This window comes from Mustela lutreola, chromosome 9, assembly GCF_030435805.1.
Source record: "Mustela lutreola isolate mMusLut2 chromosome 9, mMusLut2.pri, whole genome shotgun sequence".
Classification (NCBI taxonomy): Eukaryota; Metazoa; Chordata; class Mammalia; order Carnivora; family Mustelidae; genus Mustela; species Mustela lutreola.
The window spans coordinates 4,184,629-4,245,576 of NC_081298.1; the positions used below are offsets into that span (position 1 = coordinate 4,184,629).

The 60,948-nt window shown below is 53.1% G+C and overlaps 2 protein-coding genes and 1 long non-coding RNA gene across 8 annotated transcripts in view; 1 reads left to right on the top strand and 2 right to left on the bottom strand.

Moving 5' to 3' along the window:
- NPEPL1 (aminopeptidase like 1) overlaps positions 1–19,008 on the bottom strand; it is a 21,374-nt gene extending 2,366 nt beyond the window's left edge. Inside the window, exons 1-8 of the mRNA XM_059134761.1 lie at positions 18,824–19,008; positions 18,190–18,375; positions 17,597–17,767; positions 13,669–13,758; positions 13,162–13,243; positions 11,336–11,478; positions 6,052–6,129; positions 720–820 (exon numbers count right to left, since the gene is read on the bottom strand). Of these exons, the coding sequence (XP_058990744.1) occupies positions 720–820; positions 6,052–6,129; positions 11,336–11,478; positions 13,162–13,243; positions 13,669–13,758; positions 17,597–17,767; positions 18,190–18,375; positions 18,824–18,973 (1,001 nt within the window). The 5' untranslated portion in view covers positions 18,974–19,008. The remainder of the gene's footprint in view (positions 1–719; positions 821–6,051; positions 6,130–11,335; positions 11,479–13,161; positions 13,244–13,668; positions 13,759–17,596; positions 17,768–18,189; positions 18,376–18,823) is intronic.
- Positions 19,009–21,720: 2,712 nt separating this feature from the next.
- STX16 (syntaxin 16) lies at positions 21,721–55,172 on the bottom strand. 6 transcript variants are annotated; one of them, XM_059134766.1, is made up of 9 exons: positions 54,196–55,172; positions 46,458–46,469; positions 39,601–39,708; positions 39,069–39,209; positions 38,015–38,180; positions 36,864–36,955; positions 36,161–36,304; positions 34,834–34,914; positions 21,721–21,896 (listed from the first exon to the last, which is right to left on the bottom strand). In XM_059134766.1, exons 1-9 carry the CDS (start codon positions 54,325–54,327, stop codon positions 21,858–21,860), a joined length of 915 nt encoding a protein of 304 aa, XP_058990749.1. In that variant the 5' UTR covers positions 54,328–55,172; the 3' UTR covers positions 21,721–21,857. The 6 variants fall into 6 exon arrangements, with proteins under 6 accessions (XP_058990749.1, XP_058990745.1, XP_058990747.1 ...); XM_059134762.1 differs by lacking the exon at positions 21,721–21,896 and adding an exon at positions 29,415–32,465 and having other exon boundaries at positions 54,196–55,167; XM_059134764.1 differs by lacking the exon at positions 21,721–21,896 and adding an exon at positions 29,415–32,465 and having other exon boundaries at positions 54,247–55,166.
- On the top strand, positions 50,297–55,558 carry LOC131808609 (uncharacterized). The gene is made up of 4 exons (XR_009344850.1): positions 50,297–50,530; positions 52,015–52,095; positions 52,877–53,415; positions 54,124–55,558. It is a non-coding gene; the product is annotated as an uncharacterized LOC131808609 (long non-coding RNA).
- Positions 55,559–60,948: the final 5,390 nt, after the last annotated feature.

Below are 60,948 nucleotides of genomic sequence, written 5' to 3' on the forward strand. Positions count from 1 at the left end.
TCCCTTTGGAACTGGGGAGACTCTCTTTAGAGCCCTCTGTCCTCTGGCTCCCCAGTCTCCCAGAGGCAGGGCCGTGCCCATCGCCTAGGACAGCGCAGCACCAGGGCTGGGGGCAGATCCCACCCCACTGCCCTCCAGGGGGAGCCAGGGAAAGCCGCCCCGCCCCTCGCCTCGTCTGTAAGATAGAACAGGGTTGTGTGGGCAGCATACACTGCACTAGGCTAGCCCTTGGCACACAATGCCAGGCACTGGGTAAGCGTAAAAACGGAAGCACCTCTCTGGGTCGCCCTGGGGGCAGGCCCCTCGCACGGGGAGCCCAGCGGGCCCTCCTGCTGTGGACCTGGGCCACCTGCTCCTCCAGCTTCGATGCGATGACTTCTAGGTATGTCCTTACATAGCTAAGAAGCAGTCCAAGGGCTGACCTTGAGGGGGAAGTGCAGGAAGGGCCCCAAGCAGGGAGCGGGGGAGGGGCAGGGCTTCAGATGCACAAAAAACCTTCACCCTTAAGGTTGGGATGAGCTCATCCCACAAAAGCAGGCGGGATCCTACACTGGGAGCCCAGCGCCCTGTCCGGTGATGCGGGTGCCCCTCCCCACTCCTGGGATGGTGCCCTCCCCAGGGGATGCGCCCCAGCTGACCGGCCCAGCCCTGGGAAGGAGATGGGCCCCCTGCCAGCTCCAGCCCGGGGGTAGCCAGGGAGTGAGGGGAGCCAGACATACTTTCCTGAGTACAGCAGGTGGATGTCGTCTGGCCTCGTAGCGTTGGGACCCACAGAGTTCTCAGCCAAGCAGAACACAGCGTGGAGGTTGTCTTTGAAACCCTGGAGGGAACAAGGTACACGTGGCCGTGCATGGAGGAGGGAAGAGGTCTTCTACCCTCAGGGACAGACGGACAGACAGAGCCCTGGGGAGCAGTCCCGGCAGCCCCCAGCTGGGGAGTTCTATCTCCTCCATCAGAGCCCACCCAACGCAGAAATGAGCCCACAAGTGTGGCTGGGCTTCCGGCTTTAATCCTGGCTCAACCAATCACCCAGCAGAAGGGCCAGGCTGCTGGCTGAGCACCCTGGCCTCTTGTCTACAAACCATGGTCGGTGACCAGTGTCTCTCACTGCACAAGCCCTCTGCGCTCGGCACTGCCGCACAAAAGCAAGCCACACACGTATAGGTGCACGGGGGCTGGGGAGAGTTGCCTCACAGAAACTGAGGTGGGAAGTTAGTTTTCTGATGCCCGGACATGACGTCTCTACATTGAGAGACGTGCATGAAACAGGCTGAGGCGGTTTCCGCCCACATGGGTCCTAAACCTGCCCCAGAAATCCCCAAGCAGGCCTCGCCCAGGTGGCCGTGGTAGGGGAAGTAGAGGTGCCACACCCAGTCCCTGTCCCTGCCTGTCCTCTGCTCCCACACCCGAGCCCATAACCAGGACGCATCTCCTCTGGGCATGGGGCGTGCCAGGCCCCTCCAGCAACAGTGATCCTTCCCCCACCAGTTCAGAGCCCTCGGTAATGGCACACACAGGCCTGCGGCAAGGGCCGGAGCCATGGCCCCGGGCAGGGATGGCTTTGAGCTTGAGCCCAACACCCAGTGCCCGGGAAAGCACCCCGCCTCGCTTCTCGGGGGCCACGACACCGGGCAGCCCGTCAGCTCCAAGGTACCCCCAAGAGTGGCTGGGATTAAATGAATTGTGACAACATGTGGTCTTGAAACCATGTTTCAGGTGGGTGACCCCTGGGGCTCTGAAGCTAGAGAGGCAGGTGGGCCTCACCAGGGAAGGAGGGGAGCCTCGAAACCTTCCCAAAGAGCCAAGTTGGGTCTGGGCTGGGAGGCGAGAGGAGTTTGCAGAGCACAGGAAAGCGCTACATAAAGGTGGGACAGCAGGATGGTGAGGAGAGACCGCGGTCCCCAACCTGATCCTGTTGGGTGCCTTCCCCCCAGTTTTGGACTCCGAAGGTCTGGGGGGGCTGCTGTTCTGGTGTGGGGTCCCTCTTGGGAAGGCCAGCTTAGAGGGTGCTATGGGCCTTCGGCAGGGGGTTTCCGAGCTCAGGTTGGAGGGATTGGGGTGCAAGGGCGAGCCACACAGGTCTTGGGATCCCCAGGGGGACCACAAAGCTGCAGGCAGCTGAGGTTTTAGGTACGTGAGGCCTGGAGCGTCACGGCCGCCCCAGAACCAGGTGCCCCCTGCTCCCAGCAAGCCCAACGCTGCATCGCACATCCTCTCCTTTTAAAAAACGTTAAAGTATCTAATGTTGAAATAATTTCAAACTCACAGAAAATTTCGCAAAAATGGTACAAATGATCCCTGGATACCCCTGACTGGGACCCCCATTCCCTCCAGGGTGAATGCCTGATGTGCCCTGTGTGCTGGTCTGCACTGCGGAGTCATCACCGACTTGGGGATCGGGTCCAGTCCAGGCACATGGACTCGGCCATCACCTCAGTCTCCTCAATTTGCGACTCCTGGGGTCCACCCTCTGTCTTTGGTGACCTTGCGCTTCACTGCCTCCTGGGGCCTGCGCTCCCCCCACACACTCAGCAGGATGCCCAGAGACCCGCCACTTACTCCACTTACGGTGCTGTCTGCCCCGCAGCGACTTGCTGTCTCCCTCCTCGGCGCGGGGAGGTTCTCTGGAGAAACAGTGCTCCCCTCCCCCACTTACTTATTTAGTCAACGCTTGGTTCCTACTTACAGTTGTGCCGATTCTTAGGAATTAAGAGTGGAGCCTCTAGAGAAAGGACCCAAATAAACAAAATCATGAATGAAAGAGGAGAGAGCACAACCCACACTGAAGACATAAAACTATAACAACATATGACAAGCAGCTATGTGCCAACAAATTAGGCAATCTGGAAGAAACGGATGCATCCCTGGAAATGTATAAACTACCAAAACTAAAATAGGAAGAAATAGAAAATGTGAACAGACCCATGTCCAGCAAGGCGACTGAAGCAGTCATCAAAAAATCTCCCAACAAACAAAAGCCCAGGGCCAGACGGCTTCCCAGGAGAAATCTACCAAACATTTAAATAAGAATTAATATCTATTCTGTTAATTCTGTTAATTAATACCTATTCTGCTGTTTCAAACAGTAGAATGGAAGGAAAACTTCCAAACTCTTTCTATGAGGCCAGCGTGACCTTGATCCCCAAACCAGACAAAGACCCCACCAAAAAGAAAAATTACAGACCAATATCCCTGATGAACACGGATGCAAAAATTCTCGCCAAAATACTGACCAATAGGATCCAACAGTACATTGAAAGGATTATTCACCACGACCAAGGGGGATTTCTTCCTGGGCTGCAAGGGTGGTTCAACATCCCAATCACCGTGAAACAATTCATTAGTAAAAAAAAAAAGAAAGAAAGAAAGGACAAGAACCATATGAACCTCTCAACAGATGCAGAAAAAGCATTTGGCAAAGTACAGCATCCTTTCTTGATCAAAACTCTTCACAGTGTAGAGATAGAAGGAACAGACCTCAATATCATAAAAGCCATAGATGAAAAGCCCATAGCAAATATTCTCAATGAGAAAAACTGAGAGCTTTTCCCCTAAGGTCAAGAACATAGCAGGGATGTCCACTCTCACCACTGCTGTTCGACATAGTACTAGAAGTCCTGGCCTCAATGATCAGACAACGAAAAGAAATAAAAGGCATCTGGAAGTAAGTAAAGAAGTAAAGTCAAACCCTCCCTCTTTGCAGATGATGTGATACTCCATGTGGAAAACCCAAAAGACTCCACCCCAAATTGCTAGAACTCATACAGGAATTCAGCAAAGTGGCAGGATATAAAATCAAGGCACAGAAGTCATTTGTATTTTTATACACTAACAATGGGACACAAGAAAGAGAAATTAAGGAGTTGATCCCATTTGCAATTGCCCCCCAAAACCATAAGATACCTAGGAATAAACCCGACCAAAGAAGAAAGCAATCTGTACTCAGAAAACTATGGAACACTCATGAAAGAGATTAAGGAAGACACAGAGAAATGGAAAAACGTTACATGCTCGCAGATTAAAACAAATATTGTTAAAATGTCTATGCTACCCAGAGCAATCTACACATTCAATATAATCCCTATCAAAATGCCATCAACTTTTTCACAGGGATGGGACAAATAGTCCTAAAATTTGTAGGGAACCAGAAAAAAACCCAAATAGCCAGAGGAATGTTCAAAAAGAAAACCAAAGCTGGTGGCTTTGCAATTCCAGACTTCAAGCTCTATCACAAAGGTGTCATCATCAAGACAGTATGGTACTGGCACAAAAACAGACACACAGATCAATGGAATAGAGACCCCAGAAATGGACCCTCAACTCTATGGCCAGCTAATCTTCGACAAAGCAGGAAAGATTATCCAATGGGAAAAAGACAGCCTCTTCAACAAATGATGTTGGGAAAATTGGACAGTCATAAGCAGAAGAATGAAACTGGACCATTTTCTTACACCATCCATAAAAATAGACTCAAAATGGGTGAAAGACCTCAATGTGAGACAGGAATCCATCAAAATCCTAGAGGAAAACAAAGACAGCAACCTCTTTGACCTTGGCCACAGCAACTTCTTGCTAGACATGTCTCTAAAGGCAAGAGAAACAAAAGCAAAAATGAACTGCTGGGGGGCGCCTGCGTGGCTCGGTGGGTTGAGCCTCTGCCTTCGGCTCGGGTCATGATCTCAGGGTCCTGGGATCAAGCCCCACATTGGGCTCTCTGCTCAGTGGGGAGCTGCTTCAAACCCCGCCCCCCACGCCGGCCTGCCTCTCTGCCTACTTGTGATCTCTCTGTCAAATAAATAAATAAAATCTTTTTAAAAAATGAACTATTGGGACTTCATTAAGATAAAAAACTTTTGCACAGCAAAGGAAATTGTAGATAAAACCAAAAGACAATGGACAGAATGAGAGAAGATACTTGTAAATGTCTTATCTGATAAAGGGCTAGTATCCAAAATCTATAATGGACTTATCAAACTCAACACCCAAAGAACAGATAATCCAATCAAGAAATAGGCAGAGGACATGAACAGACATTTCTCCCAAGAAGACATCCAGATGGCCAATAGACACATGGAAAACTGCTCCACATCACTCAGCATCACGGAAATACAAATCAAAACCACAGTGAGATCCCACCTCACACCAGTCAGAATGGCTAAAATTAACAAGTCAGGAAGGGACAGATGCTGGCGAGGAGGTAGAGAAAGGGGAACCTCCTACACTGTTGGTGGGAATGCAAGCTGGTGGGGCCGCTCTGGAAAACAGTGTGGAGGTTCTTCAGAAAGTTGAGAATAGAGCTACCTGACAACCCAGCAAGTGCACACTGAGTATTTACTCCAAAGATACAAATGTAGTGATTCTCAGGGGCCCCTGCCCTGCAGTACGTTAGAGGACAGCCCCTGCCCCCAGACTGTGACGGACCCCGGACTGCGGGTGTGCAGAGCACGGAGACGGTGGCCCCGGGTCCCGCTGGCACATACAGCAGTCCCACCACGTGGCCCATAGATAACCTCTGCTCAGGGGTCATGGTAACGCAAAGGAAGACTACTAGGAAAGGGACCCAGGAAGGCCTGTGCTCGTGAGCGGGGTCCAGGGCCCAGCATGGTGGTCGTGCTCTGCCATATGGTTTTAGTCAGATTTCTTCACAGAACAAGCACTCATGGGGGGGCCTGATACAGCCAGAGCCTGAGTGACCCGCATGGCCAGACACACTCAGGTAGAGGCCATGTATCCAGGCAGAGGGGACAGCCTCATGGGAGGTGACACCCCAGGGAGAGGTGACACTCCTCGGGAGGTGACAGTCTTGGGACGTGACAATCCCAGGAGAGGATACCCTCAGAAGGGTGACAGTCCCAGGAGAGGTGACGCCCCCAGGCAGAGGTGACAGGACGAGCAGCCCTGGCAGAAGGCAGGAAGCTCTGGGAGCCCAGGGGCGCGCAACGTGGCAGTGAGAGGAGGGGAGAGGCATGGAGCTGTGGGGACTCAGGACACCGGGGTCGGGACCTGGGGGAGAAGGGACAGCTCACAGCAGGGGGGCAGGGCTGCACTCACCTGCTTGATGGCAGCTCTGAAGGCCCCCAGGATGGCCGCGGCGCCTCCGCAGTCCCTCTTCATCCCCGGCATGGTGGTCTGGGGGGGCACGGAGGGGAAACAAAGTGAGCGTGAGCAGGTGTCGGCCCCGCCGGCCACAGTGCCCCGCCCCTGCCCGGCCCCCAGGGGTGGCTCCCCCAGACCTGTGTGACCCACAGAACCCAAGAAACTCCCACTGGTCGAGTGGCTGGTCTCCAGAAGCAGTGGGACAGAAGGGCCAAAGGCGCTGGGCTCTTTCTGCCGGAGCAGGGCTCTGGGGGGCTACCTAATGAGCCGGAGGTGGGAGGGAAGGGGACCTGGGGAGCTGCCCAGAGCTGCCACGTGGGCTGTGGCCTGGCTCCTCCTCTCCGTGGTGTCCGCCTTCCCATTTCCCTGGTTCCCATTCCTCAGCCCTCGGCCGACAAGGACGCTCGGACCCTCACCCTGACAGGAGCCATGGAGACTCCTCCGTGCACGCCCCTCCCTCCTTCCTGCCACCACCAAGGCCACCTTTCTACAGCAGACCACCCTGCCGTGGTCACCGCCTGGCCTCGGTGACACTTTCGGCCGCGGCTCTCTCTGATGCTTGACGTCACCATCTCAAACAATCCGCTCAGGTTCATGTGAACTCTTCCCCAATGTCACAACCCGCTCAGGTTGGTGTGAACTCTTCCCCAATGTCACAACACGCTCAGGTTGGTGTGAACTCTTCCCCAATGTCACAGTCACGTCCGATGCCACCCCACCGCGCGCTCTGTTGGTGTCTAACGAGGGCTGTGAGCGCCCAGGGTCCCCTCCCGCCGCAGAGGGAGCTGCGATTTTCTACAAACGGGTTGAGAGTGGTTATGCATTTTTACATTTTATAGGTTCCCAGCTCTAATTGACAAGTTCATACTCTAAATTAACAACAGGTCATCAGATGTAGGATTTGGGCTTGAAATGGACAGAGTGACTTTTTTCGAACCCTTATCGGATGACACAAGCCTCGAGTTTTAATGGAAAGTATTTTTAGACATAAACCGAGCTGCTTTCATAATTAAGCTGAGTGAAAACGACCCAGCTAGCACTATCGAAAATAAGCTGTCTCTTTGACCTAATGGGCGAGAAAGCGCAGGATTGTTTAAATGGGGAAAACAGGGCCTCAGATCTGGAAATCAAACCAGTCGCGAACGGCCCCTGCGGAAGAGCTTGAGTCGGTCACGGCAACTGTGTCTCGCTGCCGCCGGGGCCGGAACAAACGCCAGGCGGCAGGTGTAACTCAATGACTGCACGAGCTTTGCCGTGTTGCTCTGATTTTTACGAAAGAGATGATTTCCGGAGTCACACAAGGAGGTCCCCTGCCTGGGTAGCGGGGCTGACACTCCCACGATGCAACAGAGCGACAGCGGGTCGCAGCCGCGGCAGGGACGGACCCTGGACTCGCCGCTGACCTCCAGGGAAAGCGAGCACAGCCCACGCGGCTCGGGCCTCCTCGCCGAAGGGCTGCAAGGGCAGGTTTTCCCAAAGCTCAACCTCGGAGCGCCGCGGTTTGCAAGATTCCCTATGACAGACCGGACGGAGCGCGCAGAGCGCCCCCGCTGTCCCCCGGCCGGGCGCTCCGAGTGGAAGCTGGGGACAGTTGCCGGGGCTCCGCTCAGCTGGGCTCTGGGCTCCAGAACACAGTTTCGATTCAAAGCACAACTGACATGGGACGGGTTATTCGGACTCAGGTGTCCCACGGACATTTTCTTAAACAGCAAAGCTAAGGGGTGCCTGGGTGGCTCAGTCAGTGACCTGCCTGCCTTCAGCTCAGGTCATGATCCTGGGGCCCTCGTTTCAAGTCCCGCATCGGACTCCCTGCCCAGCGGGGACCCTGCTTCTCCTTCTCCCCCCACCCTGCTCGTGCCTTCTCTCATGCGTTCTCTCTCGCTTGAATAAGTAAATAAAATCTTTAAAAAGTAAAAAAAAAAAAAAAAAAAAGAGCAAAGCGAACCTTTCATTTCTAGGAGAATAGCAGACAATACTTGGTGCCGGAGGGAAAATTCGAGATTTCAAGCAAGAGAATCACCATTTTGAAAAACATTTGAAAAACAGAAAACTCAGTGATTTTTAAAAGTAAACGGATAGTGGTTCCAACTGTGACTTTTAAAATTACCCTGTGTTGGGCCACAATTTGGAGGCCTGAGTAACTCCATGAACGAGGTCTTTCGGGTCACCCATGCATGGTATTACGCAATCACGCTGTCATGGTTCAAGGTGGACGGTAGTTACTAAGTAACAGGGTGCAAAGGGTCACTGCCATGGTTTCTGATCCCACACCGTCCCTCGCCCTTCAGAGACTCCCGCTTGTCGAGTTTTGGTGTAATAGCAAAGAAGAATGTCCATAGTTACGTCTAAAGGGCACTAAACTCTTTCTGCCTTTTCTAGCTACAAAGTGAGTGAGAGCAGATTTTCTTTTTGTGTTTCAACTCAGAAAACACATCACAAGAGACGCCGTGCAGAGGCAGACACAGGATCTCGGTTGTCTTCTATCGAGGTCGACAGGGAGAGATCAGCAAGACGTGAAACCACAGTTGTTTTCATAAAGTTATATTATTTACATGAACATGCAAAGGATTTGCATTGTTATTTTAAAATAGATTATTAAGTATCTTTCCCAGTCTTCATTTCTAGTAGGGTAAACATCACTCTGATTAAAAAAAAAAAAAATCCCCTTGGGGTCAGTGCTTGTTAAGAAAGAAAGGGGGTCCTGACACTTAACACATTTGAGACCTGCATTCCCACTGATCTTGATTTGCCTTTGAAGTCTTTGGAGACCGAATGGTCTGGTGTCCCCAGCAAAAGGACTCATTCTCAGGAGCCCCTGCTTCTCACTCTGGCCCTCCAGCAAGCCAGCATCTATCTGCTCGCAGAAGGAAGGAGCTGGGACTCCTACCCACCAGTGCTCTGCTGCCTCAGGGACAAGAGCCGGCATGGTGGGTGAGAGAGGACTGGCCAGTACCAGGCGCAGCCAGAGGGACGCACTGGCTGTGGGGTCTGAAAACAGTAATTCCTCTGCTAAAAGTCAGTTGGCCTGTTGTCATCAGGGGTGAAATAGTTCTCCCGAAAAATCTAAGTGAGTTCTGATCATATAGACAAGAGGTTCAAACCCAACTATTCTCACTGCTTATCCTCTGCCAGGTACAGGGCTGGCCGGACAGGCGGGGGCTACGTGGTGTGCCTCCCAGCCGACAGCGGGGCAGGCCGGCATCTACACTCCCAGTCTACACAGCCGTCCTGCCTCCGACAGTGACTCCGAGCAAACCCACGGGTGCAGGGAGCTGGGGCCTCCCGGCCTCCCTCCAGTATGGGAGCCCCTGGACTCCTGGTTAACACATTTTTACTCCACGGACATGTGAAGGCCGCTAGAAACGGAACGCATGGACAGCATCACGATTTCTGGAGCTCCTTGGGCAACAGGGTTTGGGGCTGTCTCTTCCAAGTGATCCTTACATGAAGGACTTTTCCTGGGTACCCTGTACAGGTCGCTTCATGCGATGGCAATGTCCTAATTCACATTAATAGTGTTTTCGGATCAAGCATGAGTGCAGGTAGACCGACCAAGCTCTGTCTGTGTCGTACACGTAGAGAGGTGCGAAAGACCAATTCTGAGGAAGTCACTGACAAATCTGTGGAAGCCAGGGCTTTCAAACAGAAGCTGAAACCTATGCCCTTGACCACAAGAGACCAAGAGGGAGGCAGAAGTTCTTTCCATCCAAAAAAAATAACATGAATGTGATTTGAAAGTGTTGATCTATTCCTGTTTTATGTGTACTATAATATTTAAATATTTATTTACTTACTTATTTAAGGATTTTATCTTTAAGTCATCTCTGCACTCAACATGGGGCTCGAACTCAAAACCCCGAGATCAAGAGTCATGGACTCCACCAACAGGACTGGTCAGGTGCCCCTGTAATATTTATTTCCCTTTTCTCCCTGGCATGATAATATGTACGGAATTCAATAAAGGTGAATTCACTATTGGTGTTTGTTTTTAACCTTTACTATTGAATCATTTCCTGATCAGGCCTAAAAATCCTGCTGTTTATGGGAGGAGGGATGTTAAAAAAAACCAAACAAACAGACCATCCACTCTAGGTACCAAATGGACCAGACAGGCTAGCGGCGCAAATGGTAGTGGACAATCTCCCCGAAATAGCGACCGATACCAGGGCCAGGTCAGAAAGTGCCTCTTGGCTCCAGCGGGAGGCCTCCAGGCAGAGGTGGACGGCCCACACCACCGGATGGCCTCAGTTTACAAAAGGTCAGATAGCCCATCTTCTGTGAGAATTCTTCCCGTTTTTTACATGTCGGTAACTAATTCAAATTATAGACCAGCCCTTGGGCCAACAGGACACATTTGGGCACCGCACCAACTGCCAGCTCTCCACGACTACTCTGCATGAGCTTAGCCTGTCCTCTGTCTTCCAGAGCTTTCTCTCTGCAAAGGTTGGCTCCCCTCTTCCTGGTTTCCTGGGGCCCAGATTTCACACGGCCGCTCCTTCCCAGCCCTTCTCGGTCTTGGCGCTGCAGAGCCCAGTCCAGGCCCGGTGCCCAGTGTTGCTCAACCCAAGTGTGTGACATGAGCAGATGAAGACTGTCCTCCTCTTCCCGGGGCCCTCCCGGCCCCCAGCACACAGCAGGCCCGGACGGGCTAGGGGTGGAGGAGGCAGGCAGGCAGCTCAGAGGCAGAGCGGAGCCCTTTGTGGCCCAGCCTCCTAAGATGCCCCTGCATAAGGGCCCCCGGTAGGAGAGACTTCTGCCACCAGGCCTCACGGGAACACCAGCAGGTGGCTTACTTGTGGGGCCAAAGCCCCGTGGCCTTCACCGGGGACCTGTTCTCCGAGTGGGCTCGTGCAGACTTGCACGAAGCATTCTGTCTGCGGAAACCCTGATGGTCATGGGGACGCCACCCCACACCTTTTCTTCAGACAGAATCAAGATTCCTCGAACCGTGCCTCCTTGGGCTCGTTTTCCAGCCTTTTAATCATTTCTTCTGATTTTCTCTGGATCCTGTCCAGACTTTTAGTTTCCAGATCCCTGTTCGGAGCGCAGACGAGATACTATGGCCCCTGCTGGCGAGGAACCGGCCCCGCCGACTCTTCCGAGCCCCTTTCGGAGATGTACGCCAAGGCCCCAGAAACCTTGCTCGCTGTCTTCCGCTGGCGCCTCTGAGAGCTGACGAGGCCACCGAGAGCCTTCCCCACCCAGGGGCCCTGCCCAAGCCCTGGCACCCGCAGCTCACCTTCCCTTTGATGCTGAGCCCCCCGGTGTCATAGACGATCCCTTTGCCCACCCAGGCAATGGTCTGCGTGGCTCCTTCTGGGGTGTGGCTGAGGACGGCCAGCGCGGGGGGGTGGACAGCAGCTTTGCCAACACCATAGATTCCTGCAGAAAGCACAGGGAGAGGGTCAGCTGGGCTCAGGTTGAACTGAGCAGACAACTCCCAGCGGCCCCCCCAAAAACAACAGCTCCCCCCCCAGAAATATCTGCTGGCGTGTGACTACTTCTCCTGGAGCGTGTACAGTCCCCGCCCGAGCTCCCTGCCCCCTCTCCTGCCCCCTGGCCAGCGTGGGATCGGGGAATGCAAATTAGTTCCAATGCTCTGGGACTGCAAACGAATTCTGTGTGAAGTATCGTTAGGCAAGAAAACCCGCTGAGGAAAAAAAAAAAAAGAAAGAAACTGTATCATTCCCAGAAAGAAATGAACAGGACTGCAGAATGAAATGATTTTTGGATAATGCTTCAAGGCCACTCCAGCCCACGCTCGCTCCCCCCTCCCTGAGCCCTCTGTGCGCTCGGCGCCGCACCACCCCCTCTGAGCCCCCTCCCACCACTGCCTCACTGCGGGGTGTACGTGCCCCGTCTTCTCAAGAAAGCCTCTTGTGGGCAGAGACCAGGCCTCAGGGTCCCCCAGGAAGCGCACTGAACGATCATTAACGTCAGGATGAGAGCAGATGATGGCCGCCCGACAAACGCTCATGTAATCCTGCAAAACCCGCTGTAAACGCCATCTCCTCGTGAAGATTCCCTGACGTTCGTAACCTCTCCCTCCACTTGTTGGTTTGTGTTGGTTGTGCGGCAGGCCCCTCGAGGATCGCCCCCACCGATCCCTGCCCCCGGGGTCCCCTCTCAGCACGGATGGAGCCTTGCGCCTTGCTTCTGGATATGGCGTAAGTGATGAGACACCACTTCTGAGACTAGGTTGCCAAAAAGACCTTGCCTCCTTCTTGCTTGCTCACTTTCCCTCACCCAGAAAGCTTGCTTTGAGGGGATCAGGAACAGCCAACAAGGCCCCCAGGCCTGGTGACAGCACCACAAGAGAGACTGGCTGGGACCACATCACCGGCCCCAGTTGAGCCTCCAGATGACAGCAGACCCGGTCAAGGTGCTGGTCTCCGCCTGGGAGAGACCCAGGGCCCAGGACGCAGCCCAGCCATGCCTCATTCCCCACCCACCGGACTGTGTGTTTCCTTCTGTCACCTCCTTCTGGGGTACTTTGTTTGGTAGCCATACATAAGGAATGAGGTGACTCTTCCCCAGCCAGACTGAAAGTGCCTTATCCTACTTGTCACCATGCCTCCAGAGCCTGGGGGGCGGGGGGTTGGGGGAGGGGCAGGGAAGATGGGTCTGGTGATCAGGAAAGGCCCTCTGAAGAGGTGGATTCAACCCAAGACATTCAGGGTACAATGGCCCTGCTGTGAGAGCATCTCAGGGAAGGACTCCAGAGAAAGAGAGCCGCGATACGAGGCCCTGATGTGAACGTGGGCTTGCATGAGCAAGGAGCAGAAGGGTCCTATGAGCTGGCCCAGGCAACCAGGATGGCAGCCCTCGTGGACAGAGAGTGGGCCGGGGAAGGACTTGGACACCGCAGCTTCCAGAATCTGAATCAGCGCTCCTTTCTCCCCCAGGATGGTCTGCTTCCCGAGGTCTGGCCTTGGGGTCGGACAAAAGCTGGCTCCTTCCATGGGAAGCTGGAGAACACCCAGGCATGGCCCACGGCCACCCTGCCACCCCCGGCGCCTGGGACCCGTCCTGAGGCCACGGCCCACGAGGCCCAGCCCTGCCCACCTCCAAATCCTCTTGCCTTCAGCTGCTCGTCTCGGATGATCGTCGGGGTGATGCCCAGATCCTTCCCAACTTTCTTAATCTCCTGGACACGTTCATGGAAAAAACAACACGAAGACACATGAAGAGGGCTTAAGTCAAGGCGAGGGTGAGGCTCGGGGCCAGGGGGAGCCGAGAGGAGCAGGCCCAGAAGCCAGGGCCTCCGCTCGCCGGGCCGGGAGCGCGATTAAAGCCAGGACAGAAGGTTCACCCTCCGAACAGCGACTACTTCCTGCAGACGTGGCTGCGGTCCCACAGAGAGACCTCGAGGAGAAGGCGCAGTCCTCCCTCCATCCGCAGAGGCCTGGGGACCCTCCCAGCTAGGTGGACAGCAGGACGCCGTCCGCAGCAGCCCCAGGTGTCCCCGGGCAAGGTCGCCTCCAGCCCGGGCTATCACCTGACTTCCTTGGCATCTACCAAGGATTTGTCCACCCTGGTCCCGTCCTGGCATGACTCCCCGGGCCCACGAACCTCGAGGAAGGTGTCCGTGTTCATCTCATTGCAGGGAGTGTCCACGATGCGGGCGGCCAGCCGCACCCCTTCCGTGGCATTTGTTAAGCACTGGGAGAGAGAAACCAGAGGCTGTCACTGGGACCTAGGACCCAGTAGGAAGGGCTGTCCCTCCCGGTCTGCTCCCGTGGGATTGTAGCAGTACATGTCACTGGGTGGGGGGGTGGTTTCAGGGCGGCTGACGGGGTGTCGAGGTCAGGCGGAGATAAGACTCACGTGACCTGCTGTTGTCTCCCCCGTGTCTGTGACCCCCCCGTTCCAGCCACAGAAAGTTCCACATGGCTCTGCACCTCGCCTCCAGGTTACACCAGAACCCTTCAGCCTGGCGCCTCCAGCCGCTGTCCGTGAGGCCCGCCTTCCTTCCCAGGCCTCTTCTGCTGCTCACTCCCCTCGCCCTGGGGGCAGGTGGCCCGCTGCCTGGCCCTGAGTGCGCGCTGGGCATTCCTACTTCGGGCACCTGCCAGTCCCACATCCTCTCTCGGGGGAAGTGCTGTCCTTTGCTATGAGGGGAATGTCTGCCTCGCCCTGAAACTCCTCTGAAGCCCTCTCCCATGTGATGGCTGCAGGAGGCTTCGAGAGGCTCAGGTTCTGTGAGGTCAGGAGGGTGGGGTCCACGATGGGATGAGCGTCCTCAGAGGAAGGGGGAGGGAGGGCACAGCCAGAAAGCCACCGCCCGCAAACGCAAACCGGGGAGGGAGTCCTCAGCACAGCCGGCCCGATCTCAGCCCCGGAACCGACCCGGGAGGGACGCCTGATGCTGGAGCCGGTGCGCCCGCGGGGTTTGCCTGTGGCTGCCACAGCCGACCCATACGTCCTCCCTCCTCCTCTTGTCGGGATCCCAGTCCTCCTCTGTGGTCCTTCTTAAAGGCTGTGCCCTCCAGACGCTTCTCTGGACCCTCCCAAAGGAGGGCATGTGCTCTTCGTCCTGCGTCCCCGGCCCGCTGGCCCCCTTGTGGCCCTCCAGCCAGGGGGGTGGCATTTTCCTGACGTGAGCCCCATGGAAGCGCATCACAGACTCCCCGCCTTTGTGTTCCCGGCCACTCGATGCCACACGGCTCTGGGCACAGGGTGTGGAGGGAAGAGCGCACATACCCTGCCTCGTGCAGCAGCCCAGAGCCCAGAAGGGAGCAGAGACCCAGCCCCGTACCCGCACTCGACCTGGCACCAGGGAGGCCCTCGAGACGGGCGTCTGTGCTCCAACATGGGGGCCGCCCTAGGCCCTATACTGGCCGCCCTCTACGGCCCCACCCCTACTTTCTGGAAAGAACGTGTGTCCCACATTCGCTTCGGCGCTGATCCTGGAAGGTCTCTGCCTTCTCCTTCATGCCTGCCTCCTCCTGCTATCGTTGTCCCCTGCCCTGCCCCGGTGCCCACCCCCTGCCAAGCGTCCGCCGCGCGGTGTCCAGCCACCCCTCCCGGCGCGCAGGGAAGAGGCAGGACTGAAAGAGCAAAGCCGCACGGGGGGGGGGGGGGTGCAAACAGCGGGGAGCTCATCGTTGCCGTCCTGGCTCCCCAGGGTCAGCGAGGGCCGGCCCCGGGTCCAGTGCACCAGCCCGGCTGCCTCCCAGGCCCTGCTGATGAGCTCGGAGGGCTTCTGCCCTCCCAAGGTAATTAAAGCCCCGAGCCTCAAAGGCAGAGATGCAGGACTTGACAGTTCAGATATGAAATGGGATGGCGTGGTCCCTGCCGCCTGACAGTGGGCTCTCCTCTGGGACGTCGACGGTCCCTGTGTGTGGGCGTCACGGAGCCCATCCACCCCTCGTCTCTGACCCAGCGTGTGGCCACTGTCTGGGAAGCGCACCAGGGCCCTAAGACTCGTCTCTAAGGGGGCCGGGCGCTCACCTCGCAGCCCTGCATGGGCTCAGAGGCCCCGGCACTGCCTGGCTGGGCGAAAGGGCACACGGCCCCTGTGGGGAAGCCCGGGGGAGGCGCCCAGTGCCCCTCCATCACTGCAGAGCCCTGCAATCTGGGGGAAGAGCCCCATGACCTTAGGAAAGAGCCCCAAAACCTTGGGAAAGAGCACCATGACCTGGGGAAAGAGCCCCGAGACCGTGGGGAAGAGCTCGTGCCTTGTTGTCCCCCAGGATGGGTCATTCGTTCATTCATTCATTCCATCCACATCTCCATGAGCACCTACTGTGTGCCAGGTTCCACACCAGACCCTGGGAATTCAAAGGCGTCCAAGGGACTCCTGTCCAGCAGAGAATTATAACACCTCACTCCATTAACCACCACGGCAGAGGAGGGCGTGAGAGGCCACAGGGGGCAGAGGACTTGTGAGGGGCTGATGAGGTCTCTGCAGTATGGAAAAGGCCACACGGGGTACCTGAGGCTCCCGTGCTCACAAGCCAGGACAGACGGGCAAGACGGCTGGCAGATGGCGGCAGCGGTGAAGACCTGGCTCTGTCCCTTGCCGGTGTGGCCCCAGTGAGTCACCTAATGGCCCTGAGCTGCCTCGGTCTGCTCAGCCCTATGATGGGGAGCACAACAGGTCCCACCTCTTAGGGCTGTCTACACGAGCTGTGGGCTGCGAGCAGCGGTGGGAAGGAAGGTGGAGGGGAGGCATCTGGAGGCAAGAGCAGTGAGGGGGCTGCCCCAGTGGCCCAGGAGAGCCGCGGGACGCAGTGGGGAGTTCCGCAAGGCAATGGCAGTGGCAGAGTAGGACACGCTGGATGTGAGGGTCGAGGAGACTCACCCACCCACTGGCCCTCATCACATCCTGGGCCCGCACTACACCAGAGACCAGGTCCCTGCCCTCCCAAGGCTCCCGCCCCAGGGCAGGGCACAGAAGCCAAGCCGAGATGTGTCACGTCCGTGTGGACGGCACTCGGTGGGCAGAGGGCCTGACGCGGGCCGATGGCAGACTGAGACCGCTCAGGCCTGGAGCAGAAGAAGCTGGGGAGGGAAGCTGAGGAGGACAGAAAGTCCACCGGGGTCAGCGGGAAGGGAAGAGAAGGGCTTGGAGAGCGCGGGGGGGGGGGGGCAGTCCCGCGTGTGCTCAGGTCTGGAACTCAGCAAGAAAGCTCTGCAGCTAGAGGGGACAATGGTCATCAGTGCCCGTCGGTGGGATGGAGCCCACAGGCGTTCCGAGAACGCAGAGAAGACAAAACGAGGGTGGAGTGTGGGAGCACTAGGGACGGGGATGGAGAGGCGGCAGGCTGGAGGGCCAAGGGAAGGACGCAGGACTCTGGGCCGGGCAGACCCTTCCAGAGGGATGACAAGTAGTCAAATCCAGCAGACAAGGCCCTAAAAAACAATGTCAGGATGCGGGGCGGAAACTCGGTTTTGGTGGGCTGAGGGAGAAAGAGAGTTAAGAAAGGCAAAGCAATTAGACCGTGTTTTTTCAAAGTCTGGAGATCAATGCCAGGAGAGGAGCCGTTGCACGATGGTAGGGCCGGAAGCATGTGCTCTGCTTCCAGAGCGAAGAATCCAGGTGGAGGAGGTGAGGGGTGCCGGCGTGGGACAGCGGGGGGGGGGCGGGGTAGGAAGGACAGCCCGGGTCTGGGTGGGGGTGGAGAGGGTGAGGCCATGGCCATGGGGTCTGGGACACTTGCACACTCAGCCCAGACCAGGACTCCTAGCCTGGAGTCCCTCCCAGCCTTGCTGGCCTCAAAGGATTATTCTGAAGATCCAACGAAACAACACGTAAAAGTGCACCACAAAGGGGAACGGACACACGCGCGGAGAGGATGGTCAGGCTAAAACAGGAGAGGGCCCGGCACTGGGTCCGTGCCCAGTAAAGACCACCTGAATCCTGACAAGGAGTCCCACCCCGAGGGAGGGGCCGGCTACCTGGGTCGGGAAGGCACAGAGACTGCTGCCCACCCCCCCTTCCAGCGGCTGCAGCGCATGCTGGCCGGGGACACGGGGCGAACATCTGGACACCCACTTGCAAAGTGGACACCTCCACAGGCCCGTTGTCTTGTCCCACCAGGAAAAACTCCACCGTCACCGTCTTCTTCTCCGTGCGCCGCGCAGCCCCGGAGCGGTGAGTGAAGAGCGGGAAGGCCCGGGCCAGGGCGCAGGCAGAGGCGAAGGCATCGGACCGCTCGCAGACCATCTGCAGCACAGAGGGGCAGAGCCCTGAGCAGGGGCAGCCCCGCGGGAGCCACACCCAGGGAAGAGCTAGGGCCCCAACAGAGCCCACACGGGGACGTTCCCGGAGCCACCTCTCACGGCGGGAGAAAGAAAACGTGTGCTACCTGGTGCAGACGGCCTCCAAGACGGGAAAGCAGGATGTGGAGGGGCACGGGCTCAGGATATCTGGGTCTGGGTCTCAGATCTACCACCAAGACTGACCTGGGGAAAATGGCCTGGTCCCTCGACCTCAGTTTCCCTATCTGTAAGCAGGGCTTATGATGTCATGGGTTGTGGCAGCACGTCTACTCGGAGGTCCCATGAGCCAGGGTGCTGTGCCGGCACCGGGGCTGAGCGACGGGGACACACGCTCCCCACGATGCGAGGGCGGCCCCGGGCACTCACCAGAATGCACCGCTGGGTTCCAGGTGGCAGGCAGGTGCGCACCAGTCGGGTGACGAAGTGGGCAGCCGAGGGGCTGTTGTGCCGGCTGACCCTGGAGGGCAGGGCGGCCACGGTGGCACAGTTCAGGTACAGGGGACAGCTGTCCGTGGGGTTGGGGTTGAGCGTGCTTAGAGCAGCCTGCCAGAGCTGGACGGGAAGGGGAGAGAGGAGACACAGACGCGGGACTTCACCAGCCCGAACACCGGCAGCCGGGCCCTGCATGCGCTCGCTGGCCGGCCGACAGGCCGCGGCTGCAGCGTCCCCGGGGCACCCACGGGCGGTGATTAAGATGTGTGGCCTCTCGCCGCAGCTCAGCGAGTGTGTCTGCGGGCACCGGTCCACCCTTGTGCGATTAAGCCGTGCGGATTTCAAAGGCCAGGCTGGGGGCCGCCGGGCTTCACACGCTGCGACCCCGGGTGCCGCCGGGAGGGCTTCCGGGAGCGGGCGGCCGGCGGCCCCCCCCCGCAGGGGCCGCGCGGGCCCTCGAAGGCAGAGCCTGGGGGCGGCTCCCGGGCCCCCCCGCACCGCCCCGGGCTGGCCTCGCGCCCCCACGGGGTCCGGGCGGGGCCTCGGGGCGGCCGCGCGGCCCGCTCACCTCCTCGGTGACCCGGGGCTGCAGCTTCCCGCGGATGTAGCTCCAGGGCACGCGGTGCAGGTGGTGCAGCTGCCCGAGCACCAGCAGCGGCCGGCTCTGCGGGTCCGCGTCCCCGGCGCTGGCCTGGAACTGCAGCCCCACGTTCGCCATCTTCCGCCGGCCCGCCCCCCCCACCCCCCACCGCCCGGCCGCCGCCCCGCTCCGCTCGGGCTCCGCTCCGGCCCGGCCTCGGCGCCGCCCCGGCCCTGCCCGGCCGCCCGGCCCCGCCTCCCCCGCCGCTCCGGGCCGCTCGCGAGACGTGCAGGGCCCGCCCGGGGCGCGAGGGGGCGCCGGGCCGGCGGGGCGGAGCGGGCCGCCCTGACCCCGGCCGAGCCCCGGCCCACCCTCCCCCAGCCTCCCCGGGGCAGGCCCTGACCCGCAGGCCCGAGCCGGCAGGCTCCCGAGCGGCAGACCAGGCCCAGGCCCCGGGTAGGCCCCAGAGCCGGCAGGCTCCAGGCCCTGGGCAGGCCCCGATCCCTGGGGCAGGCCCCAAACCCGACAGGCCCCAAGCCCTGGGCAGGCCCCAAAGCCTGGCAAGCCCTGGCCAGGCCCAGGCAGGCCACACGCCCCACAGGTTCCCCGGGCGGGCCCTGCCTAGAGTGAGGAAACAGCTCTCCAGACAGCCTTTGCAGGAAGGGGCCCTGGTCCCCAGCCCCCGCAGACACTGGTGGCCCTGACCTCCAGCAGGTGCTGAGCGGCCCCAGGCCCAACCGGGGTTCCACCCCTGTGGCCCTCACCAGACCACTGTCTGCAGGAGCCCAGTGGGCCCAGCTGCCCGGTGGTCCTCGGTGACCCCCACACTGACAGGCTGTGCCCTCACCACACCCGCAGCCGCCTGTCAGGTTTGGATGGGCTGCCCCGGCACACTGGGCACATCCACAGCCCCTTCCTCTTCATTTAATGGGTTCCCTGCCGCCGATCGGGTCCTCACTACCGTAGGCCTGGACTTGAGTCCTGGCTCAGGATGCGGGTTCCCACCCAGGTTACTGCTCCTGGGATGGCTGATCAGAAACTCGGGCATCCCCTTGTCCAGTGGCCCTGCCCCCTTCCCGCCCCATTCTCGGAAGGACCATCTGGCCCCAGTGGGTGCGCGCTGCCCCCTGCAGCCTCCCACCGGCCTGGGGAGAGGGGAGGGGACACAGAGCCAGAGGAGAGGGCAGCACCGGAGCCAACTGCCACGGAGGAGGAGGGAAGGCTAGTCAAGGAGGGCGACCGGAGGGTGCTGGGGCATGTGGTGCGTGGTGGGGGGGCCCTGGGTGAGGGCAGAGGGGGCACCGGTGGGTGGCGGGTGTGCCTTTGGCGAGCCATGACCCAGTTGAGGAAGCCCCACCAGGACCCATTTAAAAATAAAGATCCTGCCCACATCCTGATTGCTCAAGGGCCTGTTGGTACCCCCCTCTGTCACCTCTAGCTACTTCCATGCGCCACCGTTCTCCTTTTGAGTTTCTTTTTCATTCTCAGCCTTAAAAAAAACCAGCACTGCCAACTCCTGAGCACGGCATCCAAGGCTTTTCCAAAGGCATGGACTTCCCAGCACCCCTCCCCCACTCCCTGACTTGCAGCCCACCCAGGGGCCAGAGCTTTGTCTTCCCCGGCCACACCTGTGTCTCCCCCTCGGTCCTGAACCCGGGTCCCGGCTGCAAGATGGGTGCTCGACAACATGCCCTGGGGCCAGAGAGCTTCAGCATTCTGAAGGCAAGGCTTGTGTCCCCTTTCTTCTGCAGGGTCTAGCATAGAGCAGGTGCCAAAAACCTGGCCGCTGAATGAGTGAGAGGAATCCCTTCGAAAACCCACAGCTTTCCCAACATGAAAGTCAACGCTAATTGGATCTTATTTTCTTCAAAAGATTTTTACAGCAGCTGAATGTTTTCACACATTTGTAAAGGGTACGAAGAGTGTGTATGAAGATCTATCACTCTTTCTTCTGTTTGCAAATACGCTGCAGACAGGCCCAGGGCACTCCAGCCGTGGGGTGGGGCGCGGGGGATGCCCTCAGAGGGTGAGGGGTGGGAGCGGGGCCCTGAAGGGTGAAACAGGACTTCCACAGACACACAGGGCGGGGGAGGGGCCCGGGAGGAGCGCAGAGACCCGGCGTGTCCACAGGGCTCCGAATCCTGTGGGTAAGAACGCAGGGTCCCAGAGAACAGGCGAGGGGCGGGCTGTGGGGGATCGCAAACTGGGAATTCACTCCACAGACTTGTGCTTGCTGGGGAAGGAGCCGAGACGCATTTTAGCAAGCCAGGTCTGGCGGGTTTGAGCACAGGGAGTTGCCGGAGGGGAGAGAAATGGTTGGTAGAGAGATCATTCTGGAGATTCTTTCCTTTCAGAATTCTTCCCTGTGTGACAACAGACCAACTAACCCCCACGACCCCACGGAGGGATGGAGGAGATGACTCAGCCCAGCCAGCATTTATCGAACACTCATGCTGCACAAAGCAAAGGAAATGTTAGATGCTTATTAAAAGCAAATAGTTCTGATTTTAGTTCTTAGCACCCCCTCCCCACCCCCCCCACCCCCGAGTCAAAGAAATCCAAACCAAACAGAACGCTGAGGAGTTTTCCACTTCGAACGCCTGCCAATTTCCTCAAGATGTAGCTTGTGACAGATACAAATATATTCCAGGAAAGTACTTTCCCCTTTGCCCTGCAGACCTCGGAGACTCCAACACAAATAAGCCAGGCAGCACTTTGTCTAGATAAGTTTTTATGAAGGTCTTAATCCACAGCTCAGGATGTATTTCACTGTCAATGAAAAATCCTCCTCAATATAATTTTCTTTTAAAAAAGAAAAGAAAGAAAGAAAGAAATTTCAAAACAACTTACCAGATCTTTCCTGCAACCCAAGAAGTCACTTCTGATTTTGACGAGGTGCGGTTCATTCCGCATTCAACCGGGCGTTCAGACTTAGCATTTGAGGAACGCGGCTTTAAAAACTGGGAGGAATCCGCACGAAGTCCCCAGGACTTATTAGGAAGCTTCTGGTACAGTTCACATTCTAGAACACACTTTCAAGCTCATGTCGTGCAAGATGGCCCTGGGTACAGGAAACGTGTACGTATCTATTAATTTCCTGCCAGGAGAAACATCTCCTCTACTGTCTGCGCACACCGATTGCCTCGAGATGCTCGGGCCCATGATTCTGATGTGAGAAACACTCATTCCCTTGGAGCACTTGTGGCTGCTTCCTGGTATTTTCACTCGTTCCTTTATTCAGTATCTGTTTGTTGAATATCCGTTTCTAAGAGCTCCAGGCCAGGTCAGGCTTTTGGGGATACAATGGCCGCGGGAGCAAAGACAGCAAAAAGCCTCAGCAAGCCAGTCCCGGGGAGAAGAGCTTGGATTGAGCTATCTGAGGACAAGTCCCGGGGTCCAGGACAGTCTGATCCCTGACAAGGGAGTGGTCCACAGTTCTAAAGGGCATCGTGTGTTTGGACCAGTCACACGCTCACGTGCACACATGAAGTGTGCATGGGAAGGACGCCGAGCCGCAGAGTTCGAACTTGACCTTGTGGGCAACAAAGCCAGTGGAGGTGCCTCTGTCGCAACTAACGGGAGATCCCGGTAGGGTTCATTCCCAGTGGACAGTGATCTGCCACTGCACCTGCCCGGAGGGGGAGGAGGCAGGCTCCGCTCCCCGAGCTCCCGCTGTCCCCCTCCGTGGAGCAGCTGGCCTGGAGGTGAGCCCCCAGGGGACAGGCAGGCGAGACCCCTGCACGAGCTCCTGGGACAAGGCCTGTGCAGGGGAGGTCGGCGCCTTCCCTTGCCACATCAGGGGGTGCACCTCGGCTATAATTTGTGAATTGCGTCTGGCCTGCCACCCAGAAGAGTCATGCTAAATGCTCCCTGGACGGTTGGAAAGGAACCCATTGCCGTGAGAAGCACATTTCTCTAGAAACTTTTTTGAAAAATGCATTAACTTATGGAAACGCTGAAAAACGACTATAACAAAGTCTTGTATACCCTTTACCGAGATCAGATGTCGGTGTGTCTGTGTGTGTGCGTACATATATTTTTTTCCTGCAGTTTAAACTTAGTTACATACACTCTAACCTTAAATACCTCAGCGTGTATCTATCTCTTAGGAACACGGACACCATCCCACACATAATCACATACCCCGATCATACCCAAAGAAAATTAACATCCAAACAATATGATTATCGAATACACAGTCCACATTGCAATTTGTTTGACTGTCCCCAAAGTGTCCTTCATGGCCTTTTGAAAACCCAGAATCTAAATAAGGACCAGGCGTTCCGCTTGGCTGTCAAGTCTCTTTGGTCTCCTTGAATCCAGAACAATCCCTGCCTTTGTCCTTCCTGACATTGACGGGTGGCGTAGAAAGTCCCGCAGTCTGGATTCGTTGGGATTGTTTCCTTGTGATTAGATTCAGGTTAAACACGTCGTGTTTGCCACCGTATCTCACCAGGAGCCACGGCACCCACGTGTCTCCCGTGACTGGCTTTTTGGTTCAAGGGGGATCGGCCTGATCTCAAACGGCAAAGGGCCGTCACCCCCTCATAGTTAATGGTGTTCAGCTCAGTTTCCTCTTCAAAACCCATGCAGACTCAGGCCCTGCCTTCTCCTGACCTCTCCCTGGAAGCTTTTGCAGCTGCTAAGGACGGCTGCCCAGGTCTAGTACTGCTTGCAAGAGGCTGACTTTCTAGCTGATCAACCCTTCCAGACCTCCTGCCTCCCCTCACCCCCTGGAAGGACTCACATCATCTGTGGGGTCCCGGGCAAGAAGGAAGGCGCGGAGCTTCATTTCTAAGAGAGAATTTCACGACGGTGGGCACGCAGGATGAACCTGAAGACGGGTGGGTGTCACAGTGGGCGGTGGCTGTGGGCTCTCCAGTTCTTTCCCTGCGTTTGGCTCTTTCGTGGTCCCTGGCCCCACTCGGGCCAGCCAGGGCCTTACCAGGCCGGCACCCGTGTCCTTCTCACATGTTCCTATCGGCCTCTGAGGACCGCGATCCTCCCTGGAACAGTAAGATGGTCCCCGGGCTCACTCTGCCCCTTCCTGGCCCTGTAGCGAGAGTTGGGCAGGCCTCACAGGAGCCCTGGTCTCCTTGCGGTCGGGCGGGGATGGGGCACGGCTGCTTAGACTTCCATCTGGAAATCCAGTTCTGCCTGTGCAGCGCGCGCTCTGCACTCCTGGGCGGTCGCTGTCTCTGATGCTTTCCGAGGAGTGTCATGTGTGCGTGTGGTTCCTTAGAGTCGACGCCCGTGCTGCTGGGCTCTTCCTCACGGGTCCTACCCCATGTGGGTTCTTCCTTCTCCCACGCTGAGAACCTGAGTTCCCCATCACCCTCCTGTGGATCCTCGGCTGGTCTCTCCTGACAGCTTCCACTCGCAACCCCAAACCCACCGCCTTGCAGTCCAGAGTCTGCTCGTTCTGCTTGTTCGGGGAATGATCCCACCGGGATACTTAACACTTACTTCGCCTTTGTACGGTCTGATACCTACCTAGAGTCCCATGTTTCTGTTTGTCCTGAACTGAGCGGCTTGCTGGCTCTTTTCCTTTTCTTTCTTTTTTTTTTTTTCTTTAAACATTTTCTTTTTTAGAAGACATACACTTCTGTGGCTCAACAGTTGAAACCGCAGGAAGGAATGCTCAAAGGGGTCCCCTGTCCCTTCTAATCCTTTTCCATTCATTCTCCTGGAGGTCACCGTTTTTCTCAGGTTTGGGTTTATCTTTCCTGGTTTTTTTTTTTTTTTTTGAAAAACCGCGTTTTATGTGCACTCGGTACAAAAGACGGCACACTGCATGTAATCTTTCGCACTTGGCTTGAAAAGCACATTCTGTGATTTCATCTAGAGCGCTTTTTACCTTCTGATATCAGCGCGATGAGAGAACACTGTTAATAAAAATGTGCTGCAGAAACCACTTATTAACAACAAAAGGCGTTTCTTCCTACATCAGTTTTTGGACTTTTCCATAAAATGAGGGGCTGAGCTAGTTGCCCTGGGCAGTCCCCTGCCATTCTGGCAGCCTAAATTATCTTCCCAGGAAGCCCACCTTGTCGGACGGGAATAACCCTCCTTGTCTTGGGGACCAAATTCTTGTTGACTTTTGAGCACCAGCAAAATCACTCCTGTAGCTGCAGAAGTTTTCAAGGGCAGTGTGGAAAATCGGAGCCTCGGCGTGGGGGTGGCTGTGGGAAGGGGGGAGGGAGAGAGGTGATTAACCGACCCAAGGTGGTTCCGTGTTCCTTGCGGCGACTCAGTGTGCGGAAATGAAGGTGTACAGAAAAGCAGAAGGAGGAGCAAATCTGGACGAGGATCAAGAATCTTTTCTTTAGGAAATCCTGCCCTTACAGGATCCTCCTGAATAGCCTGTCTCTCCAGAGCTTCGAAAAGGAGTCCATCTTCAAAAACCCAAGTCACATTCTTTTCTCCAGAAACACCCTCTTTTTAAAGCCACACATCTGTCGGCATTATCTAAACGCGGATCTTTTAAAAAGTAAAAAAGAATCACAAATCTGTTGCAGAGGCTTTTGGCAGCTGAGCTGCATGAGGTAAGCGGGGTGTGGGGGGGGAACGAAACATTAAGCAGGAATTGTTGGTTTTTCTTAAGGACCCTGAGAGGGAAATTCAATACACACACACACACACACACACACAGAAATATACATACATATTTTCTTCTCACTAAATCTGGAAGGTTCCATCTTCCAGGTTGGTTCAGAGTTACAGACGGAAAGTACTGAATCGGAGTGACCTTCCTTACATTACAATGCAGGTTAAAATGCTAGATTTGAAATAAGATCACTTATCCCCACTCAGCGATTTACAAAACTGAAGTGACATTATAACCCAAACAGAATAAAAAGCCTTCCAATCGGGGTCCCGGGTCTCCTAACATCTTCATCAACTCAAACGCTTAAACATCACCTGGGAGAACCATAAAAAGTCTTTTTGGAGTCTTTTTCTTAACACGTGGGAAACACCGAGTCAATTCGCACCATAAAGGGCTATTTTTAAAACACGACTTGCTTGCCACGGTATAAACTCGGCAGCACGCGAGACCGAAGAGTTCCGGGCATACGCCAAGGGTACACACACACCAGGAGCCCCCTCTTTTTTTTCCTCTTTAGACGAGGTTACTTTCTGTGTCCCGAGGCTCCAGGGGCAGGAGGGAGGGCAGGGTGGGAGGCCCGCTGGGGCCCAGGGCTCTCCAGGGCGGGCTGTGGGAACCCGAGGGGAAGGAGGGCCAGGGCCGGCGGCCAGGCGGTGGGCTGCCCCGGGCCGGGGTCCCGGGCAGGGGTCCCGGTTGGCTGGCGAGTGGGCACCACCCCTGGGGGCTTTTGCGGCGCGTTTTTGTGCAACACACACGACACCCGCCTCCGCGAGGCACAATGCAAGTGCCCGAGTTCTGTGTAAATTTAATTATTAGCATGAACTGAAGGTACTGTCATTGTTTAACTCAGCCGACCTTTTAAATGGATAACCAACCTTGAGGCTTAATTGGATTTTAAAAAAAAAAAAAAATCAATTTCTAGCCATTGCATAGTGTGGAAATGAAGTACCACATTCTCAGGCAATTGTACCATCAGTTTTGCTCCAGCCTATTTTTTATTGTTTACAACTTGAAAATGACATTCTCCATGTCGGGGAGCGCGCTGGGCACACACACATGCACACACACGCCTTCCGTCAGCAGCCACCCCGCACACGTCCGCGTGCCGCGTCATGTCACCCAAGAGTCGCCGCTTTCAGACCGGCGGTGGGATTAGTCAGCAGCAATCTCTTCAGAGCAGTCACGCGGACAACTGAGCTAGGGATAATGACGGGCCACCGTCGCGACTCTCTCCCGGCCTCGGTCTGCTCTACTCTTCGTAATAAGGAACAAAGTCCTTGAGGAGCCTTTAGCTCATCCCATCTCGACCGTTAAATCTCTCTGGAAGAAAGTCATTTAATTTTACGGAAAGAAATGAACAACTAAAGTGGCCTAAGCGGCAACAGTACTGGTCTGGAAATGAGAAGCTCGAAGGTTCTAGCTCCAGCCCTGGGTGGTCCTGGTCCTGTGGCCTCGAGAGCGAGCCCGGGGGCGGGTCTCGGGTTTCCCATCTGGGGCAGCCGCGGTGGGGAGTGGGGGCGCGGGGGTTGGGGGAGTGGCGATGGAAAGGGAGGGCTGTCGTGGGGTCCCGAGTCGGCACACCAAGTCAGAAAAACGGGCTTCCCTCAGCACTTCCTCCGAGGGACGCCGAATGACGCGAACCAGAGCCATCTTCGCCTCCATTACATCCATGAAACGGGAGAAATAGTGATTACTAACGGCAAAATCGGGATGATTAGCTAAAAGCAATTTTAGAATAATAGTTGACAAACAGAAAACACTAAACCCAATGGTCTACTTTGACGAAGTCTAATTTAAATGTACGTTGTACTGAACGGAGTCTCGTTTCCATGATCCGTTTTAGCCAGTTCACAGAGCTGAACGCGAGGCCCACGCAATTATCCTGAGCATTCAGGACAGTCCAGAGAGCTAATTGGGACAATTGGACAAATGATTATTTTCTTTTGCCTCAACTGACCAGATAATTGTGCTCAAGTTTCTGCCATACGACTCTGTGGAATGTCCGCTGGAGGGAGGTGCGGGGAAGGTCTGGCCGGAGACGGTAGAATGATGGGGAGGGTGGTGTGCGGTTGGGCAAGGAGCACAGGAGACCCAGCGGATGTCCCCTAACTCCGAGTCCCAAGTCCGGGACGCTTTTAGGCGAGCCGCAGTCTCTGCGTGTGCCCGCCCGCAGTCCATGTGAGTTCACCCCCACACCCGCCCCTGCCCTCCATTTCAAAACAAATGAAACGGAGACATCAGGGAACAGGTCAGAGGTGGCATCTGGGTGGTCAAGGGAATCTGGAGAGAGGAGATGCTAAGGGCTCACACACACACACACACACACACACACACACACACACGTACAGGTAGACAATTTGAATCCCACGTTTGTACATACGCACGCCGCTGTTTCACTTGCAGCCAAGATCAAACGAAGAAGTTTGCCTCCCCAAATCCTAGGAGACAACGGAAACTCACAATAACTGATCGGTCCGGTGGTTCCCCTGCAGCCCTGTCCTGTCCCCTGTGCTCCCAACTACCAGACATCCCTCCTGTGAAGACATTACCCAGACCTCTCCATCTGGCCCCCACAGGTTTTGACTAGACTAAGGGAGCCTGATGGCCAAAGTTAAGCCAGCATGTTAGAATAACTCGCCATCCCACCGAGTTTACCCACAAATTATACCAGGCAATTGAGTTGTTTTGTGGCAGCGAGGAGAGACCAGGAGGAACCTCAGGTCGCTCCCACCTTGGGTGCTGATCAGAGCTCTTCGAGGAGGTGCACTGGATTCAGCAGGACACGTCTCTACCAGCCCGCCTCCTCCGTCAGTGCGGGCCTCCGGGAGGAACCACCCCACGGCCCACGCTCCTGCGCCTCTGGGCCCACGCTCCTGTGCCTCTGGGCCGGTCGCACGCGAGGGCCAGGACCGAGCCTTTGTCGCGCCCTGCTATCTGCACACACCTGCAGTGCCATTTCCAGAGGGAGCCACCAAACATTCATCTGGAAACCTGACGCCCTAGGTGACCGCTCAGGAGGCGCCCTACCCCCCCACCCCCCAGAGCCCACAGTGCGCTCACACGCATCGCCACTTACACGGCTGTGCCATCCAGGGTGGAGGGCTCCTTCAAGGTCATCACTGGTCAGAATGTTCTTGAAGCCTGCGGCAAGTGTCTATCCTTTGAGGGGCGGGTTCGATACTTGGACAGAGCCAGTGGGCTTTGAACAAATTGGGGAGATAGAATTTCTAGCCAAAAAAGCAAGGAGCGAGCACAACAGAAGGCCGCCCGCTCCGTGTAGTTCACCAACAGGAAGGTCAATGACCTCCTTGGGCAGCAGGTGCCTCACAGGACAGAATGCCTGGCTTGCCACAGTGACTCCCGGGCAAGTCCTCTCCCGCGGAGCGGACGCTGGGGTTTAAGGACACGAAGACAGATGCCATCACACCTGGATGACGTGAACGGCGATGCTTAGGTGACAAAGACCCACCCTGGTCCCTGAGGAGGAGCCCAGAGGCGGGCACGTTCCTGGTGAAAGCGTGGGCCTGGCTCTGGGTTTAGCTGGCAAAGACCATCCCTGAAGTGTTCGGTGTAACGGAACAGGAAACATCTAAAGTCACTTAGAAATTCCAGTCTCCCGGAGCCTGGCTGTAGTAGGATTTCTCAGCAAGGCACACGGACTACATTTTACTTGAAGATCTCCCAAGTGTTTCTGGGTAGGTATAGGAAGCATACATTTTCATAAGAAAAGTAGTTGTCTGCCTTTTCGGCAGACAGTTTCCCTTTTGTATGCTGGAAAGCAGACAGATCAGTCCGTCCACAAGCATCCATCAGGCAGATGGACGGACTTTCAGACACAGGCAAGGCCTCAGACACCAGACAAAGAGTCATTGGCCCAAACGATCCCAGAATGGACCAGGCCCTCCCGTAACACAGACGCATGGGAAGAAACACAAGCCCCATCATTAAAATTAACACGAGGACTGCAGCATGTTCTTTAATCCGCACGACTGCTTTATTGTACAAAAAGTTTCCAGGAACAGTAAATTAGTTTTAAAAAAGGACCAAAAAAAGTCATTTTGGATAGAAGCGCTTCACTAATTGCTTTATTTAAGCACACAAGAAGAAAAGTCTTATCTGACCAATTAGGTTGGAAGGGTTTTATTACCTTTAAGAAGCCATTAGCTAGGATAAAACACTGAAAGCACTTGTGTCAAAACAAATAAATAATGCTCTCTCAATTAGCAGAGAAAGCGGTAAATCCGTTAAATTAGAGACATGCACTGCTTCACGTCCATGGCGAAGACAGCACCCCCCACCCCCAAATTAATACGAGAAGAGATAGTAGATTTCAGTTACAATCTCGGGAAAGATCTGGAGCTTTGGAGACCCCATGGTCAACACTGACTTCTCTCCTCTCCGGTGCCGTCCAAGGAACCACCCCAGGACATGCCGGAGGGCGCAGGCGTCCGGGGCTGAGTCCAGGAGTGCCCGGAAGGAGCTTTCCCTGCCGACCCTCTTCTCTGCTCGCACCGCAGGCGGGGAAGAGGCGGCCGGCGCTCACCGCGACCGGAGCCTGACAGAGGGACGCCTCAGCCTTTTTGCAGGCCAGGGCTGCCTGCAGGAGCCCGTCTCCTTAGAGGGGAAGAATGACCCTGAGGGACCAGGACTCCATGACCAGTTTTCTCTTACTTGCCCCAAGGCTGCTGATCTTTCCCTGATAAAGGCTCAAAAGAAAAATACAGTGTTTAGAGCAGCTGGGCCCGCTGGCGCCAGGTTCTGGGGCGGCCTCCCGCCGTGGGGCGAGGCTACGGCAGCAGACAGTGGCCCCACGCTGGCTTCACACCACTCAAGATCCTTGACACCACGTCTGTTTAGCTCTATTATTTAACCCAAATGGGGTGAGGGGGTAGGGAGCAAAAACCAACCCCGATCGCCCCTATTAACTGAAAATAAACATAAATAAATGGCGATCCCTTCTTTCTTGTGGGATCCTTTCTTAAAGGGTCACTTTCCTTCAAGGGGAAGACTGAGCATGTTAAAAGCTCCACCAGTCATCCAGTAGTGCCGTTGCAGGCCGACAGGCAGCAGAGCCCTGCCCGGCGCAGCCCTGCTCCTTGGGGAAGCTGGTCTCCGAGACACCCAGACTCTGCCACCAGATTCGACTCAGCTGAGTGGGGAGTGCCTAGAGCTCCTCACGAGGTCTGGAGAAGCCCCACGTGTCGGGGGTGATCCAGGAGGTGGGGGTTCATATTTCCCGACCCTTTTCCCAATAAATAACTGTTTGTCAGGGAATACCACGTGATTTCCTGAAATGCCAGGGGCGTCTCTAGATCATTCTACAGTCAACGGCAGTAATATGAAAACCAGTGGCCTCCTGGAGTCACAGACGACTTGTAAGGCTGGGACGTGGGTTTGGGTATTAAGACCATGATCTGTTTGGATGACTTGAACCTCTGGACTTGAGTTTAAGTTTCCAGAAACCTACTTTAAAGTCAATTCTAAAGAGATATTTTATGTGACTGATCCAAATAAAGGGCGGCACATTTAATGAAGTCATGCTCTTCTCAAACTTTTTAGGAGAGGTAAAAAACAATGGAGGAGCCATTGGAAATTATACAAAGACCATTAATTAAAAAGATACTGGTGTCTCAAGACCCAATAAAACATGAACAACTTCAGCTTTCAAAGTCGCCATCACTTTCCACATTATTCTACAGTTCAAGAAATATATTCGAGCACCATATTGATAATAGGTAAGTAAACGGCAAAGTCCTGCTTTGGCGATCTGATTCATGCTCAGGCAAAGGAGGGATTTCCTAATCCAGATTGTCACAATCTGCAGGAACGTGCCCGCTCTCTTGGGCACGTTAGCAGCAGGGAAGGAGCGGATAGATCACACCACTGGTGGAGTATTTGACTTTGAAATGGAGCGACGTTTGGTTAATAATTTGAGATCCACTAATCCTAAATGGGGCGGCCCGTTCAGAAGGGCCTGTGTGTAAATTCACAGTTCATTAAATGGTGTCTGGTTTGAACAGGCCATTATGTGGTTAGTGTAGAAGTAATGGATTGAGCGAGGACGGCTGGGGACGAGCACAGGGACGCACTGGCTGATTCTGGTGACTTCCACGACGCTGCTCATCTTCCACTGCATGTTTTCTGGTGAGGTCGGGTTTAATCACCAACTTCTAAGTTTAGGTGGTTTTGTTTAGTAACCCCTTTTGGTTTACAGTAGAAGATGCAGGGCACGGATTCTGGATGAGGAACAGCCCATTTATATAGTTAACTCAAACTTATGAGGCCGTTGTAACCGGCCCATCTAAATGTGTTAATTACCATCAATGATGGTTTCTTCTTTTTCACACTTTGTTACTCTGATCATTAACAGTGATGGAAAAGCTAAATTAAGTTAATGGGGAATGGATTATAAATTCTTAAAGGACTTCTCAGTTTGTTTTCAACTGGAAAACATACAAAGAAAGATGAAGAGGCATTTTTGCCTCTACTCACAAATTTTTGGTACCAAATTTCTTAAAAACCAGATGGTTTTTAAAAAATGTTTCCAAAAATTATTTTAACATGTTGTTCCGACATGACAGCTAAAAAAATGACATATGCACATACAGTATCGACCAACTTGTGGAGTGCCTGTAAACATTCAACTCATTTTTCTCTTTCTAAAAAAATATATATATTATCACTGATGACACAGCTCAATCTCTATTCTGCAGCAGTAGCAAAGGTCCTTAAATTCTTGACAACGAAGGAAAACCAGAAGCCCGTCCCTCTGCTTGAGCACGACCGTGACGAGGAGTCCCGGCCGGCGCTCGCGGCCCCCACATGGTCCACAGCCTGCACCTCTGCTGTGCCCGTGGGGTGGCCACGCCCCTCGCGCCTGGGAGGCCATGCGGGTGGCACACGCAGCCCCACGGACGCCTAGCGAGACTTCACGCCGATGAGGACAACAATGAGGACAATGATGATGACAAATAATATTAAAATCACAAGCATCTTCCGATTCTTCCTTTGATATTGCTCTGCCTATAGAGAGAGGGAAAAAGGCTGTCATTTTCCCAAAAATCCAAAATCAAGTCTCGTTGTTTCCAGTCCTGGGCCTGCGGCTCTGTCTGCATCACTGGCCTCTCTGCCACAGGCTACGTCACGTCACTACAAGCCCTGCCATCAGTTCTAGCACGTTCCTCAATGCGGGGCGGACAGCCTGCAGGAGGCCGGAGCTACCGAGCTACCCTGGGTGCACGGGAGCCGGCCCGGGCCCACAAAGGACACAGGCTGGCGGCAGAAGCCCCAAATTCCACCCCAGGGCTGGGTGGACCTGCTTCTCCTCCACCTTCCACTGACCCCAAGGAGCCACTCTTTTGAGGAGAGCCTCCTGTTTCTGGACACAGCTTTTGGGATGAACGTATACCTCCTTCGTGACGACCTTCAACAACGGGCTGAGGTCACCCCAGCCAGTGTGCATGAACTGACGGCCCCCAAGAGGGGCGTTTTCTGCCTCCCCTGATGCTGGAAACAGGAACACTCCTCTGCTGCAACAGGAGTGCGAAAAGTATGCCCTACGGGTCTCAAGTGCACAAAGAGCCTCCCTGAGATAAATGCTCGCCCGCAGTGCTTCCGCCAGCATGACAGGAGCTTCCCGAGCTCAGCACCCGCTGCACTCCTCCCCTGCCCACAGCAGCCTGGAGGCCCTGGGCAGGGCTGGGCGGCGGGGGCGGGGAGGGGGACGCCCTCACTCACACCACGCCTGTTGTGCTCACACAAAAACGCCCCACCTGGGTTCCTAGGGACTGACCCGGGAGAGGAGTGTGGCCGAGGAGGGAGCTGCGAGGTTGCCCTCCCCAGGTGATGCTCCTTCACAGGGAAGGACACGAAGGAGACAGCCTGATGGAGACGTATGAGAATGTCCAATCTCTTCTGCTTTACCTCTGCGGTCCCCATCAACCTTCTGATTGGTGGTTTTGTTTCCTAAGGGAGCCTACACACCCACAGGGAGCCACTCAACAACCAGGAGGGAACATCGGGGCAGGCAGATTAACCCGTCTGCAGAGTCCGGCCCGTGCGGAGCCACCCCCAGCTCCATCCTCCTCGGGGACCGCCAGGGGACTGGCCAGCCACGCCACTGACAGCAGTGTGACCGGAGGGGGAAGCCGGAGCACGTCTGCTGCTCTAATACGGAACCTAGAACACCAGGGAAACCGATATGAAACGATATACTTTAAAGCTTCTCAAAGCAATTTATAAAGTAGAACCCAAAACAAAATTTCTAGTTCCCACTGGATTTGTACACTCCTGCGGAGAAAGCTCTGCCCTTTATCTGTGCCTTATTACAAAACATGTCTCACTAGCTTTTATTTAAGAACTTCAAAACCAATGCATAATTCAATAGCGTATCAGAAAGTGGGTATTTCAGAGAAGAAAACTCAAGCTAGTCATCAGTCTTTCATACGCAGGTTCGGCAGCTCAAGAAGCTCTCTGCTTGCCCGGGGCAGGGCCTTCCCTTCCATCGTGCACTGGCGTCACCCCGCGCCCTGCCGCAGCCGCGAGCACACGGGAGGTGCAAGGATCCCTTTCTGTAAAGCTGGGGTCATCGTCAGACGGGGCCACCCCTGCCACGGAGAGCAACCAGCTCCCCAACGGCGGCAGAGCCGTCCACGCGCGGATTGGAGAAAGGCTCATTAGCTGGCTGCGGCCTCACACGGTCTCAACGGCCGCACGGAGATGGGCGGGACTTAATGGACTGCCCAAGGACGAGCGTCCGTACCTTTTAAAGAAAAGACGCTCCCAATCACATGGGGGGCCACTCGGCCGCCTCCGGGTGTTTCTCGATACTGGTGACAAGATTCCTAAGACGCTTCCTGGTTATTTTTCAATAAAGATCATGAAAGGTAGCCCAGAGATAGCTACCTTATTAGCGAAGACTAAGAGAGCTACTCTCACTTCAACGAACTATGCTTTTCTCAAGGTGGCACACAGACATACTGCGGTAATTAAAAGGGAAAATGAGATTTTTATCTGCTCCAGAGCAATCCTCTGCCAGCAACGCATCAGAAATGCGTCACAGCAAGAGAGACCTGAGTCGGCAGCAACAAGTGGACAGAATGTTCGACCTAGCAAACGCCCATTCCCTTGATTTCCTAAACAAGAGGAGCCAAAGAATGAAATAATTTCTGAAAGGAAGAAATCTCCTGTCACTTCTCAGCAATTTTCGAATCCAGGTGCAAGGTGCCCGTGGAGTGGCTCCCTGCAGCAGGATGACCGGTCCCCCGCGGTCGGCGCCGCCTACACAGACACGGGGCGTTCCTGCACGCCCCGCCGCCGCTGCGCCCCCCCGTGCCCCGGGTACTTGAGAATGGCTCCCCGAACTCTCGGCTGCAGAAACGCACGGCATTACCTTGTGAAGCTGTTTCAGGCCGTCTTCGGTCTTGACACAGGACTGCTCAACGTTGTAGTCAATTCTGTCAAGGACTGTACCCTGAGTGAGAGATGACAGTTACAGACAACCGACAACGGCCACTGGGAACCTGCAGCTGCAGCTGCAGCCGCCATGACTCAAGCACTATCTGTTTTACTCAACCGCTGCTAGAAAGGGGCACACGGAAAGCTCTGGAACCCGTCATCAAGCAGTATGAGCCACTCAGAGGCAGAGTGCCGTGTTAGTTGCATGAAGTCTAACTCGTGAAAAAGAAATACTGACAAACTAAGCTTTCTTTTTCGGATTTAGCCGCTCTAACATATGCCACACTCAGCCTTACTGCCTTACTGGGGCTTTAAGAGATACACGGCTGAGCGGAAACAGGCTCTGCGAGGCGAGGGCCTGACTTCTGTGCCCATGGGCTGCTTAAATGCTTGGATTCCAGTGAGCAGAGCGCGCTGGTTAAGCTAGGCCCAGTCACGATTAGGCCTGGAAACCGACCAGCACGCCTGTCAACGTCGACACGGGTGTCCACAGGTCAGAGCAGAGACAGTGAGCTCTGACCCACCATGTAAAATTACACGTTTGCCTCAAGGGGAATTTTGTTTTTAATTGTTTAATCTGTCGGTTCAAACGGAAAGAAGGGAACACCAGGCTATGTGGAGAACAGAGCTCTTAATGGAACCCGCTGCATCAGACGAGGTGGCAAGCGCAGTTCCTCGGGAACCGCGGGAGTAATTACTGTAACTAGATCTTCCACGGCCTCAACACTCCACTGTGCAGCTGGTTGCAGGGGGATCAGGACCCAAATCCCTGCTGGCAAGATAATAAAATACCCTAATCAGATTGTAACACTGAACAAACAATTTAATTCTACTTGAAAGCTAGTGGTTCCAGTTGCCCTTACACAGTAACCTGCCAAAATTAGAAGGGAAACCTTATCTATTGCCAGAATCACTGCTGAGTGGGGGCAGAACTCACCAGACCCCCCGGTAGGGTGGTCTCATCAGCATCCTTGAAGTATGGGCAGAGAACACGAGACCGTCTACCCATATTTATCTTTCACTTAAAAAAATAAATGTTATCAGTAGCTTTATAGGAAATGAACATTAGTATATGCCTATCATTTGCACATACGCAGACCCATGTAAGTGTGTAAGCATACACACACACACACACATACACACATACACGGGGGGAGGAGAGTCAAATTTTGTTTCCCGACACGAATGCAGACTCAAGAGTCTCCAGAAGGACCAGATGTCCCGGCAGGAAGACTCGGCGATGAGGAAGGTAAAGCACATACCTGCTCTACGATCATCGCTCCCAAGTCCCGGAATATCTCATTCAGGTCGGAGATGGACTGCACGATCTGGCGGATCTCCCGCTCACGCTCCTCCACCATCAGCGTGTTCTGCTCCACCAGCACCAACTGGTCGTCCGTAAAACCCTAGCGAGACAAGAAGCACCGGATTTGTAGCTTTAGATTCTCCTCTTCCCCCACCAGATGGTACACTGTACAGCTGCAGATACCATCTAAAGACCGAATTCTGAAAATATTTCTATAAAGCACATAAACACAACACATAAGCACTTATTTTTCCCTGACAGGAAAGATCCGAATTCCTAAACAAGCAGGACGGTCTAAAGCACTAGGGGCCAAAGCAGGGGACACGAAGAGAACCCGTCTGCGGCTATGCAGGGCCGAGCAGCAAAACCACAGGGGGTGACCCTGCACTTCTCTGGGTTCTTCCCAACGTGCGGTGTGCAGACTGCTTTCCCGAAGGTTCTGGAAGGCAGATGGCAAGGCCTCCTTGCAGCCTACAGAAAGGAAGGAACAGTATGGCCCCCATGACTGTTCTTCCACCTGCCGCAAAAACAACCTGACGGATGTACAGGTCAAGCAGCGCTGCCCCATCGGCATTGCACGGAAGCTACAGGTCTATGAGGAGAAGGAACAGAACGGAGCGCAGATGCACAGCAGCCCGTCTTGCAGCCCCTTCACGTACCCGGTCATAAAGAGTATTATCGTCTCCATCATCCATTAGTGGTACTGATGTATCAAAAAAATGCTGGGATCTTTCCTCTCGATTCTTCATGCCTATCACAGATAGGAATTCACTTTACTCGAGTACGTAAACCATCCTGGTTACTGTTCCACCATTAAAAAGGGGAAATCTAGAGTAAAACTCAACAGTCAAAATGGAGATATTCTTAGCTTTAAAAGGAGCCTATCTCCAACAGAGGCGGGGGGAGAGTCAAGGGTTATAAACAGGTAACGATATGCACGCACTGAGGGTTATTCAAGACAAAAACCACACTGTACACATGTACAACTCACTTGATGCCAAGTGAGTGACAACGGGACACTTAAAGCCACCTGAGAGACTCTAAGTGAGGCAGAAATATTTAATCTAACTGCTGCTACAAAGCATTTTTTAAAAAAAATCAGTATTTCTCTCTAGAAGCATCTCTAGCAACAATTCCAAATGGCCCTAATCAAATTTCAGAAGTATTGAAATTAAAATACAAATATGCCAGTTGTTAAAGGGAGGGGGAACTAGGCTTTGGTTTTTGTTTTTTCGGTATGTGGGGAGACTACTGATTATAGTGGCATCAAGAAAACCTGTTGATGAGGTAATTCGGATGCGGCTGTGGCCAACCAGACTTCCCACTGTCTGGAAGCAAAGGTGGGCTGAGTGGGTCACTAGTGCCAAGCAGCCAGCAGCCAGGGGTTCGACTGCTCCCAGAAAGGGTTTCCAGGCGCTTGCCTGCTTCAGTCGTTATGGAAATAGAAAGCTTTCACGTCATCACAGCGGATTTCACCTCTTTGTTGGCAGCTTCCCCCAACCCAACATCTGGAGAGCTACAGGCTTCACAGACGTGCTGGAATGATTCTCGCACGATTCTTGAAGCCGGATGCTTCGCTGCTTGTGGGCTGTCCTGACAGCCTGTGCCCAGCCTCCCGTGGGAGCCGCTGGGGGCGGGGGCTCCCGCGGGCACCAGAAGGTGTGAAGCTCCCCCAGGGGTCATCATGGAGGGCGGAGGAGGAAAGGGAAAATGAGCAGCGAAAGAGAAGGATGAAGACCGAAGCGGTCTGCGGTCCCCACGCCGGCATTCTCGCGACCCCCAAGCCCTCAGAGCAGCCGGTGACACTCACGTTTGAGGTAGCCCGACTGCGCGCGCCGGAAGCCGGTGGACAGCTCCTGCAGAGCCTGCGCCAGCGAGGCCACCACGTTGCGAAGGAGCCGCTCCTCCTGCTCGGAGCAGGCCCTGCGCGCCCGGCTGGGCAGAGCCTGCACGGCTCGCTGGCACCTGTGGAAGAGCTGGGAGGACAAGCCCACGGCTCGCAGCGGGCCGGGAAGGGGCCCCGAGCGCCAGCGCCTCCGCACGCCCGTCCCAGGGACGGCAACCGCGCTGCTCACGCACGCGGACCTCGGGCAAGGGGACCAGATCAAAGTTGCCGGAGGCCTCATCTACATCCTCAGAAAGACCCAGCCAGACGGGAACGGATGCTGGGGGCATCTTCTAATGCGTCGTCACGTGTTGCCCTGCTGTTGTGATCTTCTCACTTAACCCCCATGCCCACCCTGGGGCAGGCATTAATATGACTGTTCCCATTTTATAGATGAGAACACCAGAGTCAGAGGGACGAGAACCATGGCGTTGTTACCTTGCCAAGAGCTGGAATTCCAACATTCCAACACCCAGGGCTCTCCCAGAGCACCCAGCCCCTCCACTGAGGATCACAACCAGGAGATGCACACAAGTAAAAAATGTAAAACACTAGAGCTCCCACACCAGTCAGATTACTTAAAAATTACTCAAGTTGAGCATTTTACAAGGAATTCTTCTAGGGTACTAAGTTCCTCGAGGTACTAATACACTCGAGTCTTGGGCAACAGCTCCCGATCTTTTCCGATTACGAAGACCATTTTTTAACATGAATAATTTGTAATCACTAGTACACAATTAAAGGCACACACTTCTAAATCCGTCCACGGTGGTATCTACTGACAACTGAGAAACCCAGCCCCATTCCTCTACAACACATGCTGATTCTTGGGGAGGAACTCAGGGCCTCACGTCCCTTTGTGAACTTGGGGTTGGGAAGTGTGATCTGATTTAGAGTCTGCACCACGTAATGGCTTTTGAGAGGGTCATGAGAAGGCTGGGAAATGCCCGTCCCCCCTGGGGTCTATCTCCATCCTCACCTGAGTGATCTCTTGGGTGGTGATTTCAATGGCGTGTTCCTGCTCGCTGCTGTCATCCAGGGTAGGTCTGTTCAAATGCTGGTCGTGAAGGCTGGCTAATTCCTTCATCTTCTGTTTGATCCGGCCGACATCATACTGTATCTAAACAAATGAAACCACCAGGACCCCACTGATGCCCGCCAGGCGTCGTGGGCCTCCCAGACCATCAGCTGCACTCGAGTATAGAGCGCAGGCTTCGGCCGACCTGTAGGCTCACTGACGCATGAGCAACTTTTCATTCAAACACCCCCCTCATCACACGGTTCTTCAGTTTCTCTCTATAATCTAGGTAGTCACTCCTAACGCCAAGATCGCGCGCGCACACACACACCTCTTCTTGGGGTGTGTGAACTGAATAAACCTAAAGCAAAGTATTTCCAGGGACACGCACTCAAGCGTAACGGGGTCAGTCTTTGCGGCAGAGAGCGTAGCAGACGTCGGCATCGTAATGACTTAAAGAAATAAGAAAGTATGAAACTAACATTCAACTTACTTCATCCACTCCGTCCACCCATTTCGGAGGTGATCGTTTTGTCACGCCAATTGCTGCTTCTGGATCTAAGCTAATGCCTGACACCAGAGCCATACGGTCATCAGCGAGCTACGGGGAAATAAAGGGACATGAAAAAACATCATTCAGATTCCACTCCGATAGGCAAACTCTTACACCCTCTTAAATGTCGCTCCCTAAGAAGACAAAAAAATGGAGGAGTAAGTGCACTTGCCTGATCATAAGCTTGCTCTGAAACTGCTAGGATTTGGGACTGTTTTCCTATCTTTTCATGCACCAGTTCTTAATTTTCTTGGACATACTTGTGAACATGAATTTGACTTGATCTGGCTATAGAAATGTAATAAAAAAAAATCAACAAAAGATCCTTAACAGAAAGAGCTCTTAGTACTAGTACTGTGTAACAGACGACGGCATGAACCTCAAAAGTGAATGCGATCAGATACAAGTTAAAAAAAAACCACTAGGTTACAAATGGACTCAAACAAAACGTTGTTCAACAGGAGCGAGGTTCACTCTCACACATTTAGCTTATTTTGGAAATGGGGCTGATCCAGTTATCTTGGTCACAAGATCATTAACTGTGTGTTAAAATCTGTGAAAGAACTGCCTAAAACGATTAGCAAATTACCCACCATTTGGCAAAAGCCGCCCTGAACAATCTGCCCGCGGTCCTGCCTGCCGCGTCCTTTCTTCAGCTCAATGTCCACAGGCAACGTTTTCACTTATTTTGAAATGATACCGAGAGCTCCTGTTGATTTTCCCTGCATAAGACACTGCCTTAGAAAGCCTTGAAGATGGGGAGGGTGATCATGGATCTGGCTTGGTTAAGCTGTTCTCTTGCCTAGAGGCAGTGAACAGGTTCAAAGAAAACCGAGGTGCCTGCAGAGCTCAGAATTTAGAACTGCCAGTTTCCAAAGATCCAAATGATGATCAAAAAATAATGGAAAACAATATATAAAAGTCTTGTACAGGTAATACTTTGTAAATTTTCTAAATCATACTGCAGAATTGGGTGAAGAATTTATATTGCTTTTCTTCCCCCTTCCTTGCATTTATCTAAATTTATTTTTTCATTCATTTAGCAAATACTTGTTTGCTTTTCTAATAAAGGAACGAGGCAAAAGTTAAAAATCCACAGATAAAGAGGAAAAACAGAACGTAAGGAAAAACCTACATTAAAAAAATTCTTCAAGTAATAAGCCCTAAATCCTGAACAGTTTATAGCAAAATTCTTACAAGCAAACTGGGGTCTTGCATCTGCCCCTGCCCCTCCACCCCTCGCCCAGTTCTGCCCCCAGGGGCTTAGGGCCTTCTGCGCATTCGCAGATCACACCGTGTGCAACGACCCCACCGAAGGGACCAGAATCCTCGTAACTGCTCCTGGAGCGTCTGTGAGTCGTGATTAAGGCACCAGCATTCCGCCGCTGTGTGGACCCTACAGGACCACGGTGTCATCTGCGGTTGTAAACAAACCGTGCATCATCCAACCTGTGCGATCCAACCTGCGCGATCCGGGGCTGAGTCCGCGAAGCTGTAGCCCTCAGGCGCGGCTCATTTTCCAGAGCTCCCTAATAGGGATCTTACGTTCTTTGTATTGTTTTAGTCCTCACAGAAACTAGGTGAGCTAGGAACTATTATTCCAATCTGTAAATGAGGAAACTGAAACTCAGAAAAGTTAAGGAGCTTGCCCAAGGTCACAAAGCCATCCCGGGACAGAGGACCACCCGGCGGGCAGACTCCAGAAGCCCCATCTACTGCACAAGCTGCCCGGCACTTTGGCAGGCCCGGGAAACAGAACTGCAATTTGTTAAGAAAACAAATCAGGACAACAAGCCTCCAGATTGAAACACAACCAGGAAACACAGTCCTCAGCCCCAGTCCCCCCAACCAACGGTGCCCGGGACTACAGGGCAGGCTCCCAGGGAGCGCACAAGCGAAAGCGGCCTCCCTCCCTGACCCTCTGTGGACGCGGCGATGAGGGTCAGACTCATCCTAGACAGAGCAGGACAGACAGCAAACAGCGGAGCTGTCTGTTCCTCCAACTCCTGCTCCGAAGTCCCCAGGAGGTGCGCAACCTCGTGCAGGGCAGGGGGACCGGCCATGCACATAGCGGTGCTGGACACAGAGCCGTGGGCCCGCGGGAGCAGAACGGGAACCTCCACCTTCAGCTCTTAAAACTCAGCAAGGCCCAGAGCTGCTGCGGTGCCTCCTCACGGGCAACACTGCTCTCCCGATCCTGGCTTATCACCCAGCCCGCTATGTTTTATTATTGTATCATTTTCAATGGCGTAATAATTTGTTTTATTTATGGTTTTTAAACTCAGGGTCTCACTTTGTACTGTTTTTACAAACATACTGAACTAAAAAGATACAGAGATGGTATTTATCTAAATTTATCTGGATAGTAATTAGTATCACTTTAGCTGAAACTAATGAGAAACTGTCAGATGAGAAAAGTCAGTTGAAGTGGATTCACCTCTTTTCAGCAGTACTTAATTTTACTCAAGAGCTGTGTTCCCCCCAAAAATGCATGTAAGTTAAAACTGGGGCAAACACATTTCTCTTTAAATGTTCTAAGGAAGCCTGCTAATGAAGAGACCCCCGCCCATAGGGGACAGATGCCAGCAGGCCAAGCTGGCCCTAGCATCCCCTACACTGCATCAGGGTTTTGCCAACTTGAAAAATGGGAAAACCTGTCCCCTCTCTAACATAGTCTATAGCCATGCTTACCGTGAAAAAGAAATTCAGCAGTACTTGGACGAAATGTGTCGTTTATTTTATCAGTACAAACTTAAAATTTAAAAAACCACATTGTTTTGAGAAGAAGAAACACAACTGAAGATAAATGTCAATTATTTGAAACAGGAACAAAGATGAACATTAAAAAAATATATTTTAAGTGCAAAACAATCACCCTTTCAGTTTCAGAAACCTCACTTCACATTTGAGAACATGTTTTCTTATTTTTTTAAGACCAGGACATATCAGTTTTCAAGCTGCCATTCTAGTCAACACAGGCTTTAAAAATGGCCAGATTTTTAATTCTCTTTACTCATCGTTGCTGAATCTCAACTTCGTTCCCTCTCTGAATATAGCACATCGGCCTTTAAAGCTTTTCTTAAATGAACTTGTGCTTCTCAAGTAAAATATCTTCCCCTATTTTTTGAATTAAAAAAAAAATTTAGTGAAAATTATACTCATAAGAATTTCAGAATTCCTGTCTCTGATTTGTGGCTCTGTCCTCCGAGAACTGTGGGGGTGTGCGACCCTAACCCAGGGTTGCCAACACGGGAAAATTCCAAGAGAAGCTCAAAACAGCACACCCAAAAGGCTTCTTTCCCTCCCCACCAAAAACGCTTCTTACTAGTCTCACTCAAGTCATCTTTCGCCCTTGATGCACTCTGGACGTCGACATTCACCCCTAAAAGAGCACCAGACGGTATGGACAAGCTCTTGATCTATGGAAGGAATGCACACACACACACAGACTCTTATAAATCTGGCTGCTCCGAATACAGAGCCTCCCTACTCTTAGAAAACCCCGAGTTAGTAAGATTAAGGACAAGGCAAAGCCTCTGTTGAGATTAGCATGGTCAGACACACTTCTCCTCCCACTCCCCCCGCCCACGACCCTACGTCTAAAAATAAAATAAATAAACTACGTTCAGTCATAATACATTCGCAACAAGAAACAATACCCACAATACTGGATTGCTTGTGGCAATGAACAGTTAAAAAGTCCAGAAGGGACATTGAAAATTACAGCCCGGCCACCCTCGCTTCCACGTGAGATAATGAGGAGCGCACACGATGAAGTCAGGCCACAGGCATAACTCAATCAAGGGATGTCAGCACTAACGTGTGTTTTTTAAAATCTGTGAAAGTCTTAAAATAGTGATTACTTTTTCTGGTTATGAAACAATAAATGTTCAAAACAGACACCTTTTTAAATATACAAAAAAATACAGAAATAAAAAATAAGAGAATCACACCATCCAGACAGATATAAATGCTGCTCGTTTCACTGATTTTCCTTTCTTCTCTAATTATTACACACGTCCTTAAAAAAAATCAGTAGGGAGCAATGATGGCCTGAGTTGTCGGTGCTGCCCTTCCACTAAATTGACCTCTGTACCCCAACAAGTCTTTGGAGGGGACTGTCCCCTGTGGTACAAATATGGACAATGAGCCCCTGCCTCCTCCCTACCACCGCCGGCTCCCCCATGACAGACATTCTCAGCAAGTGACCAGTGGGCCCAGTCTGGGGCCCCCATGTCCCCACTGTATCACTCCCCGCTGCCCAGGCTAGGTGGTTTTGAGAGCTCGACATTTACTTCTTGTAATTTTTTATTATGTCCTATTATGAATTTTAAAAACCCAACAGCGTGGGAGATGACTTTGTTATAGAAGAGGAAGTAGGTGAGAGCAGGCAGCCAACGAGAGGGCCGGAGGCTGCTCTGGGTTTAAGAGTACAGATGCCGCACCTGGTATTTCTGGAGAAGGAAGAAGAGCGGCCCCCCAGGCCGCAGACTTTCAAGCTGATCTAAGTAGGAGAATGACAGTCTAATGCGGACACACGACGGAGCGCCACCGGCTAGGATGGCTTTACTCCGGGAGACCCAAGGGATGTAGTCAGCAAAGTCTGCTCAGACCTCAACTCCAAAGGGGTGTGCTTCCACCTACCTCACGCCCAGGACCAGGGGGTCACTCTCACCACTCCCAGAAGGCACGGATTTGCAGTCCCCCCGCAGCTCCAGTGAGGCAGGGCTCTGGACCTCCTTCCCAAACATCCCCAGCCCCTACCTCAGCCCCCGGGAATTTAGCTGTAACAAGTGTACAATTATAACTAGCCGGGTCAACAGTACGTGGACGGAACGAAGTAAATAAAATGCAATTCTGGAAGCTACACTCCATATAAGACGGACTGGGTCTGGACAAAGGACACGAAGGGCCAAGTGAAGCACTCGAGAGCACCAGGCGGCCCCGTGCACAGGGAGGGGACTGGGCTTCGAGTCCCGAGAATTCCGACAGCACGCGAGCTGTGTGTGGCGAAGGGGCTCTCCACGCAGGGTCTCTGGTGACAATGTGGAGAGCCCCTTTAAACGCCCAGAAGCTAAGAAGAAAAGCAGAAGGGCCTGCTAGCTCCAACAGTGGAAGGAGGAAGACTGGAAATCGGCTCAGAGGGCCAACCCTGAGTGCCCCGACTTTAGATGTGCTCCCCATGTGGACAGTGGTCAACGCTTCTTCAACCCAAGTTGTCCTGTTGTTATTGTCCCCCATCGCACACTCCCCTTTGGGGGTCGTAAGACCCGTATCTCTGAACTGTTCAACAAGGGGGAACACCTGTCCTACAAGGCCTCCTCCCTAAGCCCCAGACCTTCACGCCGCTTGAGCCGGTCAGCAAAGCCAAGGGCCTCCTGCCGGCCACGCTCCGGAGAGGCTTCCCCTCACTGTGTGCGCTGCAGCCGCTTCTCTCGCCCGGGCCCAGGCCGAGCGCTGGCAGGGAGGCCATGGCACGTGGCTCAATGAGCTACCCGCTTCAGGGTGGCTGCTTTTTCATCCTCACTGTTTTTTGATGACAAAAGTAACACATGCACATGTTTTAAAACCAGATATCCAACCTAAGGAAAGGTAAGCGATGAAAGGAAGTTTCTCCTCCGTCCCGGACTTTTCCCGGATCGTGTCCACTGCAAACTGTTTATGGTGTCTCTTCAGAAACCTTCTAAGTACACACAAGCACCAATGTGAGTCCTTCTTCTCTAAATCAGAAACGAGAGAGCGGGAATCCCCTCGCGGGTGCTATCTGGCCCTGGGCTCCTTTGCTCTCAGCCACGGTCGGGAAGCTCAGGGGGCTGCGGCCCGCGGGGAAGGGCTATGCTCAGTACGAGGGACGGAGCGTCAGGACACGGTCTACGCACTTATTTCAGCAGTGAATACTGAGGTTGTTCCCTGTCTGTTGCTATTATCAATGAGTTAAAAAGGATTTTAAAGCCTACAGGTAGATAGTTATCTTCTAGTTAGGAGCCCCAACGGTTTTGAAGATCGTCAACCTAATCCCAGCTCACTGGTCAGACTTCTAATTTTAAAAAAAAAAACGAAACCAAAAAACACCCTCCTCCATTACTCCTTCTAAAAGGTCTACCCTCGGGAAAAATATTTTTACCCCTTTGCTGCTGAAACGAGTGATGGAGACACAAAATGGACAGCCACAGTTCAATCTCCTTTCTCCTCGACCCTTCCATTAGCGCTTCTAGAATAAAGTGCTAGGAATATGCACCCTCTTCATCTTCTGGGTGAACTGTCAGTAAGTCAGGAAAAGGCCAAAAGTGTGCTGCTGGGAAGGGGGCAGAAAGCAGACCCTGCACCCCCCAGCTCAGTGAGCACACACGGAGGCTCACCGGCCTCTCCCCAAACACAGGGCTGTGAAGCCTCCTGGGCAGGTCCACGGGGCCCGAGCCCTCCTTCCTTTGGGCTCTCCCCAGACATCACGTCCTTCTGTACTCCATGTGAGTTACACACGTAATCCTAAAAACAATCTAGTTTTTGGAAGTTCAAGAAAAGGATCCATCTTTACTGCTGCCAAAGTTGAGACACATTCCTAAGAGCAGTAAATAATAGTTCCTTAAGCCCTTCCCTAAACCACCAATTTACCTGGTGTGAAAGCATATTAAATAAATCCTGAGGATTAAATTGTTAAGCACAACAATTATAAGTAATCAAAATAAATGCTAAAATATATGTAAGCTCTGTTAGCGTTCTGTCTATGACCAAAGACTTCAGGAAAAATCCGACATAATTTTATTAACTAACATACAAAAATATTCAAAACACAATACCTCATCCAGCTCCTGAAGAGACATGTCGTTCCCATCGGTCCCATCCAGTTAGGGATCGCAGAGAAAAAGAAGGATGGGGACAGACAGACAAGGTATGGTCAGTCGAGAGAACACTGATCTTAAGCAACTCTAAAGCAAACTAAAAATAAAGATCGACTAACCCAGGCATTTAAAAAATCTTCCCCTTTTGATTGTTCCTTTAAAAAAAAAAAAAGCTACATCAATATATATTTTTCTTTATTTACTGTGATTGTTGTTTCGGTGAATGATATAGGAAACAAACAATAAACAGCTGTAAAAATTAAAATACAATAGACAAAATACACTTGCTTTAGTTTCACTAAAATATAATGCCAATCTGTTTCATAAATATAAACTATCATACACAATATTCTAAATTTCCCTTAGGAAGATTAAAAAAAAAAAAAAAGAAAGCAAAGCTAAAATGCAGTTTCACTGTGTCAAATACATGTACATTCAGCATGTAAATCAGCCCTGCAAATGCAGCAAAATTAGAAAATGAACACCCCACAAAAATCATCTATGGCTGTATTCAGATAATATTTGAGTGACCACACATGTAAGGTCTCTACAAATTCAATCCCGCAGACACGGCTTTACCCGTGGTAATAAGCAAGCCGAGAAACCATTCTTCCCCGGAGAGAGACACAGGTGGTAAAAGAAAAGAAAAACTCTTCCCATTTGCTTGCCGTATAGTATTACTAGTCTAGAAAGCATATAGTTATTTATAAACTATTAGAAAAGCAAGTAAACAAAACAAAACAAAAAGATAAGGAGAGATTTTTTTTTTCCTAAGGGGGTAGGAAGGAAGCAGCACCGGCAGCCAGAGAATTAAGTTTCAATTTAAAACTAAAGGTCCTTTTTCAGATCAACATGGAACTTTATCTTCTGAACAGATATTTACTAATGATGGATAATCTACACAACTGGGTCTTTTTTTCTTTTGTGTAGTATTGATCAGTGAAATAATTAGTGGTACATTTCAATAATCAACTGTGTTGTTTTTTTTTTTAATGCTTAACAGTAAATTTAGAAAATTAAAAACACAACTTCCTTATTTAAAAATTAATAGTGCAAATGAAACTGGTCTATCAGGGCCAAAATATTATTAAACAATGACAGTAATAAAAGTATAATCAAGCAATATTCCTCCATGTAAAAATTCAATTAGCTGACATTCTAGAAAGCTGAAAGTCCTCTTCATTCCTTCCACAATTTGCTTTGAGAGCAAAGTGAACTATATTTACATATACACCCTGCCGTAACAGGAGTACTAGAACATTTTAACAGAGAAGATAGTGTCAAATGGAAATCTGATTTAATTACCTTTTACTTTAAAAAGAAAAAAAGAAAATGTTTTTATTTTTTAAAAGCTTTAACATTTTCATCAAGAAAGCACTGAAATGTTTGTATTAATAAAACAAGGCACAGGGCAACCCCCTAACTTTGGGGTCTCCGTCTGTCCATCTGCCTGTTCTGCAGCAGCTCCTTGGCATCTGATCTTTGAACAAAGTGTCACTGCAAACCACGGTTAAGATCTCTGCCACTCGGGAGCCTGTCCTCGATTATTAACCAAGCACACACACCCTGATCTTTTGGTTTCTACAATTATTAGTTGATAAGAGGTGAAATCAGAATCACCGGCTAGGTAAGACTCTCTCTATGGCAAGTAAGAAAACTAAGCTTCAAAATCTATAAATCCATTTCCCCAATCTCAGAGCTTAATGGCAGAGATGAGGACAGACCCAGGTGTTTGGGCCGCCTTCCACCCCACCTTCCAGCATCTCTAATTTTATTAACAATTCAGGGAATTACTAGCCATAGGCAGCTACTACATACCACATCTGGAATTAAATTCAGAAGGTCATCTTTTCAAAGAGCACCCCCATACCCCACCCCGCCAATCCCATTTTGCTATTCAAAAAGAGAAGGCCTTCAAAACCCCCCCAGCCACCAAATTACCAGAAAATTCTGTCAGGACCCAAATTAAAACATTTAGAATTACCATCAGGAAAAACCAAAACACAGCCAAATGAAAACACGTTACTACACATCATCACCTTCTAAATTTTACAATGTCTAAATCTAGGTTTCTGACCTGCTCATGGCATATAATCAAGCAAATATTGAAACTCCAAGCAGCATGTGGAATTTATAGTCTAAAGAACTTTCTACATAAAACTGAAAAGTAAGTGGAAACCCATCTGTGTTTACTCAGGAAGTCTGGGAAAGTTGAGCAAACGGAGTTGGAAGCACAGGTCCATGCTCGAGTGCTGTGTACTTTATTTCCGTTACTGCACAAATAAAAGTTTGCTTCACTTTTATCCAACAAAGTGCCCTTATTCTCAAATAAGCCTCACTGCTCAAAGGGAATCTTTAGAGGCAGGAAAGCAAATGAATCTAAAGAGAAATATACAATGATTTCATACTTGGATCCTAAAGACAGAGAATTAATTTTCCAACAGACTCAGTGTGGACGAGAACCTTCAATACGCTGGTAAAAATGGACTCTGTGTGGTTGCTAACTGACATACAGAAGATGCTAGCCTAGTGCAAGAAAAAGAAAAAAAAAAAGATTTAAACAATGGGTTCTTCCATTTCCCAGGACCTGCGTCACGAGTCTTGGAAAGGCAGCCAGCACTGCTGTGGCCCAGTGGGTTAGCACGGGCCTCTGGAGCCAGGCTCGCCCGAGGACCCAACCCAGCACCCTGACTCGCCAGGCGGGTGGCACTGGGCGAGCTCCCTGACTCCTGCAAACCTCAGTTCCCTCATCTGTCTCATGAGAAAAACAACAGCACCTGTGTGACAGGCCTCTGTGAGGATGAAATGAGGCCACACACGGAAAGTGCCCGCGTGCACACAGCCCCGGTGCCAGGCACACAGTCAGCTCCCAGTAAGCCTTGGCCAATATTACCGTCAAGACTGAAGAAGGATTTCAGATTTCCTACAACCTTAGTTAATCCTGAGTATCATTTTTTCCCTTAAAGCATACCATGTTTCATTAAAAATAATGTGCTAGTTCCAAACTAATCTAAGACCAATTAACCCCAGCTTCCATTTACAGATTGGGCGTTATTTTCAAGCAGAGGGCAGGTCAAGCAGCCAACGCTAACCTGTCGCTCCAATCCCTCAATCAGACCAGTCTCAGATCAAAGCAATCACGCACCTCATTAGACGGAACAACAACTCAACAACTACGTTTCATTCATTTAAGACTTGACACGTTTTTTGGAATGATGGTTTTACTTTGTAAATTCATATCAGCTACTTAAAGCCAAGCTGCCTGAAACTGCTTGAATGGGGGGGGGGGGTGTGTGTGCCTTAAAACCTCCCCCTGGCCAAAACAATGTCAGAGTTATTTCTGCAAAGCACTGGAGCTGCTTCCCGGGATTTCTGCATGAACCGGGCTGATGGGCACGGGGACGCTGTGGACTATGTCTCCTTTTTAAATGAAAGCTAGGGCTGTGTGCTGGGCCAGGAGAAACTGTACTGAAACCCTAGAAATCACCTAACTTAAGCCCCTCAACTTATAAATAAGGCAAAGACGTCGGAAGGGTTTAAAAAGCTTGCCTACAGACACATTCTGGGTCAGCCGCAGAGTGCAACGACTAACTCTACATTCCCAGACTTCAAGTCCTGCGCCTGCCTTTATTTCACACCTGCCCTTGAGGCACAGCGGCGACCGGGGGAGCCCACACTGAGGCCCAAACACAATGAATGAGAAATGCCAACCACTGCATTTTGCTCCACATCTAAAAATCAAACCCCAGTCTGTTTCTAACAATTTGTTTTACCAGTATCAGTACAAGCAAAAACACAATGAAGTGGAATTTTGTTCAGTTCTGGGTGGTAAACTTGAAAAAGCACACAGAAACACTAGGTTTCATTCACAGGCAAGAAACTTAACCAGGCTGTCTGAGCAGGGACTGCTGAGCTAGACGGAGAAAGCTCTCGGCAACGCGAAGGCTGCAGGGTTATCGTGCAGAAGGAAGAGACTTCCCGTGTCAGAGACCCCGAGGGCCAGCACCCGAGCTAGGACCACAGGACACAAGGTACAGAGTTGGGGTTCATATGGGCAAAGACTTTTTTTGGTAGCACAAGAGGTGGGATGACTGGCTGCTGGAATTTCCTACAGCCGCCACGGAATGTGGTCAAGGAAGAGAGGCACAGGGGTTATCACAGAGGGGATGTCGGGTCAAGGACCTTTATGTCTCTGCTGGCCCCGGGGACTTCGTTTTGTTGCTGTACATCCTCCTTAAATTCCTGCTTAGCTGTGACATATTTGCCTGAACGCTGCAAAAACCTCTTTCAGTATGCATGTATGTAGGTACGCACAATAAGCCCCCTATCACCACCACCCAACTTCTGGGGGTTTTTCCCCCTCCAAGTAGGATGCAAAAAAAAAAGCATGTTTAAGTTTCTTGAATGATACGGCTTTAGGTGTACTTGGTTTTGAGGTGTGAGATACACACATGCATACAACTTGACAATTTCCACAGCTTTTTCCTTAAATAAGGATGTGAATGTTCAGATTTAAAACTTGAAAAAAAAAAAAAAAACAAAACCCAAAACCCCCAAACTATCAATTCAATGTGATTTACTGATTTCTTTTGGGTTTTGTGTAAGGTAACACATACACACTAAAATCAACTTCTACAGCTTTTTCTAACTAGGAACTAGAAAATTCAGGTTATGATTTTTTAAATTAAGTTAAACTCTAAAATTTAGTTGCTTCCTTTTTAATTACCCAAGTTTTATATATTTGCAAATTGCCTCCTTTTAATTATTTTTCTCATGATTTTGGTGAACTGTATATATCTTTTAAGTTTTTATTTATAATTTTTCAAACATATAGAAAAGTATGTAAAATGGCATAATGTCACCCCACAGAGTCCTCAACAGGCTTAAAAATCAGTAATACTTTCTCTTATTTGTTTCATCTGGGGGGGTTAAGTATATAAAAAAGTGGCATTTTAACATTTTACTAATGAACATTTCAGTAGGTATCTCTGATAAAATTAACAGACTTAATTGTAATTAACTCATCATTACTAATATCACCTAAAACCCAGTCTATTTTCAAATTTAACAACTATGATTTTCTTTGATTTGCTACTCGGTTATGAAATTTCCAATTCAGAAATGAGGTGTTAACATTTCTATGAGCTAGATATGCAGAGAAAACACTGCCTAAGTTATTTGATCAAGTTTTAAAAAATTGTGTTAGACATGGCTTTCTTCCCAAATGTTTACAGCACTTTTCCAACTTCCAGAAAAGTCGAAAGAATTATACCCTGTACTTAGTCATGTTAACACTTGCCATGTTTGATTTTGTGTGTGTGTGTGTGTGTGTGAACCGTTTCTGTTGAATCAATTGTAAGCAAACTGAAGATATAATACTTTGCCCCGGAACGCTTCAAAAAATCTGACATGCCATGTGTTTTTCTAATGTGCACAAAAATATGAATGTGTATTTTCTTTTTAAATTCTAACTTAAGCAAGCCATTTTTGTTTAATTGCAAATTCTGTTTTTTAGATCCTCTGAACTGAGTACAAGGATATTTTACATGATCTGATTGCTTACAATCTGAGAAAAATTCCAAATAGACTAATCGAGGTATGTAGTATTTTAAAAGGTAAAATACACAGAACATATCTTTGAATGTTCTGAGATGTGTGTATTTAGTCTGATCCTGAAATCTATTTTCAAGAAATTGTCTGAGTTTGCTATACATATCTGCACCTTTTGTTGACATGTCTATTTTTCCGAACTGTATACTCCAGCCATCCATATTTAATTATCTGCCTTAGCTTTTATATATATATATGTATATATATATATATATATTTTTTTTTTAATTGCCCAACGTAGAAAACCATTTTTAAAGATGCAGTTTAAAAAAGCTGCCCGGCTTAGACACCAGGTTTTTAAAATGTCTGATTTAATAATTAATAAAAATAAAAGTCTCATGTTACCCAATGGTTCAGGGCATTTTGAACCTTATATACGATTAAAAGTTTAAAAGCAAACAACGTTTTTCAATAAATTAAAACTGATACCTTAGAAACATTAATGTGAGTTTTAGTTCTGTGGGGTTTTTCTCCCCCAACAGTAGCATAAAATCAAGCCATGTAAGGAATATGTAATTTTGACATCTTATTTGATAAAACTAAAGTTCCATTGAGGAGTTTTATTCATTCGGTTTGTACTCTCTAATTCTTGGCTTATTTCAGAACCTTCTTTCCAAAATCTGCACTGGAATTAGCCTGCCTCCATTTACACTTATTTCAGTAGAATAAGATTTCTTCAGTTAGCATGCAGGGAAAAAAAAAAAAAATCACATTCTTAAGTAAATAAAAATCTAAACACACCCCACCCCTGTTTTCTACGCTTTTAGACCCGACTACACTATTTTATTCCTGCAACTGTTCACACGGCTTGGAACAGTTTTTCTACAGGAGCAATATGGCCAAAGGCATGTTCTACTTGTGATTTACAAAAAGGAAAAACTGTCTTTGTGGACGGTCTTCCCGTCCCCAGGACACACGGCACGATGTCCCGAGGCATTCAGTAAAGTCACAAAGGGAAGAAATGAAGCAGCAACATGGTCCGTAAGCGCAGAGAGAACCGTGAGGCGCCCCAAGCTGCGCGCCTGCCGTGCAAGTCCGGGTCGGGTGTGGGGTCGCCGCCGCCCCTCCCGCCGGCCTGCGGCAGCGAGCCCCGCTCCCAGCCAGCTCCGTCCTCACTTTCCCTGGTCGGGCGCCCGGGCTCGCGGCCTCGGGCGGAGCGTGCGGACCCCTCGCCCCGTCGTCGGCGCGCGGGCGCCGAGCCCCGAGGGAAGGCGGACTTCTGGGAAGAGCGACCCGACCAGCCCCGGCCCCCGGCCCGGCCTCCGCGGCCCCCGGCACCGGGTCGGAAAACACGGGCGTTCGGCAGGTCAGTGTTCACAGACGCACCGTGGGTTTCGGCGGGGGTGGTTTGGTTGGAAAGTTCGGACGGAGGGAAAAGCGTCACGTCCCGCGTGGGCCACGGGACACGACGGCCCCGGGACCCGCCAGGCCGGGGACGCGGCCCACCGCGGCGGCGAGGCCCGCAGGAGAAGCGGGTGGGAAAAGCCGACGACAAACCAAACCAACCACCCGCACCCGCACCCGCACACACACCCGCACCCGCACACACACCCACGCACCCGCACACACACCCCCGCCCGCACCGCCTCCTCGTCTGGGGGGCGGGGGGGGGGCCGTGCACTTGCGAGGACGGCGGTGCCGCGAGCCCGCGACCGGCCGCCGGGACCCGCGCGAGGCCCCGTGTGGGGGCGGGAGGCGGGGGGAGCACGGGGGGGGGGCTGAAACAAAACGAGACAAAAAAGGCTTCGGAAAGGCCCCCAGTGCCCCCCCCACCTTCGTGTTAAAACATATGTACATTGGAGGCGGCCCGTGGTGCGGGGCCGGCCGCGGCGGGGGCGGGGTGGGGGAGGGGCGCGGAAGTGAGCGGGCGCGGGCCGGGCCGGGCCGGGCCGGGCCGGGCCGGGCGGGGCGGGGGGCGGGCGGGGAGAGGCGGGCCGGGCCAGGCCCGCGCCGGGGGGCCTGGCGCTTCCGACCTCGCTCAGCCTCCTGACTCCCATCTTGTTTTCTCCGACAGAGACAGACAGACAGACAGACAGGCAGAGCCGCGGGGCGCGCGGCGCGTGTGCGAGGCCGCCGGGAGACTCACCGCAGCAATGCTACGTGAATGCAGAGGGCTGGAGGTGGTGTGACTACTCACTTGCTCGGCTAACAGCTGCCGGGTTTGGATGGAATTATTCCGCAACAACAAGAAAGCGTCGGTTAAACGCCTGGTGGCCATGGCTCACCCTCGGGGACCCCCCGCTCGGGCCCCCCGCCCACCGAGCGTCCTGGTTTTGTCACTTTCTCTCTCTTGGCCTGGCCCAGGCGGCCCGCCCTGCGCGGAGACCCCTCTGGACAAGGCCCCGAGCCCAACAGGCGCCGCTTTGCGCCTCGCCAAAGCGCGGAGACCCCTCCCCAAATAACCAGCTAGGCTTTCCAATTGTCTGACTCCCCCTACTCAGGCCTGCCTTCGATCTCTAAGCACTTGAATCCCCCCAATCCTTGCCCGGCTGGCCAACGTCCCAGAGACCCCACCCCAATCCGACCTTGGATCTACAAGCGTCTAACTCGCCAATCCGGCTCTGGGCTGGGAGGCCCTGAAGCCCCCTACCCCCCTTTAGGCTCGGAGACCCCCAAGGGTCTGTGCCCCCTGCCCCTAACTGGGCTCGCAGGCGTCGAGGCCCGGCCCCCGAGGCCTGCCTCTGACTCAGTTTCCCCCCGCCAGAGGCCTGGCCCAGGCCTCCTTTGGACAACCGCGGGGCAGGCCTGGGCCCTGAACTCCAGGGCGCCTGGCCCTCCCTTCCTGGGCCTGGTGCGAGCCGGCTAAGGCCCGGGCCCCCGACCTCCTGACCCCTTCCCTTTCTGGGCGGCCTGGTCCTCCACTGCCACAGCGGCCTGCCGGCCTGCAGGAGGGCAGCAGGGCCTGCCTCCCCGGCCTCCTCACTCCTCTTCTCCGGCTCCCTCCATCCCCGGATCTGACTGCAGCTCAGCCCCGGGCCGTTTCCGTGCTGTGGTCCCGGGTTCTGGCGTCCCCCCGGCCCTCTTCCTGTCCGTCCCTCGCGAGTGCCCCCCTGCGACGTTCACAAGGCTTGCTCGCAACGTTCCGGCCGCGGGAGCTCCCTGCTCCCCTGCCCCAGGGCGCGGGAGCGCTCCGCCCTCTGCCCGGGGCGCTCCCGGGGCGCCCGCTTTCCCTTTCCCAAACTGGGCCCGGGCCGGGGGAAGCGCACGAGCGGGGCGGCCTGAGCCTCAGAAGCGTGGCCCCCGGCCGCACACGGTCGCCAGGGGCCTTGGGCGCACATTAGAGTGGAGCCGAGCGGCAGGCAAATTCGCGCCCCAGCAGAGGCGAAGTTTGCGGCGCGCGCGGAGCCGGGGCGGGAGCGGAAAAGTTGGCGGCGACTGCCTCTGGAGGCCGAGCACGCTCCACTGCAGGCGGCGGCTCGCGCTCGCCGGGTTGGTTTTTTTTTTTTGTTTTTTTTTTTTGTTTTTTTTTTTCCAATTCTGAGAAAAGATGTATCCGAAAAACAACCAGGAGAGGAAAAAAAAAAAAAAAGCCGGAGCCGGAGCTCCAGGCCGCCCGGGCCACGCCGCCGCGGGCAGTCGGGGGTCGCGGGGGGCGCCGGCCCTCCCCGGCGGCCGCCTTCTGTAGAGGGCACTGCAGGGTCGTAGAATTTCAAGTGGAAAAGTTCCCCAAACTTGGACAGCCCCCACCCTGCCCCTGCCCAACTTCTTCCTTCGCAGCGAGCCCGGGGCCGCGTGCTGGGCCTGCCGCCGTCCCCGCTCCACGACGAGCCCCGCGGCGCCCCGACGTCCCGCGGGCGGCCGGGCCGCCCTGGGGTCCGCACCCCCGAGGACCCGGCGGGCAGGGGCTCCGCGGGGCTCGGGCCTCCCGGGCCCCAGCGCGGCGAGCCGGGGTCAGCCGGGCGGCCGAGGCCCGAGCCCCGCCGACCGTCTGACCCGGGGCCGCCCCGCGGCCACCCCGAGGCCGAGGCCCGAGCCGGGCGCGGCGTGGGCCCGAGCGGGCCGGGGTCGCGGAGCCGTGCGGCCGCGCCTCCCCGGGGCCCGAGGGGTCTGGCTCCGGGGCCGGGCGAGCCGGGACCCCCACCGCGGGAGTGCTCGGCGGGGCTCGGCCGTGGGGTCCCCGAGGCGGGAGGTCGCCCGAGCCTGGGAGTGAGCCCTCGCGCCTCCGTGGCTCCTGCGTTCACGCAGCTTTGCACACGCGCGTGTCTGCCGGGTTCCCGCGTGCCGAGCGCGGCGCTCGCGGCGAGAACCGGCGGCCGCGACCCGCTCCCCCGGCAGCGGCGCCGAGCCAGCCGCGGCCCACACTGCCCGCCCGCCCTTCGGGGAGCCCTCGGGGTCCCGGGCCGGGGCGACCCGCGCGCCCCTTTGCTTTTCTGCGGGAGAGTGTGCCTATGGGCGCCTGTGACACTAAAACGAACGTTAAAAACCCCGCTGGGGAACACAGCAATGCACCGAGCGAAGGACGCGAGCGCGCCGGGGAGCCGGGCCGGCGAGCTCGCGGCAGGGAAGGGGCTGCGCTTGCGGCGGCGGGGGGCGCGGACCCGGGGCTGCCGCGCGGCGACACCCAGCCTCGCGGCCCGCCCCTCCCGATGCCGCGGCCTCGGCCGGAGCAAGGCGGCCGCTCCGGGGGCGCCGACCCCGGCTCGTCTCCTGCGCGGGAATTCGGGGAGCCGGGGTGTGCGCCCCCGGGCTTCGCGCCGCACCCCGGGAACACTGGCGCGTCCGCCGAACGCGGGAGCGTGCTGTCCCCGCACGCGGTGATGTGACCCCAGGCCGGGCGCACGGCCAGGCCCCCACTGCCCCCTCGGAGAGCGCGTATTGTGCAAATCACAGCCGAGCTGGCCTTTCGGCAGGAACATCGAATTAGACCCGTGGTCCGCGCTCGGTTCCGGACTTGTTTACTTCAGCTCGGCCTCTCCCGGGCTGGACCGCGAGCCTCCTCGCAGGGGCCCAGTTTTATTCATCTGTGTTCCCACCGCCTTCTCACCAGGCTTGGAACAGGCATGTTTTTCAAACATGCTTATGAATGAATGAGAGACGTGCGCTTTAGTCCCCAAGCTCTGCGACCTCCCTGGACTGACTTTGAGCCTTTAAAGCCCTTATCTTTTAAGAAAGGAAAAAAAAAAAAAAAAAATGGAGGGTTTTAATAATCCTTGTAATCTGTGCCCTGTCTGCCTCTCTGGGGCTGTCGTGAAGATCAAGTGGGACGGGTGACAACGTTTGTAAACCATCAGATGCCGAGCAAATAGCACATAGGATGCTGATTAATTTCGCCCCCTTCGCTGGGAAAGCTTTTAACGAAGTAATTCTTGGGCTTGTTTTTCAGCCGATGGTGGTCGCCCTTCGTGGTCAGTCTTAAATATTTATCGAGGGACAATCCCGTTCTTACATTTAGGAAATCAATCAGGCTTCCATTTCTTTGAGAGAAATGAACAGTGCTTGCACACATAAATAATGGAAGAAAAATCCTCGTATTCCCAAAGCAGCCACCCAAGCAACCCAAGGGCCCAAGAGCAGGGAAATCACAAAGCATCCATGAGATCGGCATAGCAACTCAAAGGCAGCCTTGCACAGCTCTAAGCCAGCCGCATCCAGGCATGGGACTGTGTGCGTGAAATAGTGTTAAGTGAGAAGCAGAGAGGCACGCTGGAAAAGATGGTGTCCGTGTACGCCCTGACCCACGTTGGAAGGGGAGGAGGGTGTAAATCATTACATTTGAATGTTCCTTGGCTGCTTTATTTTCCTGTCAAGTGGCTTAAGCCTGATTTTTTTTTTTTTAAGCATTCCCTCATGGCCAAGTATGTGTTTCCTTGGAATTGAAATCTAGGTTGATGGTTTTATATTTTAAAAGCTTTCATTGTGACTCATTCTTGGCCTGGGACAGGATTCTCTAATACTCAAGGAGCCTGGGTGTCCTGTTTCTTGGGCCTCGTTCGTACCCACTTTCTAACGTTTTGCCAGGGGATCCAAGAAGTCACTTTTGGAGACAAGTGTTTCATTGTCTTCCTGTCGTCTTAATCGGTACGGAAGGGAACCATAAACATGGAATTTCCCGGCTGAAGCCAGATGACGGCAGGGACAGAAGGTTTTCAAGTGCTGACAAGTTAGTGGTTAGACAATATCGGTCAGCAGTGCGAGACTCACATCCTCTGGAGAAGAAGCCGAGATGAGACAGGGCTGGGGAAGGCCTGATTCGGGCCCAGCATGTAGTAAGTTCTACCCACATGGGCAACGGGGTTTGTTACTGGAGCTGTCTTGCCAACACACAAAGGCTCTGCTCTCCCTGGAAGGGAGCAGCTCCAAAGAGCAGGGCATCGTGGCGGGTACTGCATACTCTCCCAGCACATCTTCAAGATTCCTGTTCTGCGGTCTGGGAATCCAGATGTGCCCACAACCCTGCACCCACGTGGAAGAGGGGTTCAGCAGTCTCAAATACACACCTTTTAACTTTGACCTTCTTAGTGCCTCTTAAAAGACAGATGGTCATTCTTTTATCAAGACGAACAGCAAAAACCTCATAAATATCTCCTTTGCACAGATCTGACACAACAAGCAGATTCTGGCCAGATTTAGGAAACAAGAGCTTTCACGTTCTGTCTCCCGGAATAGCTCTCGAGACCTTGAGTGTCTCCAGCCTCAGACTAGCTCTGACCTCAGCCACCACGCCCCTCCCCAGCGGAACGACGCTGGGCAGAGGCAGCAGACTCCATTATATCAGGTTGTAACACCAACATTTCAGTTCAATGGGCATTTCTCCCAACCTAGCAGTGGCCGCATCCGGCTTTTCCTGGGCGCTTCTGAAACGGGCAAAACCCTTGCCTTCAAGGAATTTGCAATCTCCACCGACCCCGCCCGCACCGCGCCTCTAACCCTCTCTCCACCACCGGCCTCTCTTCCCCTCCATCCACCCCCCACGCTGCAGACATGGTGACCTTTCCAAGGCGCAAACCTCATCATGTCACTGCCTGATTGAGGCCCTGAAACAGCTCCCTCCGGCCCACGCCGGCGACGCTCAGCAGAAAACAGGTGCTCTCTAAGCCGGGCCCTCACTAATAGTAACTAATGACGGTCTTTTCATGGTTGGCAGAAAAAAATTAAGTTAATTGATGGAATAGTCTCCGTTTTAAGTGTTTCTCCCCTCACTTTTCTTAAGCCTTTGGTCCCTTCGACCACTTGGCTATATTGGATTACACTATAAGACTATATCTGATTTGTCCCAGAACCATGAATTTCATTAATTTTTCTTTTTTTTGCACATAGCAACATTTCCTGGTGTTCTGCCTGTGGCTGTTTTGTTTTCTCAACATGGTGGAGTGTCCACGGGGACAGGGACTTGGCATTCAAGGCCCTTCCCCACAGGGCCACCTAAGTGGTGAGCTTTTAAGTGCCTGGATTTCGAGTCTTGCCCATCGGCTTAGTTAAGCTTCTTCGAGACTTAGTGCCCCTGTCGTGTGGTGTAGTAAATGTCTGTGGCATGGACATATACATGGATTTCTAGAAAGGTGAGATTAAATATAGCAAGTACCAGATGGTCAGTGTCCTAAGTGGGGGACTGTCTTCCCCCCATCGCTTGCTGTCCCCACTCACCTAGGCTCCTTCTTGTGACTCAGGCCTCAGACCACCCCAGATGAAGTAGCATCCACCCTCTGACCTTGCCCGTGCCATTGGGAAAGGACTGTCTCCTCTCCCAGGGCCCAAGGCCCACCACCCCATGGGCCCATGTTCAGTCAGCTTCAAGACTCCATCAATATCTAACCTCAGGGATTTTGGTCTTTGAGGCCAAGAAAGAGACCTCTTTGGTAATAGTTCATGCCAGCAAAGCAAATCTTCTTCACTCTTTTTTTTTTTCCCCTTCCAGGATGATGTTGACACACGTGTACTAAAATAAATCAACCTTTCCATCTTAACCATCTCCCTTGGCAGGAACAATAAGTTGATGTGCCAAGCCAGGGCTGACCTGTGTGACTCAGCCCTCGAAAGCTATGAAGGAAATCATTGTGTTTTCATGGTAACAGGTTGTAAGACCCAGCGAGCTCGTCCACCTCCTTTCTTCCCATGGCTGTAGCCGCTGACCTGTTTGTGGGTTTCTGTGTGGTGTGAGCCCAGAGCTGGAATCTGGTTCTCGCCCGATGCCACCTTTGTAACCGGCCTTTTCTCATTAGCCAGGTAACTTTGTATGCATCAGCAGTCCCTTGATCGCAAGCCACAGAACCCAAATCAGACTGTCTTAAGCTTAAAACCAAATGTGTCAGCCCAGGTGACATTAAAAAAAAAAAAAAAAGAAAATCAACCTAAAAACAAAACAACAACTCAGCAAAGCTAGACCTGGAGGGTACATGAGATCAACAACACTCCCTCCCTCGTTCAGCCTTGCCTTCCTCTGCGATAGTCCAGGCTCAGGCTCGCTCTCCCCGGGAGGTAGCAAACTGAGATCTGGAAGCTCTGCCCTAGTGTTTCACAGCAGAGCAACCCCAGAGGAAGGACCCTTCTCTTCCCTAATGAGCCCAACAGAAGTTCTAGAATTAACTCACATTGACCCGCCCTGAGTCACCTTATCTCTAGACCCTGACGCCTCAACTGAGGCTAGAAAGTAGCGATCATCTCATCAGTCAGGCCTGGGTCACGAGACCACCTCTGGACTCGTGAAGGTGAGGGCGGCAGGCTCAGGGCCGCCCAGACGGAATGCACGACAGGTTTGCCTTTTTGGAAATCAGGGGGTTGGACCCAAGGAAAGGGATGCTGGGCTCTCCGATGCAACAGATTTCTGCCTCAGGCCAGTTTTCAATCCACACTCTGGGCCCTTTCCACACGGCCATCTGCCCTTCCTGGAACTGATTCCCCG

Coding starts and splice junctions, on each gene's coding strand:
- STX16 (XM_059134762.1), bottom strand. CDS start 54,327: ATGGCCACCAGGCGTTTAACCGACGCTTTCTTGTTGTTGCGGAATAAT. Junction 39,210..39,600: donor GGGTGGACGGAGTGGATGAA/GTAAGTTGAATG, acceptor TCATTTGTTTAG/ATACAGTATGATGTCGGCCG. Junction 38,181..39,068: donor CCACCCAAGAGATCACTCAG/GTGAGGATGGAG, acceptor TTGTCCTCCCAG/CTCTTCCACAGGTGCCAGCG.